General features: G+C 37.5%; 2 protein-coding genes across 2 annotated transcripts in view; both read right to left on the minus strand.

Annotated features, from left to right (window-relative positions):
* Positions 1–16,501: 16,501 nt before the first annotated feature.
* Positions 16,502–38,672, minus strand: MS4A2 (membrane spanning 4-domains A2). Its single transcript, XM_082342815.1, has 7 exons — positions 28,574–38,672; positions 27,312–27,435; positions 26,644–26,778; positions 24,659–24,715; positions 23,977–24,132; positions 23,518–23,616; positions 16,502–22,650 (listed from the first exon to the last, which is right to left on the minus strand). Exons 1-7 carry the CDS (start codon positions 28,633–28,635, stop codon positions 22,552–22,554), a joined length of 732 nt encoding a protein of 243 aa, XP_082198941.1. The 5' UTR covers positions 28,636–38,672; the 3' UTR covers positions 16,502–22,551.
* A 28,367-nt stretch (positions 38,673–67,039) lies between these two features.
* Positions 67,040–72,089, minus strand: part of LOC309605459 (oocyte-secreted protein 2-like) — a 15,836-nt gene continuing 10,786 nt past the window's right edge. Inside the window, exons 3-4 of the mRNA XM_082341333.1 lie at positions 71,080–71,183; positions 67,040–69,402 (exon numbers count right to left, since the gene is read on the minus strand). Coding sequence (XP_082197459.1) covers positions 69,198–69,402; positions 71,080–71,183 — 309 coding nt within the window. The 3' untranslated portion in view covers positions 67,040–69,197. The remainder of the gene's footprint in view (positions 69,403–71,079; positions 71,184–72,089) is intronic.

The raw sequence follows: 72,089 nt of genomic DNA on the forward strand, positions 1-72,089 counted from the left end.
GTGGCAGGACATATTGAAACTGATGAAAGGGAAAACACTCCAACCCAGATTACTCTACCCAGCAAGGATCTCATTTGGATTCGACGGAGAAATTAAAACCTTTACAGACAAGCAAAAGCTAAGAGAATTCAGCACCACCAAACCAGCTTTACAACAAATGCTAAAGGAACTTCTCTAGGCAGGAAACACAAGGAAACAGAAAGACCTACAATAACAAACCCAAAACAATTAAGAAAATGGTAATAGGAACATACATATCGATAATTACCTTAAATGTAAATGCATTAAATGCTCCAACCAAAAGACATAGACTGGCTGAACGGATACAAAAACCAGACCCATATATATGCTGTCTACAAGAGGCCCACTTCAGACCTAGGGACACATTCAGACTGAAAGTGAGGGGATAGAAAAAGATATTCCATGCAAATGGAAATCAAAAGAAGGCTGGAGTAGCAATTCTCATATCAGAAAAAATAGACTTTAAAACAAAGACTATTACAAGAGACAAAGAAGGACACTACATAATGATCAAGAGATCAATCCAAGAAGAAGATGTAACAATTGTAAATATTTATGCACCCAACATAGGAGCACCTCAATACATAAGGCAAATGATAACAGCCATAAAAGGGGAAATTGACAGTAACACAATCATAGTAGGGGACTTTAACACCCCACTTTCACCAATGGACAGATCATCCAAAATGGTAATAAATAAGGAAACACAAGCTTTAAATGATACACTAAACAAGATGGACTTAATTGATATTTATAGGACATTCCATCCAAAAACAACAGAATACACTTTCTTCTCAAGTGCTCATGGAACATTCTCCAGGATAGATCACATCTTGGGTCACAAATCAAGCCTCAGTAAATTTAAGAAAATTGGAATCATATCAAGCATCTTTTCTGACCACAATGCTATGATACTAGAAATGAATTACAGGGAAAAAAACGTAAAAAACACAAACACATGGAGGCTAAACAATAAGTTACTAAATAACCAAGAGATCATTGAAGAAGTCAAAGAGGAAATCAAAAAATACCTAGAGACAAATGACAATGAAAACATGACGATCCGAAACCTATGGGATGCAGCAAAACAGTTCTAAGAGGGAAGTTTATAGCTATACAAGCCTACCTCAAGAAACAAGAAAAATCTCAAGTAAACAATCTAACCTTACACCTAAAGGAACTAGAGAAAGAAGAACAAACAAAACCCAAAGTTAGCAGAAGGATCTGATCAGAAATAAATGAAATAGAAACAAAGAAAACAATAGCAAAGATCAATAAAACTAAAAGCTGGTTCTTTGAGAAGATAAACAAAATTGATAAACCATTAGCCAGACTCATCAAGAAAAAGAGGGAGAGGACTCAAATCAATAAAATTATAAATGAAAAAGGAGAAGTTACAACAGACAACACAGAAATACAAAGTATCCTAAGAGACTACTACCAGCAACTCTATGCCAATAAAATGGACAACCTGGAAGAAATGGACAAATTCTTAGAAAGGTATAACCTTCCAAGACTGAACCAGGAAGAAGTAGAAAATATTGACAGACCAATCACAAGTAATGAAATTGAAACTGTGATTAAAAATCTTCCAACAAACAAAAGTCCAGGACCAGATGGCTTCACAGGTGAATTATATCAAACATTTAGAGAGGAGCTAACACCCGTCCTTCTCAAACTCTTCCAAAAAATTGCAGAGGAAGGAACACTCCCAAACTCATTCTATGAGGCCACCATCACCCTGATACCAAAACCAGACAAAGACACTACAAAAAAAGAAAATTACAGACCAATATCACTGATGAATATAGATGCAAAAATCCTCAACAAAATACTAGCAAACAGAATCCAACAACACATTAAAAGGATCATACACCATGATCAAGTGGGATTTATCCCAGGGATGCAAGGATTCTTCACTATATGCAAATCAATCAATGTGATACACTATATTAACAAATTGAAGAAAAACCATATGATCATCTCAATAGATGCAGAAAAAGCTTTTGACAAAATTCAACACCCATTTATGATAAAAACTCTCCAGAAAGTGGGCATAGACGGAACCTCCCACAACATAATAAAGGCCATATACGATAAACCCACAGCAAACATCATTCTCAATGGTGAAAAACTGAAAGCATTTCCTCTAAGATCAGGAACGAGACAAGGATGTCCACTCTCACCACTATTATTCAACATAGTTTTGGAAGTCCTAGCCATGGCAATCAGAGAAGAAAAAGAAATAAAAGGAATACAAATTGGAAAAGAAGAAGTAAAACTGTCACTGTTTGCAGATGACATGATACTATACATAGAGAATCCTAAAAATGCCACCAGAAAACTAGTAGAGCTAATCAATGAATTTGGTAAAGTTGCAGGATACAAAATTAATGCACAGAAATCTCTTGCATTCCTATACACTAATGATGAAAATCTGAAAGAGAAATTAAGGAAACACTCCCATTTACCTCTGCAACAGAAAGAATAAAATACCTAGGAATAAACCTACCTAGGGAGACAAAAGACCTGTATGCAGAAAACTAAAAGACACTGATGAAAGAAATTAAAGATGATACCAACAGATGGAGAGATATACCATGTTCTTGGATTGGAAGTATCAGCATTGTGAAAATGACTCTACTACCCAAAGCAATCTACAGATTCAATGCAATCCCTATCAAATTACCAATAGCATTTTTTACGGAACTAGAACAAAAAATCTTAAAATTTGTATGGAGACACAAAAGACCCCGAATAGCCAAAGCAGTCTTGAGGGAAAAAAACGGAGCTGGAGGAATCAGACTCCCTTACTTCAGACTATACTACAAAGCTACAGTAATCAAGGCAATATGGTACTGGCACAAAAACAGAAATATAGATCAATGGAATAAGATAGAAAGCCCAGAGATAAACCCACGCACCTATGGTCAACTAATCTATGACAAAGGATGCAAGGATATATAATGAAGAAAGACAGCCTCTTCAATAAGTGGTGCTGGGAAAACTGGACAGCTACATGTAAAAGAATGAAATTAGAATACTCCCTAACACCATACTCAAAAATAAACTCAAATGGATTAAAGACCTAAACGTAAGGCCAGTCACTATAAAACTCTTAGAGGAAAACTTAGGCAGAACACTCTATGACATAAATCACAGCAAGATCCTTTTTGACCCACCTCCTGGAGAAATGGAAATAAAAACAAAAATGAACAAATGGGACCTAAGGAAACTTAAAAGCTTTTACACAGCAAAGGAAACTATAAACAAGATGAAAAGACAACCCTCAGAATGGGAGAAAATATTTGCAAATGAAGCAACTGACAAAGGATTAATCTCCAAAATGTACAAGCAGTTCATGCAGCTCAATATCAAAAAGACAAACAACCCAATCCAAAAATGGGCAGAGGACCTAAATAGACATTTCTCCAAAGAAGATATACAGATTGCCAACAAACACATGTAAGGATACTCAACATCACTAATCATTAGAGAAATGCAAATCAAAACTACAATGAGGTATCACCTCACACCAGACAGAATGGCCATCATCAAAAAATCTAGAAACAATAAATGCTGGCGAGAATGTGGATAAAAGGGAACCCTCTTGCACTGTTGGTGGGAATGTAGATCGATACAGCCACTATGGAGAACAGTATGGAAGTTCCTTAAAAATCTAAAAATAGAACTACCATATGACCCAGCAGTCCCACTACTGGGCATAAACCCTGAGAAAACCATAATTCAAAAAGAGTCATGTACCACGATGTTCACTGCAGCACTATTTAAAATAGCCAGGACATGGAAACAACCTAAGTGTCCATCGACAGATGAATGGATAAAGAAAATGTGGCACATATATGCAATGGAATATTACTCAGCCATAAAAAGAAACAAAATTGAGTTATTTGTAGTGAGGTGGATGGACCTAGAGTCTGTCATGCAAAGTGAAGTAAGTCAGAAAGAGAAAAACAGTTTCCGTATGCTCACATATATATACGGAATCTAAAAAAAAAAAATTGTTCTGAAGAACCTAGGGGCAGGAGAGGAATAAAGACGCAGAGGTAGAGAATGGACTTGAGGACATGGGGAGGGAGAAGGGTAAGCTAGGACGAAGTGAGAAAGTGGCATGGACATATATACAGTACCAAATGTAAAATAGATAGCTAGTGGGAAGCAGCCACATAGCACAGGGAGACCAGCTCGAAGCTTTGTGACCACCTTGGGGGGGTGGGCTAGGGAGTGTGGGAGGGAGACGCAAGAGGGAGGGGATATGGGGATATATGTGTACGTATAGCCGATTCACTTTATTATAGAGCAGAAACTAACACAGCAATATGAAACAATTATACTCTAATAAAGATGTTTAAAAAAAATAAGAAAATGGGCAAAGAACTTGAGTAGACATTTCTCTGAAAAGATATCCAAATATCTAACAAGCATCTGAATAGATGCTCATCATTATTGGTGATTAGGGAATGCAAATCAAAACCACAGTGAGCTACCTCTTCACCTGTAAGAATTGTTATTATCAAAACAAGAACAAAACAAAGCAACAGAAATTAACAAGTGTTGGCAAGGGTGTGGACATATTGGAGAATCCTTGTGCATTGCTAACAGGAATGTAGAATTGTACAACCACTGTGAAAAACAGTTTGGCAGTTCCTCAAAAGGTTAAGGTGATAGAAGTACCATATGATCCAGCAATTCTACTCTGGGATATATACCCCAAAAGAAATGAAACGGGGGACTCAAACAGACATTTGCACACCTATATTCCTAACAGCATTATTCAAAATAGCCAAAAGGGGGAAACAACCTGAATGTTCATCAACAGAAAATACATAAACAAATTGTGGTATATACATTTAACGGAATATTATTCAGCCATAAGATGAATGAAATACTCATACATGCTACTATATGGATGAATCTTCAAATCATTATGCTAAGTGAAAGAAGCCAGAGAAAGTCATATATTATATGATTGCATTCATATGGAATACCGAAAAAAAAAAATGCCTAGAGACAGGATGCAGATTGGTGATTGCCAGTGGTTTGGGAAAATGGGAAGAAACTGCTTAATGACTAAGAGATTTTACTTTGAAATGATGGACATGTTTTGAAACTAAATCGAAGTGAATGTTCAACTTTGTGAATGTTCTAAATGTCCCTGAATAGTTCACTTTAAAATGGTTGATATTATGTTATGTGAATTTTACATCACTAAGTTATTTTTTACATCACTAAGTTATTTTTTAAAGTGATGCCACACAAAATGCCACACAAAATGCAATATGGTATCCTGTTTTGTATCCTGGAATAGTAAAAGGACATTAATGGAGAACATGGTGAAATTGGAACAAAGTCTGTAGTTTAGTTAATTTAAGAAATCTGGAGTGGCTCTACTTTTTCAGACAAAGAAGATTTCAGAACAAGGAGGGTTGCCAAGGATAAACAGAGATATTACACAATGATAATGTATACAACTCTCCAAGAAGACACAAATATTCTGAACATGTATGCACTTAATGACAGAGCATTAAAATATATGAGGAAAAAATTGATGAAACTAAAAGAAGAAATAGACAAATATACTATTATATTTGGGGACCTCAGTAACTTTGACAGTGATTGATATATCAACCAGGCAGAAAAGCAGTAAGGATATAGACGATCTGAACAGCAGTATCAATGAAGTTGATCTAATTTATAGACTACTCTGTCCAATAACAACAGAACATACATTTTTCTCAAATGTACATGGAATATTTAGCACTATGGATTACTTCATGTGACATAAATGAGACTCAACAAATTTAAAAGAATAACAATCACGCGAAGTCTGTCCTCAGATAATAACAGAATGCGGTAGGTAGAAAATTCAAGATATTTGGAAATTAAACAACATACTTCCAAATATCTCATGGATTGCAGAAAAGTTAAAAATATGTTAAAAACTTTTTTTGCCTTTTTTAGCACTTCTTATATTTTTTTGTTCAAAGCCAGGTACACTATATCATATAATAGATGATTACATATAGAAATATTTATAGGTATGTGTATACACATGGTGTTATGGACTGAGTGTGTCCTTCCAAAATTTGTGTTATCTCCAAATACCATCCCTGACATGATGGCATTTAGAGATAAGCCCTTTGGGAGGTAATTAGATAATGAGGGTGGATCTGTCATAATGGGATTAGTATCCTTATAGGAAAAGCCATGAGAGAGTTTTCTTCCTCTCTGCTCTCTACTATGTGAGGACACAATGGCAAAACATCTTTCTTAAGCCAGGAGAAGGGCCTTCACCGAGAACCTGGCCATGTGGGCACCCTGATCTCAGACGCCCAGTCTCCAGAACTGTGAGAAATAGATGTTTGCTGTTTAAGCCACCCAGCCTGTAGTGTCTTGTTATAGCAGCCCAAACTGATGAAAACACATGAATTAGTGGATATGTGTATATTTATTTGCTCTGTTAGCTGATAGAGTCTAAAAGAAATGACATCCTAATAGAAATAAGTTCACCTAGACCTGAGATCCTGATTTCTAAAAACCATTCTCCAATAAGAGGAAAGAGGGCTGCCTGGTAAAATGGCTGATTCTGAGACTTGGGTAGGAAATACGTAAAATTAGCCTGGAGAATATTTTAGTGTCATAAAGCAAGGAAGTGCTCAAATGAAACACAGGAATTCCCTGGCAGTCCAGTGGTTAGGACTCTGGGCTCTCACTGCTGAGGGTCCAGGTTCAACCCCTGGTCAAGGAACTAAAATCCTACAAGCCACACGGTGTGGCCAAAAAAAATTAAATAAAATAAAATAGTAAAAAATTAAGAGAGAATTAATTTTTAAAAAATGAAGCACAAATATGGGGGTACACCAAAGGGACACAGGAGCCTACTGAAAAATCTCCCAATGGTCGAAACAGAAACAATTTGAGCAATAAAATGAAATAGTATTCGATTATAACCCAAAGTATATATAAATATGCATGAGTTCATACAAATTAATAATGGCTTAAATAATTGAGGAAGAGACAATAGACAAATCTGTGTAGAATTTTAAATAATTTATGTATTACTCCACCCTGAAAGTGGTAGATCATAACTCCTTACTCCTTGAGTCTGGGCTGCACATCGTGACTGTAATGTGACATCTTTCCAAAGAGTGAAGGATAAAAGTTGAGAGAAGAGTAACTTTAGAGAGGAAAAACCTGAAAGAAACAGTGAGGTGATTGAAGTCAACATCAACAGTCTAATCAGGTTGATAGCATGTTCCCTTGATTTGATGGATGGGAATGACACTTTAGCTCTGTGGTCTTCCTCCACCAAACCCAAAACACTAGTCTACTCATGAGAAAAATCTCAGACAAACTCTAGTTGAAGGATATTCTACAAAATACTTAATCAGTATTCTGCAAAACTATCAAAGTCATCAGAAACAGGAAAGTCTCAGAAATAGTCACAGCCAAGAGGAGCCTCGGGAAACATGGCAACTAAATGTAATGTGGTGCCCTGGGTGTGATGCTAGGGTATAAAAAGGACACTAGGTAAAAAAATAAATCTGTAATGTATGGGCTTTCATTAATGGTAATGTATCAGTGTTGATGGAACAATGTATCCGTACTGATGGAAGATGTTAACTGGATTTGAGATGTATGAGAACTCTCTTTACTATCTTCTTTTTTATAAATCTAAAGCTGTTATAAAAATAAATACTATTAAAAATATTACAGTATTCTACAAGTACACACTGATGGCTAAAATGAGAAATCACACAATACCAAGTCTTGGTGAAGATATGCAATAATGGAATTCTTATGCACTGCTGGAAGGCACGTGCATGTTATAAACACTTTGGAAATGACTTAGCAATTCCACTACTATATATACGCCCAGTGAAATTTTACACATGTATGTACCAAAGTATATGTATACAATTTCCATGGTAGCGCTATTCATCCCAAATAGAAGCATCCCAAATATTCATCAATACTTAAATAGATAAACCCAGATTCTTACAATAGAATATTTTGCAGCAATATGAACAAACAAACATTACCTCTGGGAACAGCATGAATGAAGTTCACAAATATGTTAAAAGAAAGACGTCAGACCCAAAGCTATACACATCATAACATTCCATTTTACAAAATTTAAAAACAGACAAAACTCGTAATGGTGTCAAAAGTCAAGATAGCATTTACCCTGGGAGATCTCAGTGAGTGGAAAGTGCACACACCATCTAGAATTTGGTAACATTCTACTCATTGAAACAGGTTCTGGTCACTTGAGGATGTTCACTTTCTAAACATTTTTAAATGTGTCAACGGTTACACCCATGATTTTTTCATTTTCCTGTGTGTGTGTCATAGTTCCTTTAAAAGTTAAAATAAGAAATGACACTTTGCATCCTGGTCATAGGATCAGTTGGGGATGTAGGAAGATGGAATTCAAAATCACAATGTGTCAATAGAGGGAGAAAAGTCTTTTATTTGGATTTGTAATAACTATGTTCCCATGCACAGATCTGGACACTTTCACATAGGCAAATTATTATAATGATACACAGTGAATAATTTTTTTAAAAAAATCAAGAACTATTCTATTGAAACTCCAGCTTCTCATAAACATGCTCATAACGGGCTATTACTGATGGCACATTGTCATTTGTTGACTGGATAACTACCACCTGTGGAAATTGAGAGTATTATATACCATCAGGCACATACTTCATCAGCCAAAGGGATTCCCATTTATCCTGAGAACCCCTACCTCTCTTCTGTATCCTGGGACTTAAGAGATGAATATCCCTTCCTTCACGGATGTATGCCCCTTGCTAGACAAAACCCAATATACAACAGGGGCTAAGAGGCTCTTGGAAACATCTGACATAGTTCTATTTCTGTGTTCTGCCGTCTCCTCCAATTTCAGGAAGGACTCATGTACCAAACAATCTTTCCCTCACTTTGCTTCCTTGTCCTGCTCATTAGTCTGGAGGGGAGGATAGAGACAGTGAGAGAACAAAACATAGACTCAACATCACATGACAAATTTGAACCCCAATCAGGTCCTGAAAACTTACCTGGGTAACAAAACAAGTCACCTTGCACCCAAACACACTGAGAGAGATGGCGATGCTAGCTTCCAGCAGGGAGAGGACTAATATCACAATCTCAAATGCCCCCTAGAGCAGATTCCATGAAGAAGCAACAGAGGAAAAGGATGGAAAGAGAAATATTATTAAAAGGTGGATACCTTCATTGGCCTGAGATACTGATTCCTGTCTGACCCCTTCTCCATTACAGAAATAGATAAGTTCTTTCTCACACCAAATGAAAAAAGAAAAATTGAAAAGAAAATCCTAAAATGGTTCAGAGGAACTCTACACTGGAACTTAATATCCTTAAGGGAATTGAGATTAAATCAGGTATATTCCCAAAGTTTTCTTGGCTTATAAATTCTCTTTGTTGTCTACTTCAAGTTATTTTCCTTATACTAACCTCCCTGTATGAATTTATAATTCCTTGCCATCATCTAAAGAGCAAATAAGCAGGTCTATGGAAGTTATATCATTGTCCTTTCCTTATATGCATATATACAAGAGGCTCGCACCTTATTGGTTTGGTGGTCCACTCCTCTCTTCAACCTGCCCACAAAGAACATGGAACTAATTGAACCACCACAATAGTCCCTTTCCATCTTAATTTGAAACTGTAGTCTTGGAAGAAATATCTTAATTATTCATTTTCTAACATCATGTTCAGAGAAGACTATTAGAACAAAAGGTAACCATTCTGGTAGGTCCTGTCGGAAACGGGATGGAAATTCTCCCCATGAGATCAAAGTTCCAGATCTTTTTGTGGTCAGAGGACAGGATCAATTGAGGGACAATCATCTCAGGCTAATATACATGTATATAATATAAATATAAATTTAGAAAAAAAAGTAAACCAGAAAATAAAACTGTTCAGAAACACAAGAATAAGACACTCTGTTTTGTGTAATTGCAGTAATCAGTTCTATAGTTAGGATAACTGTCCCTATTCCTGCTGTAATGGCACTGACCATGTTCATTCCCAGGCTGCTTTTGATCTGTAAGAGAATGATAAGTGTTCACTACCTTCCTCTGTCTCATGTCCTTTCTTCTTTTTTGAGAACAAAAAATTATTTACTTAATTTGAAGGGGTTGAAGACTCATTCTCAAATAACTTTCTGAAGTCTAAGAAAGAAAGAGGAGTATTGCTGAAGCATTGGATTCTATATTCACAAATGAATACCAGGGATGGAGTTTCAGACCATAGGAGAGTACTAAAAGGAGGTCTCGCCTCAGTTTTCTGATGGAAGAATTCACAATGACCTCCTTGAGCCCAGATGATTCAGAGAATCAAAAATGACTCATACTAAGTGAAGTAAGTTAGACAGAGAAAGACAAATATCATATGATATCACTCATATGTGGAATCTAATTTTTAAAAATGATATAAATGAACTTATTTACAAAACAGAAACAGACACACAGATTTTGAAAACAAACTATATATAAAATAGATAACCAACAAGGGCCTACTGTATAGCACAGGAAACTCTACTCAATTTCTGTAATAACCTATATGGGAAAAGAATCTGAAAAAGAATGAATATATGTATATATATAACTGAAGCACTTTGCTGTGCACTTGAAACTAACACAACATTGTAAATCAACTATACTCCAATAAAAATTTTTTTAAAAATAACTTCTTTTTTCTTGAGATAGAGCACCTGATTTTGCTTGTTGCTTCTGGGCCCAGGGAAATACTTACCAGGTTCAATGTCATTTTTCTGCCAGCAGCAATAGACAGAGCTCCAGATATGAAAAACTGGAAATGGAAGAATTCACTCAGCCTGGTGAGCCTGCACCTGTACTTCCATCTGTACCAGATATCGTTAGAACCCCAAAGTATTTAGGCCAAATATTTTGCTCTAAGAAGTAAACTGCTGGACTTCCCTGGCAGTCCAGTGGTTAAGACGCCACGCTTCCATTGCAGGGGACACAGGTTCGATCCCTGGTCACGGAACTAAGGTCCCATGTGCAGTGTGGTGCGGCCAAAAAAAAAAAAAAAGAAGTAAATTGCTATAATGGCACCAACCATGGTGAAATAATTGGTTTTTGGAAAAGAAGACTGGAGGGAAAATTTGCAAATTTCTACAATTGAGAAAGTGGAGATATTCCAACATACTTACAAATAAGGATCCCCATAGAGGATATCCTGAGAACATCGTTAAGGGACAACATCCATAGTGAGAGTCAGAAGAATGAAAAAAACACAGACCTATAACAGATAGGCACGTTTTCATCAGACCAATCAGGATCTGAGCCACCTGGGGAGTGAAAAAGAAGACGCTCAGAGTATGAAGAATGAAGGTTTCTAGGAAGATGAATTTGTGATCTTTACACACAGCTGTTTCCCATCTCCTGGTTTTGAAAGCGCTCCCAGGATAACACCCCTGGGAATCCATCACCTTTTCTCTAGTTCAAGGCTGTTTAAAAAGGTTTCATGACAATTTTCTTCTTCCTCTCTTTCTAGAGAAATTCATTTTCCTTTCAGATTATGGCACCTCTGATTTTTTTTTTTTAAATTATTTCTAGGTACTGTGAGGTTTATGGAAGTCAGGTTATGACAGTTAATCACACCTCAGGAGCCACAAGGGCTATCTCTTCTTCTCTCTGGTAATGGCTATCTCCCCAAATATTATGCTTGTAGGTCAAGTTCACTCACCCCCAGTATTTGGGGCTCCCTCTTCAGGAAGATCTTCACCTTGTCCATTTGGTCTACTTGGATGATGTCTTTCTGGAGAAGATCCAGGAAAAATCATACAGCTGCTCCTTCTGGTGTCTTGACACAATCTTTAGTGCTGTAAAATGTAAATATTTTACAGAGAACAGATCCACTCTCCAACTTTAGACAAGAAAAATGACCTTTGAAAGAATGGGTATCATGAAGCAACTTGATGTGATGGTAAGTTAAATTGCCTGAGTTATAATTCCAGTCACACACTGTGTAAACTTGAACAAGTCTCTTTTTACATCTCTGTGCTCTAGTTGTTAAAAGTTATGAAAAGGAGACGTTCATGGTACCCATCTCATGTTGCTTATCCTACATCTATATGATTTAAATGAATTTGTACATATGAAACAGTGCCTGATACATTCTAAACAATAAATAGGTATTTATTTATCATCACTATTATTTTTATTGTAAGTATAGTTATTAAAAATTTAATATGCTAAATATGCATGCAGAATGCTTACATTTATATCTCCCAGAAAAAAAAAAAGACTGATAGAAAATGAACAAATCATTATAGAGAGTCCTGTAGGTGCCACACATTGTGTTTGCTGCTCATAAGAATATTATCCATTCAGTCAGTCAACAAATATTAATTAAATGTCTACTGTGTGCCAGATGCTGTTACAGGTTTGGGTTCTAGGAATGTAGCAGTGAACAAAACATGCCCAATTCCTGTTAACTGGGAGCTTATAATCTAGTAAGAGAAAATAAATATTTAATTTATGTCATGAATTGATAAGTGCATGTGAATAGAAACTATATGAAATGTGAAAACTTTCACTTTCCATGTAAGAAAATTTAGTTTCAGGGGGATTATATCGCTTCTTTAATGTAAGTCAGCTCTTCTGTGTTGGAACCAAGATGAGAGCTCAATTTCTCTAGCAGATTGGCCTTTGTACCTGTCTAATGCTCCTCTTCACCACAAGCATAGTACTGTTTTGCTGAAAGCTCTGATGTTTCAAGCCAACTCACAATGGCCTTCTGAGGTCTCTTTAATTGTGTTACTCTACCCCTGAAAATAGAATTATTGAATTAATAGACCTTAATTTTTACCCTTCCCTGTATTCCTAGCATTCCACATGACTTTGTTGTTCCATGTATTCTGGAAGTTAGTGTTTTCCTTTTGAGATAGCTGTTGAGAAGGACACTATTCCACAGCCTAAACATTCGCCTTCCACAAAGACGAGAATCTGTCCTTTGAAAGCCCAATCACAAGCATCCTTATTCATCCCAAAGTTTATTTTCACCTCAGTCTATACTAGATACTCTTCCTACACCTCACCCACTAAGAGCCCAACGTAGAACTCTTTCTAGAAGCTGGAAATAGAAAATGAGCTCTTCCTACCTTTGCATCATTCTAGAACTGCACCAAATAGGTCCTCTTGGCCACCATTCTCCAAACCATTTCCACTGAAGAGTCTGGCCTGATCTGAAGAGTGATGTGACAATTATCTTCAGGTCTGTGTAGTCACTATCTCCTGTGAGTCATCCTAACTGGCCTACCAGAGGGCAGCAGTAGCAAAACTGTCATGAATAAACTAGTATTTCCATGAGATAGTCATTAATCTCCACTCAGAAGCTAAGGACAAACAGCAGGAACTTGCTTTTAGATCTTGATTGGGCTCCCATGCTGCTTTCCTAAGTATTGTATTTAAGGCTGTTCATATCAAAATCTCGGTCACATGGAGACAAGTGATTCTGAACTTTACCAACATATTAACTTAATACAAAAATTTCAAAAGAGAATAACACCAATCTTACACAACATTCCCATATAGGAGAATAATAGGGGAAAACTCCCAAGTCATTGGTGTAGCATGATTCTAACCCTGAAATTTATATGTTTATGAATCTAATCTTCTTCCCTTTCTCTCCTCAATTCCCAGTGTTGCTTACACTGGGAAGTTCAGGCTAATTGTTCTAAAAGGCAGTTATCTGTCCCGGGAGGTGGTGGGGATAGAAAAGGCAGACAGTAAGGAGTAAGATTAAGATGATTTGAGATCATGGAAGGAAAATGGTCTCACATCCTAGAAGACTAGAGAAGAATTTAGTTTCTCTACCAAGCCCAAAATTTAAATTTTAAAGATAATACAAGTATAAATGATATCAGATACACATCTCTAATAAGTCTCTTATTTTACTGTCAAGGACCTTAATAAAAACCAGTGGAGTGCTGAGACTTGGAATCAGGATATTTTCATGAATATGTCTGAGAAACTTGAATTCCCAGATTTCCCTGTAGCCTGTAAACTTGCAGAGGTTTTCTTACTTGCTAAAGAAGAATCTCTTTTTTGCTTTTCCTGATGAATTTGGAGAAGTTCAAGTATGATCCCCTTTAAAAAATGCAATTGGACTTCAAATTTAAAATGTCTGTTCTTTGAAAGACATTGCTCTAGAAAAAAAAGATGCAAAAGGCTGGGAGTAAAGAGTTTCAAATCATATTTAAGATAAAGGACTTGTATGCGGAATATATAAAGACCTCTCAAAGCGCCATAATCAGAAAGCAAACAATTCAGTCTAAAAGAAGTCAAAAGATTTGAGCAGATACGTCACCAAATGATGACATGAAAAGAAGCTCAAAATCATTAGTCACTGGGTAAATACAAATTAAAATCACAATGTGTAATACTTCACATCTATTAGCATGGTAAAATTTAAAAGACTGGCCATACCAGGTGCTGGCATTGATGTTGGGAAATGGGATCTTTCATACACTGCTGGTGGAAATGTAAAATGGTACAATGACTTTGGAAACCATTTGGCAGCTTCTTAAATGTCAAACATCTTCCATATGACACAGCCTTTTCACTTTAAGTGGAAAGGAATTTACCTAAGAGAAATTAAAGCTTGTATCCATATAAAGACTTGAACATGAATGTCCATAATAGTTTAATTTGTCATAGCCCAAACTTGGAGGCAGTCCAAATGCCCATCAGTAGGCAAACTGATAAACAAATTGTGGTACATCCATACAATGGAATACAGCTCTGTACACACAAAAACATGGATGAGCACCAAAATAAGTTTGCTGGGTGAAAGCAGCCAAATAAAAAAGAGTACATAATTATTATAAGAGACTTCATATCTTACTACATTATGACTGGAAAAGGAAGAAAGGCAAGAAAGATAAGGTTGTTTTGCAGAGAAGTTCTCCTTTCTGCAATAATCTATGAAGTCACCTTCTCCTACACTGGAAATGGAATCATCTTCAACACCATCACTGGTAACATACAGAACCAATATTTAACAATAACCAAGAATAAAAATTTGATATTTAGTGACTGGTCTCTGAGATGTAAAAGTTGGGCCAGACATTAGGGAGAGCCCTATAGGTCCACAAATATAGTTGAACACTTTCACAAAGACATGGAAGAAAGACAATATTGAACCTATAGCTTGTAGTTGTACTTCCACACATACTGAACCCCTCAATTTTAGATTTGGAGAGTCATCTCTGGTGACAGACATCTGCTTCCACCCTAGCACCCTGTTCCATTCTAAATTTCCTTCTTCCTGATAAAAGGGAACATAAATTAATCAGTAGAAAGAAAAGATGAAGGTAGTCAAAAGGTACAAACTTCCAGTTGTAAGATAAATAAATACCAGGGATGTAATGCACAACATGATAAATACAATGAACACTGCTGAATGTTACATACGAAAATTGCTACCAGAGCAAAAGAGTTCTCCTCACAAGGAAAAGTTTTTTTTATTTCTTTAATTTTATATCTATACGAGATGATGGATGCTCACTAAACTTATTATGGTACTCATCTCATGATGTATGTAAGTTTAACCATTACTGTATCTTGTATACTTTAAACTTATACAGGGATGTATGTCAATTATATCTTAATAAAACTGCAAGAAAAAGAAATCTTCAACTCCAGAGTTTCTGTTAGGATCTTTTTTTATGATTTCTATCTCTTTGTTCAATAACTCTTTTTGTTCATGAATTGTTTCCCTGATTTCATTAAATTATTTTTCTGTTTTCTTGTACCTCCTTGAATTTCCTCAAAACAGCTATTTGGAATTCTTTATCAGCTAAATCACAAACTTTCATGCCTTTGAATTCAGCTGTTAGAGGATTATTGTTGTCTTCTGGTGGTAGCATATTTCCTTGGTTCTTCATGTACCTTGGAGTTTGTGTTGCTGTTTTCTCATTTGTATCAGCAGACACCTCCTCAAATCTCTACTTGTCTTCTAGAGAGAGATACTGTTTTCTTGGTTCTGCTTATAGCTGGTGTTTCCTCCAACCTTGTATGGATACCTGCTCCACACTTCTTACTCCTTGTGGCAAAATTCTGAAACTTGTTTGGCTTCCCTGGTTGTTACAACTCACCAAACTGGCTACTGGAAACCTCCCTTGTGTTTTTTCAGATGGTGGTGCTGCAGCTCAAGTTTCAGGGTCTCCCTTGTCCACAGACCCTGACCTGTTTAAGAAGGCTGTTTACTGGGGCTCTCATGCTGCTGCACACGGTGTTGGGGAATGGGTGGATTTAGCACTTGGGGTACTGGGGTTACCCACGGGCCAGGTGGGGAACCTCAGATGAGGTTCTCCCAGCAGTGTGAGCGGGCTTCCTGCTGAGTCTAAGAGGCAGTCAACAGGAACCATGTTCCTTTAGTGCCCTTTGATATTCTGTGGTAGCTGGGAACTCACTCACTGCTCTCTCTTTTTCCTGAGGGGAGAAGTCATCACTGACTACTTCATCCCCATGTTGTGCCACCTCCAGGAAGGCGCACCACTAGCAAAGTTTCTCTTGCCCTCTTCAATGTGTCCAGTTCATTTTTTTTTTTTTTTTCTCTCATGGAAAACTGGACTCTCTCCTTGGGAAGGTGGACTTCTACAAAGTCTCTCTCATCTATGGATGTCTTCCCAAGTCAGCCCTCTTTTGCTTTTCCCCTGCTGGGGCTGAGAGGGGCTGTGGCCAGTTAGCAAGCTCCTGCTGGTTCCACAGCCCCTACCAAGCTCAGTCTGCCTAACAGCTGATGCATGGGTGGGTGGGTGAGACTCCTCCTGTGTCCCTTGGTGTATGGTGCTGAATCCCGTAACTCCCACAGAGGTACTTTTGTTCATGGATGGATTCAGAATTCGCTGTTTAAAAGCGGGGACCAAAGGAGGGCTGTCTTATGCTGCCATGATGCTGATGTCACTCCAACACTCATGTTTTCTATAGCAGGAATGCATGACCAATCCCTTGGAAGATAAGACTCATTTATTACACACCTCCCATAACTAAACGAGGTAGTAGAGCCAAGTGGAAGTAACATGGATACGAAAGACAAACTGGCCTGGATCTAAACCCCAGTTCTGTGATCTACTGACTAAACAACCATGGGCAACTTGTTTTTATCCTTGTTGTGTAGAGAAGCTTACAGCTTTAAAAAAAGAGATATTTGCTTACCTCAAAAGTTTGTTTTATAGATTAAGATGAAGTAACACCAGTTAGGCTTCCAGCAGAAGTCAAGACATAACAGAAGTTCAATTAAATCTTAGCTTTATTCTCTTTCTTACTCTCTCATAGGATTTAGAATTCCAGTTCAACTTTTTTATTTAATTGTTAATTTCCCATGGTGACTTCCCATCCTAGAGGTATTCTTCCTCTATGTTCTAATAGAATCTTCTATTTGCCAAGTGAAACTTTCTCTATATATATTAGAATATGAACTCCTAAAAGGCAGGATTCACAGCATATTCATAGCTTCCTTCCATAGACCGCCTTCCCTGGTCTCTTCCATGGTCCCATAACCACTTCCTCCAACCAGGAATAACAAGGTATTGGTACATCTTGTCAAGGGCTCCTGAGGAGCTGGGACAGGTTCAGGATTAGGCATCAATATTTATGCATGCAAAAATATGTCCCATACACCAGTCTAGGCACTGGCTACATGATCTATGAACATGCATAATACATTTGAAGTAATTATAATTAATATAACCATTTAAGAGATAAGAAAAATAAACTAAGATAAAATTTAAAGGGTTATCCAAGATCATAGAGCTAGTACCTAATGTAGCTTCTACAATTTGCTTCTGGGTATATTACGTTCCACGTTCACATTCTAAACAATCCCTGCTCCTCAATGTTGTTCAACACAACCCTATGCAGGGGGTCCCAGATGAAAGTTGTTTGGGAGACGTAAGTTGAGCCCACTTGACTGTTCGTGGAGTGAGCAGAGGTTTTCCAGTGACGGGAAATACTCATGAAACACAGATGGTGACTACCAATGGCCTCTCACACCCTTGTACATATAAATTTACTTCAACACTCTAAACCAGGCTGAAATTATGAATATGGTACCCTGTTTTATTAGAATTTTTTGTAAGTAGAGCCATACCTCATTAGAATGGGAATTACTGGGGAATGTCTTTTTCTGAGACAATTTTTAGAAAGAGACCTTTGATTAGCTTTCGTCAGGAGAGTTTAGAATGAATGTTATTGTCCCAGATGTCTTGCTGGACCATACATCAAATAGCATCAAATAACTCTGATTGCTGTTGCTATCCCAGTCACAAACCTAGTAATGGTGATCACCAACAATCTTAAGTATCTAAAAGCAGGGACTATGGAAGCAGGAAGTTCAGCTGGGATTTTTTTGTTCCAAGCTGCTCATTTTCAGATGGAAAAACTGAGGTCCTCGAAGGGAAAAGACGGTCCCAAGTTCACGTAGCATAACAAATAAATTAGAGTCAGGACTAACTTGTAAAATGTGACTCATGGTCCAGGTTCCTTTCAACTTTATCCTACCATTTATTGACGAGATGGCTGGTGATTCTTTTTACAGTCTGTTTTCTGTCTATGGGGTTGTGTATAGATGATCCCGTTTGATGAAGCGTTGTTTAAAAGGAGGAATCCAGAAACTGTTCTTGGTCCTTAGCATCACTGAATTGATGCTTTGATTCCCAATTATCCTTGATCAGTCCCCCACCCTCATGTACACACACACAGACAAGAAATCAAGTTAAATGATTCCGATTTATTGAACAAATACCAGTGATTGAGGATACATCAAGGAGATCATAAGTACACTAATAATACATGATAATAAATTGAGTCATGGGGTAAAGTGATTATGAAGCAGGATCTTATGGCTGGATGAATATGTGTGCATTAGGCAATCTTCATGGAGAAGATAACCTTTAGGTTGACATTTTTAAAAAGATAATTTGGGGCACTAAATATGTGAAGAGCGTGCTATTTGTGTTCTCAGTGTATGCCTGAAGTGAGCATGTGATAAAAAGCAGGCAGGGGCTGAACAATCATCAGAATGATCTTGAGACAAAAAATGTGTGATGTATATAGAAATACAGTCAAAGATGTGGTTAAAACATTAATTGAGTCAGGGAAAGAATGGTGTAAAATATTACACAGTATGAAGATAGACTGGATTCACTTCTAGAGGTCCTGGTGGGCCAGGTTTAGGAGTTTGGATTTGAATACGTATGCCATGAAAGTGATGTGATTATAGATGATCAAGTATGGTGATACAGCTGTGCAGTGAAAGGGTATATTGTTATGCTGCTGTCAGGTTTGGAGAAACAAAATTTTAATTTCAGAAAAATGACAATAGAAAACCTAGGGTCCTGAGGTCAGAAAAACATGACAATTCACTTAAATCATTGGTTGTGTGATCACTTTCATAATCTGGGGAAATTAACATCTACTTATCACTTTTTAATTTTGGCATCCCAAATAAATAAAATGTACTTAATTATTTTAGTAATGAATTTGTGAATAATACCCCCAGCTGATTTTTTTCAGTCCCTCCACAGGACTCTTTTACTTAGGCTAAAGGTGTGAACTACTTTTTCCTTCTCTTAAAAATAAAAATATCAACAACAACAAAATCATTTGGCTGAACTTAATTTTTCTTTGTTATCTTCTATTCACAATCTCCTCTCTTTATTTCTTACATCACATATACCACCATTCTCTCTCTCTAAATACCTCTGCAAATATTTTATTCATTTACTCATCACCATAACCCTGTTTTGAATTTCTCTGCACCTTTTGCATTCATTCACTACTGCTATTTCTTTGCCCGATTTCTACATCTTAACACTAATTGATTTATCACTATAGACTTTTCTCTTACCCAAGTCAGCAGATACTGTCTCTGATGATTATTTATTCTCTGTTGTCTAACCTCTCTCTATGAGCTACCTGCTATCTTCTGTTTCACAGTGCATTTTTCTGCCTAAATCTCTTATTTTCTACCTTAGATATTTTCTCTCCTTTTCCCCTCTGATTACAGGCATGTACAGGTTAACTTGGCTTTACTTTAATCTCAAAATAATTCTCTTAGAATGTTAATCTGCTTCATTTAATAATGATCTCTCTTATAACAACACTAAATCTCTATTACCAAATTCCATCTTTACCAGCACTCTACATTGGATACCACCAGGCACTCTTAAGTTGCATTTCTCTTTGGTCTCCTAAAAATGACAGTCTAAAACTGAACTTAATCTGGGTCTGTCTGTACTCCTCACTTATTAATTCATATTTCTCACTTCCTATCATTTCTTTCAACATTACCTGTTGTTCTCTGGTCTTAGACTTAAACACATAATGTGTTAATCAACCAGTTGCTTCTCTAACTTTATCCTTTAATTCAACTTGTTAGCAAGAAGACCAATTACTCTTTCTCTCCATGTTTTAGACACAATCATTTCTCTCCATTTCCACTGACTTCATTTTAGCTCATCTTCATTAATTTATTCTTCTTTCAAGTTCTTCATTAAGTGATCTTTCCATTATGGTTTCCATCTCACCAGATACTGAGTAACTTAATAAAACTCCCTACTGCTTATTCATCAATCTGCAAACACTACTGAACAATATTGTGTCAGTGAATGTGTTGGTGATTCATGCAATATACAGATTTTTATGAGACTTTTTGCCTTTGAAAAAATATATTATCATTGAGGGGACATAAAATATTTGCATATAGAAAGTTATATAGAGTATAAGGGGTGTGTGTATTTGATTAGAAAAACTTATCTTCTAGAGAGAGGAGCAATCAACTAGAAAAACTTAAAGACTCAGGTGAGATTTAAGATAAGCATTACAGAAAGAAGAAATTCAAGCAAGCACAAAAGGGAAGGCAGAACATTTGAAGCTAGGATGCTGACATGAGGTGGTCAAGCACAAAGCATATTAAAGAGAAAGTGAAGTGGGTTTAGAAAGTGGAGACTTTAAGATAGCTTATGGTTACCAGCGGGGAAGGGTGGGGGAGAAGTATAGATTGGGAATTTGGGATTGACCTGTATACACCGCTATATTTAAAATAGATAACCAACAAGGACCTATTGTAAAAAATAATAATAACATATGGAGGCCACAATGATTTCAAAGGTAATGACATACTTTTTTTCATATAGAATTGGTTAAATTTTTGTTGTTGTTTAACATAGCTGATTTCATTGAGCAATGTGGCTTTGTTTTCACTGACTACTCTTGACAGATTTGGCTCTTAGGATTAAATTTTTGTTTAAAAAAAAAGTGGGGCCTTTCAGATAAAATGGACTTAAATTTTGTATCATTAGCGAATACTAAGATTTGTAGATTGCTTTATGTATATAAGAATTAATTAATTTATTAATAATTTCTTTCTCTTTTAGAGCACTTTTAATTTATACTGGTGTGTGTGTGTGTGTGTGTATTTCCACACACACTTTTAGCACTGGCAGGTAAATTATTCCTAATATGTTAATTTTACTGATGAGAAAACCCAGATTAAGTAAAAGGTTAAATGATTTGCCACAATTCACTCAACTAATAAACAATAGGCCTGGGATTCCAATGCAGACTCCCTGCGCTTTATAAGATCAATGATCCTTCTAACACACCACGTTGTTTTGTCCATATAAGACCAAACACAAGCAGGAAGCATCCATTGCTAACCTGATGCGGATCCACCAAAATGTTTAATACATACCTGAAGAATCTCTATTCAAACCTCCATCTGACTGTCCTCCTAACTCTATTCTTAATATATGTCAATGTGGTCTTCTTATCACCTCCAAATTCCCTTCAGAATCATTTCTTTCTCCTTTTCTACCCTACCTCTGGCTTGACCTCGTGATACACCCTCCCTGAATATTCACCCCTACACTCCATAAATTCACACTGAGCATCCACTATGGATAAAATACTGGGATACACAAAGTGAAAGAGACAGATGTGAAAAACTTTACTTAGTTGGTTCTCAGTTTATGTTTGCTGAGTGGACTTTGCCCTCAAGGTGCTTATGGTCCAGTAGGGGTGGGGGGCGTATATCACATACATCTGCAGCTCTTGTAAACTCTAAGAGGGGCTAAGAGACAAATATCACCAAACTGTTAAGTTTAACTCAGCTCTCAACCAGCCTTCCTCTTGTTTTCTCTATTTGCACAGTTCTAGGCACAGAGTAAATGCTTATTTTTCTTGTTTTCTGTTGACGTCCCAGAAGGGATGGGTGTGAAACAGCAACAGAAAACAAGAAAAATAGGAGTCTATCGTATTTACAAATGGAGGGGGGTTTAAGTGAATGGAAACCACAAAAATAGAATTTTGTCATCTGGAGAATAAATCATAATGTAAAATTGGCAGGTCACAGAAAGAATTGAAATTTTGCCAGTAGTCCCTTAAACAAAGATCTTGGCTTTCTAGATCCTTTGCTATGAATCAGAATGTTCTGGACTCATGATTCTTATGAATCAGTGGGAGAAGTTGCCTCCCCTCCATCTTCCAATTCACGGTAAGTTGGTGCATAGGTGTTTACTTCTTCATAAAGACAATCTTCTGGAATCTGATGAGGGAAAAAATCATTCAGTATCAATCACCAAGAATTTCCTGCCACGAGAAGACTTTCTTAAGAGGCATGTCTCATCTCCTTTTGCCTTTCTGAATCTCACCATCTCCCATTACACTGTAATTAATACTTCCATCTCTAACAAACCAAGCCAGATTGTCTGGCCACGTGGGCTCAGAAGAAATTGTCAGTCATTGAGAAGTTGGTGGGATGATTTTGTGTCTGAAATTTGGTATACCTCTTGTCTTATCTCTGGAGGAAAGTGATCAGAAAAGGCAGCCAGACTTGAATGCTTCAGGCAAGTGGACAAATGGAGAGAGCATGTTTTATCTGGAAGATCTGAGTAAATGTATGTGCATCAAGTATTGGTAATTCTTTTTCATACCTCAAAGGTGTAAAATGGGTAAGACAAGTGGAAATGCAGTTGGTAGTCATGAATTAGGGAGGAGACAAGCTTGAGGTTTCAGAGCAAGTGGGAAGGTGAAAGCCAAGAAAAAAGAGAGCAGGAACAAATATAACGGAACTATTCTGGGAAAGCAAATAAGCCCAGATATCTGAGTGTTTCTATCCCTTGCTACCTGTATATTCATCTGTCATGCTCATCAACTTCAAAGCATCTACATTTTCTAAAATGATGAAGATCCTATTTTCCTAAACTTCTCAGTCACAGGAATATACCATGAGATTTGCGAGTGGAAAATTTGACTCAAAACATGAGATTTGGAAATCAAAGTACTGAAACTTGGAGAAATGGAATACTGAAACTGGAAGAAACGTTGCAGGAAACCCAGGCCATATTTTTAAGCAACAAAGCTCAAATTCTTTAGCTTATTGTTTAGGATTTAATATCAGGCCTCTGCCTACCTTATTTCCTTCAATTACTTCTCCAATCCCATAGACTGTGAGTGACACAGCACTGCAAAACCCCAGAATGGTGAGAAACAGGATCATTGCCACAATTTCCTGTTGAATAACAACCAAAAACAACCAGAAAGACAAGTAGAGTGACAAGGTAGGTGTCCCAGAAGTACATTCCCTTGCAGCAACCCTTGTTTTCATGACTGCCCACCCACAAGACCAGTTCCTATAAAATGGCACATGGGAAAACCAGGAGATGGTTACTCAAAGCAGATGACTCCACCCTTGCAGAATTCAGCTGGGGGGGCAGGGGAAAGAGGCCGGCACATCTCTGGGTATGAGCCTCCAGAACACTGCATCATGTGATTGAGGTTGCAAGAAAGGATTGTGTTCATGGAAAGGAAAAGAAGGCATCTCACTGAGATTAAGACCCAGAATCTTAGTCTTCCCACAAGAAATACATACAGTGGAAATAGAAGCCACAAAGCAGAAGTCGTTCTCATAAATATCCCGGCAATGGTAGATATAAGCTGAGCTCTTCTTTAGGTTAATGATCAGGATGATGATTCCTGTTCCTCCAGCTATGCTGCTGACGGTGTTTGCTCCCAGACTTCCTCGTATCTGATGACAAAGAACAGCATTTAGACTTGGTCCTGCACCTGCCACAGCATTCAATAAACCTGTCTGCATTTCAGGGCTGGATATATCCAGTAAACTCTGCATTTATTTAAAATATAGATGAAAAAGGGAAATCTCGAAAACGTACTTGTGTAATAAGGACCTATAACTTTCTTGCTGGTACTGCATTCAGGAAAAGCCACATGGATACTCATAGTCTCTCCTCAAATAGACTCCTTAATTGGAAACGAGTCATTTATTTGATCATAGGACTATATTATGAGGACAGAGCAGGTGTGAGGATATTTTTTCAACAAGTGTCAAAGTAGTTACATTTATTGTTTTTAAATGGTACAATTGGTATTTTAATGATTTTATTTTTAGTGATTACATTAAACACAAAGTAGATTGGAAAAATATCACATATCCACATTCGCTCATAAGTGATGATGACATATCTTTTTCAAGACTCTCAAAATTAAATTTTTCTTACCTTCTCAAGGATGGACAAAGACAGAATGCAACTCACCAGATATGTTGCATGTTTCTTTTCAGACATAACTGACAAAAATCCAGAAATAGCAAACTGTTCAAAAGGGAAGAGGAAAAAAAAAAGCACAGTGGGTCTCTGTTCTTCTCTGTGTCCCTTTCACCCCCGTCCTCCAAATAGAAGGTAAAGTTGTGGGTATTCTATAAAGCTCTCCTTTACTTTTTATTTATTTTTATTTTTAAATTTTATTATTATTTTTTTTATTTCCTATAGAGAGCTTCTCAAAATTAAATGTACATATGAATTATATGAGAGTCTTGTTAAAATGCAAATTCTCACTCAGTAAGTCCTAGATGAGGCCTGAGATTCTTTATTTCTAGCAGGCTCCCAGGTGATGCCAACCCTGACAGTCTATGGGTCACTATTAAATATTGTAAGTTCCAGCAGCCCTGGTGCATGGTTATGTTATAACACTACTCTAATTTTTTTGTAATCATTTGCTTTCGTGAGCAACTTGTGTGTTATAGTTGTCAACTCCTTTGGGCCAGAAACACGTGTCTGTCTCCACAGTCTGCCATGTATCATAGACATATAGTCATTATGAAAATGTACATGGTGAAAGATCTAGTGAAAATATCAACCAATAGCACAAATTAAAACAAAATTCCAGGGCTTCCCTGGTGGCGCAGTGGTTGAGAATCTGCCTGCCAATGCAGGGGACACGGGTTCGAGCCCTGGTCTGGGAAGATCCCACATGCCGCGGAGCAACTAGGCCCGTGAGCCACAATTGCTGAGCCTGCGCATCTGGAGCCTGTGCTCCGCAACAAGAGAGGCCGCGATAGTGAGAGGCCCGCGCACCGCGATGAAGAGTGGCCCCCACTTGCCGCAACTAGAGGAAGCCCTCTCACAGAAACGAAGACCCAACACAGCCATAAATAAATAAATAAATAAATAAACCCAAAAGTTAAAAAAAACAAAAACAAAATTCCAAAGATTCAGATTGTATGATGAGTTGAGAGACATCTAATAAGCTGTTTGAAATGAAAAGGCAGTAAGGAAGTTTCAAATAAAATATGGCAAAGGTTCAAGGAGAGTCTTGAACGAGTGACCAGAGACCTAAGTATTTAGCAGAGTGCCAAGCCAATGTGATTAGGGTTAAAATAATATATCCTTGTGAATGAAGTGTTGATACAAAAAACAGCACGGATTAATTGAAAATAATTATGCAAGTGCAAGAAGCCAGACAGTAGACAGAACATGGTGTATAACTCCATTTATATAAAACTCTAGGAAATGCAAACTAATCTATAGTGACAGAAAACAAGTGATTGCTTGAGGATGGGAAGACAGGGGTTGAGGAAGGGAAGGGTTACCAAGGGAAACAAGGAAACTTTTGGCAGTGATGAGTATATTCATTCTATTGATGCGGTAAGGTTTTCACGTGGGTATACATGTGTCAAAATTTATCAAACTGTACACCTTAAAATGTGCCATTTATGGTATGTCAGTTATACTTCAATAAAGCTATATATCTTTGTGAGCTCATTCAGCCATCTAGTTTCTAAATAGTACAATGACTAAAAAAGATACAATGAGAAAGCACCTAAAGAGTTTCCAGGGCACAGTAGAAGTTCCTCAAATGTCAGTCTTGTTCTCCTCACCTCAGCAATCTCTTCCCCTCCCTTCACTAAGATAACTCTATTGATGGATAGTGTTAGGGAAATTTTTCTGAAATTGATTTCTGAAAGTTTAGTTTCAATTTTTATCAGCTAAATGCCTCTTGGGTAGTATGTTTAACTTTTATTAATCCCAGGTTTCTCATCTGATAAACATGTGTTAGCATATTCAACCCAAAGTGCTTCGTAAACTGCAAATATGTATGTATATTTACATATCTCCATCTACATATTAGAATATATTCATATATTCTAAATACTAGAATAGACAATTGGTCGGATCTGATCTGAATAAAAGAAAAGCCATGTACAGTGTTATTTCAGAGACAACTGTAGACATATACTCACAAATACTGCTCCCCAGAATGGGTAGCCTGCTTTAAATGATGAAAAATAGTCTCCTTTAAATTCTGAATTATTGAACACGGAGCAGATGATTATTCCAAAATAAAGGCATGTCAAACTAATCAGAATTTGTGTTACCTGTAGAAAAATGCATACGTTTTGTGAAATAAGACGTTTTCCTAAGATTACATCAATTGCCTTATAATCAAGGCAAAATGTAAGAAATTGCTTTGGTGTCTTAGGCAGTCCTGAGAAAGTATCCAAATGCAATATTTTCCACTATCATCTGGCCACTCTAAGAATTTATGTAGGCACAACTTCATGCAGGAATAGCCAGTACATTTCTCCTGTGTCTTTATTTACATTCTCATGGTGGACATCAATAATGGCTCTTTCCATCTAGGAGAAGATAAAGGTTACAAATCCTTCACAGGATGATATTAATCAACTGGCAACTGACCAGAGTTGACAGATCCTATTTGCTATTCTTCTCCTAGTCTTCATGAGGAAATGCTTCTTTTTACCCAACAGGGTGCAGTAAGTGTCAAGTTTTCGTCTACCAAGTATTTCACTCCTCATGAGTCTGAGTGGGGAAACTACGTGGATGCCAACAGATACACTTTCTTAGAGCCAGTCTTTACTCTAGTTGAGATTAGAGGAGGCTCACTCACCCCCAGGAATTCCAGCTCCTTCTTCAAAAAAGTCAGCCACGTTTGGCGTGGTGGGGATGGGGCAGCTTTCTCCAGTAAGTCGTTATCATGGAGAGATACTGTTGAAAGTTCAATTTCAGGCGCACTATGAAGTTTAAACAGAAATGCAGCCATGAGAAAATTCTCTAACGCCCTGTGCAAAGCTCTCAACTGACAGGGGAATTGTGCTTGTTTATGTTTCAAAACAATCCTGCAATGAAAATCTTCACTGTAAAGTACAAGAAACTCTGAGGCTCAGAGGGTCCAAGTTAGTGGCCAAGATTACTGTCTCATCAATGATTAGATGGAACAAAAGGGAAAAAACAAAAACAAAAAAAAACCCAGGCCAAGTCATATTCTTAATCTAGAATTATTACCAGGTTCTTTCTCATTAATCTGTATTGATGCATACAACTAAAAACAATCCAACAGACATGTTTACCTATGCATCTCTCAGTCTTTTTAACATAGAAATGTATCTGAAAATATTTTGTCAATGACACACTCAATTTCATGTGCATAAAGGAATGGTTTTGAAGGATTTGTCGATCTCTCTTCCTATTTTCATCCTCAGAGGAGGCTAACTGGAAATACTGTGTCTTCTACTCAATATTTTGCCATGATATTCAATCCAATATTGATTCCCAAAACTCTGTCTTTAGTTTCTCCTAAAACCTTTAAGAAGAAAGTCTTAACATGTGTTAATTTTTGGTATTTGCAGAAAACTAGACAATGCACATCTCCACCAGATTTCACTCCGGGAACATTTCCCCTCTAAACAGTGAGGCAGGATCCCACAGCTTGAGATTCACAAAGACTAAACAGAAAGAAGCCCAAGGTCATTTTCAAAAGCTTCTGTCCCTTAACACACATCAGACACATAGGCAAGAGATCTCTACTGATAGTATGGGTTGGCCAAAAAGTTCATTCGTTTTTTGTCTGTAACATCATACAGAAAATTGGCCAAACCAACGCAAACTCCCCTACCCCATACCCAGAATACGAACCTCTTTTGTTAGAAAACTTAAGTTGTTCCCAATTTAAAAGCTAAGTAAAAACCTTCTTCCCCATCAACCAGAGAGAACTAGTGAAAAAGTATAGCAAATAACTTCTTTATACTCTGTATTTTCGTTAAACCTGATGGGTCCATGCCTATGTTCATGATTTGGCATCTCCCCAGCACTGTGGCTGTCTCTGGTTCACTAAGTGACTGGAAATTGAAAAAAAGAATAACCTGTACCTACCTGGTGGGCACTTGTGGGTTTGGGAGGGCAAGATTTGTTCTGCTCCCAATTTCTGTGTCCATATTTTCATTAAGTGAGCTATATGGTGGTGAAGAACAGTGTGACGATGAGCCTTGGTGGGGGCCCTCTCACAGAGTCTCCGGATGGTCAGTTAAGATGGGTTGACTCATGACACTGATAACTATCTTCATGCTTAAGACATTGGTCAGAAAGATAATTTTCCTGGCTAAGATCAATAGGGCTTTTCTTGTTATAAGGAAGAGCAAAATTGAGTGGGCTACTGAATAGGGATGAGAGTGAAATGGGGAAATTTGAGACTCCTGGAAGATAATTCTGCCTGAAACCAGCAGGATTTACAGAACCTAAAAATGAGTCGGTTTAGTGGGGACTGAGAAGGTGAGAGAGAACTGCAGGACATAAAGAGATTGGCTTCTCTCCTGGTGCTTTCTCTGCTTGTGACCTGGTTCAGCCATTCCTATGCCAGAAGTTCTCCAATTGTCCTTGGAAAACTTGGCTTCACACGTAATCTAAGGCTGAAGCACAGTTTGCAAGTATGAGTGTGTCTTAGTCTCTGAATCTCTGGATTTGTTCTTGACTTCAATATTTATTGTCTTTCTCTTTCTTCCTGTCTTTTGGGCGGTGTTTATATGGCTGTTTGTAGCAGATGGTCTCAGAAACTGGATAGGCAGAGTTCTAACACCCGGGAACCATACCTGATAGTGTGAAAGCTAAGCAGTTTTCACACTGAAGACTCCGTTGTCTACTAAAAGGTTAGGTTGACTCCCTACTGCCTTGACTTTTGTGATGGCAAGGATGGGACTATGGAAACACTGAGGGGCATGAACTTCATAACAAATTCTATGAGTAGATCTAAGCAGCCTTGGCCTGAGCAGTATGCCTAAATTAGGGTCGGAGCTAAACTGACGTGCTTATTTTAATAACATATCTAGCTAGACCATAGCAAAATGAATATACAGGTGAGATTCACAGATTTGGGACTCTTTTATTTCAGTTTGATTATAGGCATAATCTTGAATGGCTCTTTATTAAACTATAAAGATACTACAAATTTTACCTCTGTGCATCTGTATTGTCTCTCTGGTTTGTGATAAAAATTTCTTCTCTTTCTCCAAGAAACTTAAGATGTTTGTGTGAACAGGGGACACTAAAAGATATATAAGCACACCTTTCATAACAAAAATGTATTAACCCACGTGCCATCCTCCCACTGTGTCTTCCAGAATTGGTGGACCTGACCAATATGTTGTTGGAATTAATGAAACTCATTCACTTACACATTCCTCCAAAAGGGACTTAATGCTCCATGTCAGGCACTGCTCTTGTCACTGAGCATGCAGAGATGGTCCCCGCCTTTGTCTGGCTCACTATCTGGCAGAGTAGAACAAAGATAAATAATATATTACCAACATGTCAGAGGCTGCTGGAACACAAAGGAGGATGTAACAGTTCTACCTCTTAGAGGGTATGTAGAAGTCAAGTAAGAGATTCCCAGAGAAAGTTCACATTTGAGCCAAGACTTCAAGTGGTAACCTCAGGAGTTTTCATTCATTTGCCTCTCCCTCAGTGGAATTAACCCCACATCTGCTAAAACAGGGCCTGAAAAAATGCCTGTTTATGGTGTTCTCTGGGAGTAGTCTATAATAGTTCATTATGTTTGCAGAGAATAACTAGAAATTAAACTTGAGTTTTAGACAGGAAACATTGAGGATGGTCTTTGGTGTTTGGACACAATGCTATTTTGTGAGAATTTTCAACAGAAACTTGCAGCATGCATATCAGTAACTGAGGTGTATCTCGTGATCTTCAACTTGTTTCATATCTCAGTTTTCACCAGCATCTTCTTCTTACCCCCTGCTGAGATGCTTATCATCTCTGTGCCCTCACTTTTGGTCCTTATAGACATACTCTTTCATCTTTCACAATAGTAAACATTGAAACCTATGACAAAATGTCTTTTTTTTTTTTGGTGGGGGCAATATTATCAAGATGAGTTTCAACCATGCCTCTGACTGAAAGGAAGAGATAACAGCACTAACACTTCCCTCCCACTGCATATATTTCCTCTTGTTGGCAGCACATCTGTCCATGCTTTTCACCCAGTCACCATCTGGCTTCCTCTTTGACAAGCAAAGTTTCTTCTCTCAGATATACACTGGGTTTACTTCCCCAAACTCAAAAGAAATTTGCTTTGAGATCCCATCTGAACAACTGTTTTCTCAAACTCAATGCTCAATTTGCTTAAACATGCACGAATTTACATGTTGCAGATTGAAAGTTGCTATGTCTTTGAGGTATTTTCTGATACTCCCAAAGGAATTCCAGTCTCTCTCTCTCTCTCTCTCTCTCACTTCTACATCCCAGAGCCAAGTATGGCTTCAATAAATATGGTTCACAGGTGAGAGGGGCTGAGACTGATACAAGCTCCCAATGTTCCATGGGAAACTTGGTGATTCAAATGAAGGAAATGAGAAAATATTGTTTATGAAACAAGATGAGTGTTTCTAAAAGGCCTAGAGCTGAGTTCAAACTTGAAGAGAAAACCTCTGTCTCTTCATTTACATGACTTCGGAAATAGAGAAATATTTATGTAGACTATCCAAGGGCTTAAAATCTTTTTGATCTGTTTCTAAAATTGGAGTTTAACTGCTGTCTCAGCCTCTAGGCCACTTAACTGCCAAGGTCCAGCACATGTTAATTCTTTATTTGCTCACACTCCTTCTATTCTCCAAAATGACGCTTTTCAACAAGGAAAATTATAGGTGTGAACTGTGTTTGTCCACTTGTGACGAAGAACGTCTGCTCAGAGAGGAAAGTTAGGAGACCTCTAGAATCATAGACAAGGTGTGGACGTTAACCGTTCTCTTCTTTATCATGGGTCATTAGCATGTTAGCTTTCTTAAACCCATTCTTCCTTTCTACCTATCCTTCCAATATAATTATATCTGAATGTTTGTTCAAATTCATTTTTACTATTTTCAGTATTATTTCACAACTTTTAGTGACTTCCTATTCTTTATTGGCTTATTTTTTAAACATAATTTCATCTTCTAATACCTTACACATGTTGCATAAATTGCCTATCAGTCCTCATTTTGCTAACCCTGGAGAGTGATGTATCACATCTTTCTTTTCCTGGAGTCCCCTGTGTCACCTCATGCTTCAATCTGGACTGGTTGCCAGTAAACATGCCACTCAGGAATGATCCTAGGACTTCCCATTGCCCTGCTTTATACTGGATTTCCTATTTCCTGACCCCACCTTTGAAGCCAAATCCAGCCTCTGTACCCCGACATGGAATTAAATCTCGGAGACAGAGTTTTGGGTGAAGTAGCAAAGAACAGCTTTATTGCTGTGCTAGGCAAAGGAGGCAACAGCAGGCTAATGCTCTCAAAACTGTGTGTTCCAGCCTGGAGGGGGGTAGTGAGGAGTTTTATCGTAATGGTTCAAAGAGGGTGTGATCAGCCTGTGGACATTCTTCTGATTGGTTGGTGGGGAGGTAAGTGGGAGTCCACATCATCAACCTTCTGGTTCCAACCCATCTGGGGTCTCCGAGCTAGTGGGCAGCACACTGTTAACTTCTACCACTAGTGGGGGTTTCAGTGTCTGCAAAACAGCTCAAAGATATTGTGGTGTGTATCCCTTGAGGGGAACCGGGACCCTGCCCCAAGGCTGCACTATTGTTTCTCTTGACTGCTCCTCCCTTGTCCTGCATCCCCTCCCTTCTAATTAACAACTGTTTGAACCTGCCCAGCTGGAACTCTAGGAAATTCTTGGAGGCTGAATGAAGTCTATTTCCTAATCAAAGAAATGGGGGACACAGAAAGGCTTTTGTGCTCAGAAGCCCCACAGGGTCCTGTTCCATATCACCTTTTACTCTTTCTTAGTATGCTATTGCATGTTGATAGAATATATTCCCTGGTCACATGCTGAGAAACAGTATCTGGGTGGTATTTTTGAGTCTTTGTTGGCCTGAGCATTTCCTTTCTTTAATACCCTTAGACTTAATTGAATTCTAAAGAGATATAGAGTTTGAACCAGAAAATATTTTTTACCCAGAATCATTCACTCCATTTTCTTCCAGCATCTAGATTTCATTTTGAGAATTTCAACATAATTTTTAATTCCAGATATTTGTATGTGCCATGTATTTTCTCTCTGAAAACTTTTATAATGCCTTTTAATCTGTAGAGGTAAGACATACCTAATGTTAAGATTTAGTGTAAATCTTATGCATTAATTTTACTGGATAGCCAGTAACCATTTTCAAACTAGAGAGCCATGTGCTTTGTTTTAAAAAATGTTCCCATGGCAGTGAAATAAGTCAGACAAAGACAAATACTGTATGATACCACTTATATGTGGAATCTAAAAAATACAACAAATTAGTGAATAAAACAAAAAAGAAGCAGACACAGATATAGACAACAAACTAGTGGTTACCGGTATGGGGAGGGGGGCAATGCAGTGGGGGGAGAGTGGAAGGTACAAACTACTGGGTGTAAGACAGGCTCAAGAATATATTGTACAGCATGGGAAATATAGCCAATATTCTGTAATAACTGTAAGTGGAAAGTAACCTTTAAAAATTTTATAAAATATTTTAAACTTTTAAAAAATAAATTTATTTATTAATTTAATTTTAAAAAGAAACAATTGGAAAAAAATTCACATGTATTCTTTTTGGATAAGTTCCTCATAAACTTTTGTTTAATTTTTGTGAACATCTTATTAGGGAGATGGCAGGCATCCAAAATTTGCCTCTTCCATGTTCTTCTTGCATACAGAATATACCCATCCATCCCAATAGCCTTAATTTGTTCAAGGACTAAGTCCAAAGTCTCATCTAAATATCTTCTAAATCAGATATGGTTGAGACAGTTCATTCTGAGGCAAATGCCTAAATCAATGACTCAAATTCTTCTTTAATCAGTATCAAATTGTTGCCATTTACATAACCCTTTATTAGGTTGGGGTTTTATTTTAAACACTTGACTAAATGCATTATCGTTCAATGAAAATAGGAACAAAATAATTCTACAACTTATAATTTTATTTCTGAATTTTTAGCGCAATGACAAAGCACATGGTAGGAACACAATACTTATTGAATGAGTTAATGAATGAGTGATAACCAAACATGGATCAATCAATCACTTCTCCCATGTCCCCAGCTTGCTGGTAAACTTGGAGGAAAATGCCTGGACTCAGTACACAAATTACAGATTGTAAACTCCAAGGTCTTCTCAAATTGCTAATTCATCAGAGACAATAGGTCTTCATAGAGATTTTTCAGAGGAGTCTCTTTGGAGAAAGGTTCACCAGGAACATTCAAAGAGCAATAAAAAATGTTATAGTTTTTAAATATCAAGGCATCATTCTCTGTCTCTCTCACTGACCCTTAAGTGTTCCAATTGCTCCCTTTAGCATTCTCTGATTTTATTTTTTCCTCTATTGTTTTTTAGCTCTTACATTTTTGTCACAATCAGATTATGAGTAATGTATTTTTTTTTCTTTCTGAGATATTTCTAAAATATCCCCTCCCTAAGAAATATCAAAATATTGATATTAGGATTCCAACTATTCTAAACCACACTATACTGCTGCCCTGGCCCCAGCCTACCCAAGATAAAACCTGGGCTTGACAGAAGGACTTTGGTAAGACTCAATGAAGAAAAGATAAGTAGAAGCACATTGCAACCTATAAAATAATCATTTTAAAAATCGGAGTTTTATTCTATTCAGACTCAAATTGAATATGAGCCTGTATATTACTAGCTTTGTGATTATGGGTGAATTTCTTTCTGATTTTCACTTCAAATGGGAATAATAATACCCACTTGTAAGGGTTGTTATGATTAAATGAGATAATAAATGTAAAGTAGCAAGGAGTAAAACCTAACAGTTTCATAGTCAATGTTAATTTCTCCTTCCAACCTCTCCCATTTTTTATTCAATCATAACGGTGTTCTGAGAGCCAAATTAAACTCGATAATAAATGTACCTAACAAGGAGCCTGAGACATAGTACATATTCAATAAATGTTAATACCCTTCCCTTGTGAGCTTAGGTTTTATTACTATTGAGCTGTGCTACTTCTACACTGCTTCTACAAAGAGGGATAGAAAGGAATGCGGTGTAGAGGAATTCCAAACAAAGGATCATGTAATTTATTGTCGTCAAGGAGAGAATGTGGTTTACTGTAAGAAAACAATTCCCCTGTATTTCCCCCCCCAAAAAAAAGAAAGAAAGAAGAAAGAGAAAAATCAACCAGTATATCTGAGGAGACCAGGATGAAATGCAGACTATGAAAACTGAATTAAACCATATTATAAATGCAGGAAAAGCTCACTGAAAGAGATAGGAGTTGAAAAGAGCTGACCTAAGTAACTGGAAAACCACTGCTTTGACTGCATACCTTAAGGCTAAAGATGAAAAGAGGGGGGAGGGGCAATATAGGGGTGGGGGTTACTCTTGTGTGTAAGTTACAAACTATATTGTACAACACAGGGAATATAGCCAATATTTTATAACAACTATAAATGGAGTATAACCCTTAAAAATTGTGAATCACTATATTGTACACCTGCAACTTACATAATATTGTACATAAATTATACTTCAATGAAAATTTTTAAAAATAAAAGAACTGTACAGCAATGCTGTACTTTAGTAGGTAAATTTATTTCTTATAAGAATACTAGTCAGCAATGCTGGAACGACTTTACATGGACACTTCAAAGAATTAATAATCAGAAACCCCAATTAAATAGAGTTGGGAGGCCAGAAGGAGGAACTTTCAAGCTCTGAGATGGTAGCAGAGTCCTACAGGAAGAAGAAACTGTCCTCTCCTTTCCTGGCAAGAACTCAGCCAGTGAAAAGCTATGGACCCTTTGTTTACTATGTAGCCCTCCCAACTCCCTCTTCTCCTCTATAAAAGTGTTCCTCCCTTGCTGTGTGCGGACTTGCACATCGCTTGCCATGATTGCAGACCCTGAATTGTGATTCTCTGCTGATCCCAGATAATTCAGCTGCAATTCTCAGCAGGTCTCCATGTTTGCTGGAGAAACATCTGGCAGTCTATTTATTTCAGATCAATAATACTAAAGTTAAATAAACAAGTAAATAAATTTTGGATAATTGTTGCCAGATTTCTTACACTTAGGAAACAGGTTATAAATAAGCAGGGTGGTGGGTTTGCTAGAATGAACTCTGTGGGGTTTATAAAATATAGTTCTCCAAAAAACAAAAGGAACCAGGACACCCTGTAGAAATGAAAATTCTAGGTCTGCAACAGGGAAGTGAGCCTGAAGTATCTTGTAATTCTAGAAAATAGGAAAGTGCTGAAAAGGGAAAGAAGGGTAAGGAGCATGTTAAAACCACACAGGAGCCAACTCAGCTCCCAATGGCCAAAGCTGGAATAATTTAAGCAACAAGATAAATATTGGCCATAACCCAAAGAGTAATGTAAACATCCATGAGTCCATACTGATATAAATGATTTAATAAATAAATGAGAGAGAAGGGACAAATCTTCACAGAAGAATTCAAGTAATAAATGAAGAAATGAGAGAAATAGAAAATCACTTTTTGAACATCACAGTAATAGTTGCCCCAGGCAAAATCTACATGTGAACGCTAAAATTAGTGGGTGAAACTTTAAGGAGAAATATGATATTTGCATAGCCTCAAAATATTCTCTGTAAAATATTTATTATGGTTGTGGTGTCAACATTTGTCTTGATATTCTTTTCTCCAGGAGGTAGAGCTCATTTCTCCTCCCCTTGAGTATGGACTGGACATATTAACTCACTTCTAATGAATAGAAGACGAAAAAGAAATAATAGTGACTTTACAGTGGAGACACCTGGCAGACCCCACCTTAATCAAGTAATGATGGTTAATTTCACCAATGATGTCATGTTGGTATCATGAATGTACTGGATGTCCTGATAAGGTGTGATGAGAAGAGCTCTCACCTATGTGGAATCCTTCCCCACCAAAAACATAAATCTATTCTAATCATGGGATAGTATCAGACAGATCCAAACTGAAGGGACATTCTACAAAACATCTAGAGAATGTTTTTCAAAAATGACAAAGTCATGAAAAGCAAGAATAGTCTTAGAAACTGTTGCAGAGGAGAAGAGACTAAGGAAACAGGACGACTACCTCCAATGTGGTACCCGGGATTGAATCCTGGGACAGGAAGGGGGCATTACTGGAAAATTTGGTGAGGCCCTAATAAAGTCTATGGCTTAGTTAACAGTGTTGTACAAGTGATAATCCCATAGTTTTGATAAATGTACCATGTTTATGTAAGATGCTAGTATTAGAGGAGGCTGGATAAAGAGTATATGGGAATGTTGTGCTGGCTTTACAACTCTTATGTAAACCTCAAACCATTACAAAGTAAATAGTTAAAGCTAATCAGCAATAGAAAATATGTTCAAAGGTGGCCTGTACTTCCTTAACTCTTTTGCATTAAATATCTACAATAATAACTCCTCTCTCTCTCTCTTTCTCCCTCTCTCTCTCTCTCTCTCATGCACATATGCTCAAGAGCAAACAACATATAGAGGTGAAACAGCAAATATTCTTCCTCTTTTCAATGTTGTAGAAGTTATCCATGTCAATTCAATGAGAGAAAAAAAATGTAAGGACATATACTGATCTTTAAAAAAGAAATGAAATTGCCTTCATTTGCAGATGTAAATATAACCAAAGATGAGCAAGCTCTTAAAAGAAAAAAATTATATAATTAAAAAGAATAAAATAAGACCTGAAGGAGAAAATATAAATGATACCATTTAATATTATAAATTACAAATATATTTCAATTCCCACCAAATTGGTCTATGATTTTAAATCAAAATTGCAAAATAGGGCTTCCCTGGTGGTGCAGTGGTTGAGAATCTGCCTGTCAATGCAGGGGACACGGGTTCGAGCCCTGGTCTGGGAGGATCCCACATGCCACGGAGCAACTAAGCCCGTGAGCCACAATTACTGAGCCTGCGCGTCTGGAGCCCGTGCTCCGCAACAAGAGAGGCCGCGATAGTGAGAGGCCCGCGCACCGCGATGAAGAGTGGCCCCCGCTCGCCGCAACTGGAGGAAGCCCTCGCACAGAAACGAAGACCCAACACACCCAAAAATAAATAAATAAATAAACTTATAAAAAAAATTGCAAAATATTTTAGAGCTTTATAATAGGAAAAGTAAAATTAAATAATGAAGAATAATAATACAAATGTTACTATAAATACCTTTCCTTCTACTGAAGTGTATTCACCGATTGCTTCGTTTACTGTATCAGACTCCTAACCAACCTCCTTCTCTTCACTTACTCCTTCCAAAACACTCTACATTGCAAGTGCAATGATATTTCTAAATTCCAAGTAAGTACATGACCCATTCATACTTATCCAGTGGTGTGCTGGTAAATATTTAACAACTGGCTTTCCTGCGCTGGAGCGTGGAGCTGGGTAGAGGAACGTGATTTGTGGCCTTTGCCAATCTCTGTGGTGTAAACGCCTCCACCGTAGCCCACTTCAAGCTACCAAAATTATGTTGACTTGTTCTCACTGAAAATTAAAAATCAGCACTCACAAGGCAATATAAGCCAGTTCAACACCACTGCATAAATTTCCAATTAGTTGTTAAGATGCACGGAGCTGCTCTGTCATATAATCTCTTGTGATGCATACACTTCTTCTCTCTCCAAATTGATGTCTTGCCATCTGCCCCTCACACATCAAAGTCAGACAGGCTAAAGTGTCTTGCTTGTTCCCTGAATCTCCCCAATTCTCTCTAGCTTAGAGGCTTTTGCATATATCCAGCTTCTTTCTTTTTCCCTTCATCATGCTAACTCCCAGTCATCTTTTAAGATCTCACTTTGGGAGAAAACTCTTCTGAAAGATTGTCACTGACATCCCTTTTAACCTGGATTAGAAACTCTTCCTATGAGCTTCTCAAGATTCCTACACTCTTCCTATCATAGCCCTTATAGCTCCGTGTTATAATATGTTTCTGTGGGTCTGTATCTCCCACAAAGAGCAACTGGAGTGAAGACTGTGCATCATTCTCTATTGTATGCAGAGTACATGGCACATAGTAGGCACTTTCTGAATGATTGTTGAATGGATTGAAAAACAAATTATATTTAATGTATATGTATATATTTCTTCATAAATTATATATATTTTAGAAATATATATGTATATTCTGAAGAAGAAAGGCAAAAATTAGTAGACTATGGAAAAATCTTTGCACATATGGTAAACAAGGAGCTGAGAGTAACTTGTAGGTGTGAATTTATGGATGTTGTGGATGGCTCAGTTCCCTATCAGTAGAAGGAAATTAATTTATAAATCAGAAATAGAAGTCCTTCAGCAGTAGATATATAAATCGGGAGCCAGAGATATCAGGAAGAACATCAAATTGCTACCTGAAAAGTTAGTCACTGATGTCACTGGAGGGAATGGGAGGAGCCACAATGGAAGTGTGAGGGTTTCTGCCATCTTTTCTGCACATCTGACCACAATCCCACCTCAGCCTTAACAGCACAAAAAGACTACCAATAACAGCAACATCATTATCAAGTAGTTGTGGTGCTATTTCACATTTGCTTTATTTTTACTTAATCTTCATAACAACTGATAAGATAATTGGTACTGTAACACCTATTTTACAGATGAGGAAAAATATGTCAGAGAGGTTAAGTAACTTGCTCAAGTTCACACAGACCGTATCAGAATTTGCACCCAGATCTGTAAGATTCTAAAGCCTTTATTCTTTACTTCTCTGTATTACAGATTCTCACTGTCCTTTAAAGAACAAATACTGATTTTGCTCTCAAAGACCCCCATCTAAGCCATCATCTTTGTATCTGGGCATGTGTGAATCTCAGCAGCTCACTGGAAAAAATCTCCAAGACTTGACCCTCCTACTGCAAATATAGTAAAAATTTATCTTAATGTGATTATGGTGATTTTTTGACAGTTTTTTCAATGCTGATGTCAACTAAAGTTAAGAAGCATTGTTCTGTAATGGAAAAACATCTTACTCATTTTTCCTTCTCATTGGGTGGTTGGAAGTTGGATTTTAGAAAGAATACATGAAATGGGGATTATTCTCCCTGCCTTTTTTAAACCTTATAAGACAATGAAGCAGGTGGGTAAGAAGAAAGAGAACCGAATTCTGGGAACAATTTTGGAGTGGTGATCGTAGGAATTACAAAACAAAGAATGCCTAAAGAAGCATATCTGTCCTTCCATACCCAGGACTTATCATGGAATTTATAGTTAGGACAGAAAGAATTGAGTCAAATGTCCAAGTTTCTCACAATGGGCACCGTGATAGTAGGGGTGTGGTTCAAAGGCTCACGTTCTATGGAGTTCTTGGATGGAGCACTGACTCATTAGAGATTTAAGATTGAATTTCCTTCCTCTCATGGACTTTCAATAGGAGGCATTCTTGATTCCATAGGATTGGGAGGTGAGGGAATTGCCTGGAAAATAAAACAACATCAATCTCCAAGAATAGGATCATCACCTCCCTCTCTTTCCAAACCTTCCTATTATCATCATGATCAATGCCAATAATATTCATTCACTGATTATTACTGTGCTCAAGTATTATATACATAGTCCTTACAACAAACATCAGAAACGAATGAAAACATTTTCATTTTACAGTTAAGATACATAAAATCTAGAAAGAATTTATGATTTTTCCAGGGAATACAGCTAGAAAGAGACAAGTTTAAAAATAATAACTTAATTCTATCCGTGTAAAACAATGTATGCTCCTATTTGCAAATAATATGACCGATAAGGAATTAATATCCAGCATATATAAATAGCTCATACAACTCAGCATCAAAAAAACAAACCTGATTTAAAAATGGGCAGAAGAACTGAGTAGACATTTTTCCAAAGAGGAAATGCAAATGGCCAACAGACACATGAAGAGAAGCTCAACATCACTAATAATCAGGGAAATGCAAATCAAAACCACAATGAGATATCACCTCATGCCTGTCAGAATGGCCATGATCAAAAAGAACACAAATTACAAACGTTGGCGAGGATGTGGATAAAAGGGAACACTCATACACTGTTGGTGGGAATGTAAATTGGTGCAGCCACTGTGGAAAACAGTATGGAGGTTTCTCGAAAAACTAAAAATAGAACTACCATATGACCCCGCAATTCTACTCCTGGGTATATATCCCCCCCAAAAAACAAAAAAACTAATTTGAAAAGATACATGCACCTCAATGTTCATACCAGTGTTATTTACAATTACCAGGATATGGAAGCAACCTAAGTGTCCAGCCATCAATAGATGAATGGATAAAGAAGATGTGGTATAGATACACTCAATACTACTCAGCCATAAAAAAGAACAAAATTTTGCCATTTGCAGCAACATGGATGGACTTGGAGGGCATTATGTTAAGTGAAATAAATCAGACAAAGAGAAATACTGTATGATATCATTTATATGTGGAATCTAAAACATACAACAAACTAGTGAATACAACAAAAAAGAAGCAGACTCACAGATATAAAGAACAAACTAGTGGTTACCAGTGGGGAGGGGAGAACAGATGATATAGAGGTGGAGAGTGGGAGGTACAAACTATTGGGTGTAAGATGGGCTCAAGGATGTATTGTACAACTCAGGGAATATAGCCAATATTTTGTAATAACTGTAAATGGAATGTAACCATTAAAAAATATATAAAAAATTAAAAATAAATTTAATTTTTAAAAAACATATGCTCTTAAACATGAAATACAGTGTTTCCTCTTGTATTTTTACACCAGAATTCTTTTCCAGCCTTCATTCCAAGTCTAACATTTAGATCAGCTCTAACTCCAGGAACCCCACAAATCATCATTGCATAAAAGTTTCTCTCCAATCCCAAAAGTCAGTGACAACCTCAAACCCTAGGGGGAGGTTGCAGAGCATGCGAATTGTCAATCATTTAAACAAACCCACCTTTCCTGAACAACAGTAATTTGCTCTGAATCACAGGATTGAGATAGAGCTGGCTGTGCACAATTCCAGCAAAGAAAGGATCAGCATGAGAGAAACAAGACCCTAGGAGATATGATGCCTCCTATTAAACCCAGTAGAAACATTCAGAGGAAAAAAAAAATGTCAGCAGGAAACCAAACTATAACAGCTCCCTCCCATAAAACAGGTCAAAGGGAATCACAAATTAGATTTAATACACAGCCACACACCAACACTCTATATGGGACACAATGTCCATCTAAAAGCATGGAAACATTTTTCCTGGAAAGAGAGACACATTGTATTTGTATATCAACCCATGTGAAGTAGCTGTAGAGAAAAAAAATGCTGACACTACCACTAACATCTACCAATTGGAACAGGAGTAAACTAAGGAGATGTGTAGGCAGTTTAGGAAATGGGACAAAAATGACCCCTCCATCATTTCATTAATAAGTACTTCCTGGAGGTTTAGGCATTTACACCATTCCTACAAACTAAAACACTAACCTGAAAAGTTAAACGGAAAATTATTGGACTAGTGATCGTTCTGTTGTCACTGAGGCGCCTAGAAGAAGGAAATACAAAATTGCTCTGGAGGGAAAATACCCCAAAATCCACAAAAATATCAAACCGTATAAATACAAACTTAGATTATTAAAAATATAATGAACAAAGTGAGGACACAAACTCGCATAAGTAGTATCAGCAAACAGGAGGATTAGGAGTAAGTCAGTAAATAACAGTTCATAAGTCATCATGGGGAAAATGGACAAATTTGGAGGAAAATATTAATTTCTCAGTTGACCACAGAAGAGGGAGAACACCTAAACATGAACAAAAAAATACTTTGAAAAGGTTATTAAAGAACTTCCCTTTTATTTTTTAATTTTTTTTTAAACAAATTATTTGTACTGTTTTTTTTGTTTGTTTTATTTATTATTTATTTATTTATTTATTTTTGGCTGTGTTGGGTCTTCGTTTCTGTGCGAGGGCTTTCTCTAGTTGCGGAGAGCAGGGGCCACTCTTCATTGCGATGCGCGGGCCTCTCACTATCGCGGCCTCTCTTGTTGCGGAGCACGGGCTCCAGACGCGCAGGCTCAGTAGTTGTGGCTCCCGGGCCTAGTTGCTTCGTGGCATGTGGGATCTTCCCAGACCAGGGCTCGAACCCGTGTCCCCTGAATTGGCAGGCAGATTCGCAACCACTGCGCCACCAGGGAAGCCCAAGAACTTTCCTTTTAAAATACTATACTCAAATAAATTCAAAAGTGAAGCCATTCAAAACTTCAATGAGTTACTATTTGAAAATCCCAGACCACACAGAAAATTGTAAATCTCTCGTTAGTTTCATTATGCAAGATGTGAATAAAATTTTTTAAAAATGTAATCTCTCTGGGGAATGTAACAGTAGTAGTACATAATAATAACATAATATGCACTGTTTTAATTGCTTATCAAATATTAATTTATGTAATCCTTACACCAACCCTGTAAGACTGATACTACCACTATCCTCATTTCAGTGATGAGAAAATTGAAACACAACGAGGTTATCTAATTTGTCCCTTCATTATAGGGCTACTAAGTGGCAGAGCCAAGATTCAAGTCAAGGCAGCATGGTACCTGCTGTATATTTTCTCTACATTCTAGATTGTCAAAATATTTTATAATTACACATAATTTTTTAAAAATTTATTTATTTTATTTATTTATTTTTGGCTGCATTGGGTCTCCGTTGCTGTGCGCGGGCTTTCTCTAAGTTTTAAAGGCATACACTTGAGGAGGCGTCTTTGTAAATGCGTAAGTCCTGTGGCTGAGAAGACTGCCAATCCTTGAGTAATGGGTCATTAGCGAATAAATTCATTGAGAGAAAAACAAGCCCAACTAGTGCAATAGTAGCACTGGCAATGTTCATCCCCAAATTGCTTTCCATCTAAAAAACAAACAGAAATTTCAATTAATATAGGCAGCACATACTTCATTCCTTTGGCTGCAGTCATTTAAATAAATAGCCATTGAAAGTGGTTTATACACCCAGCTATAACCTAGGTAGGTCCTGGAAAAACATCAGTAAACAAAGGTTCCCCACCCTCATGGAGCTTATGTTCTAGTAGCAAAGACAAAGAAAACAATTATGCATACTAACAGATAAATTATATAGCATTTTTTTTAAGTGATTAAGTGCTATGGGATAATAGAGGGAAGTAAGGAGGACCTGGAAATCGAGAGAGAGGAGTGGAGTTTGTGATGTTAAATAGGAATGACCCCTGGGGAGAGGCGTTAAGGAACTGAGGGAGTTAGTCCCCCAGGATATCTGGAGGGCATGTCCTTGCAGTCAGTTCAAAGGCCTGAGGCCAGAGTGTTCCAGGTATGGTCCAGGGAAGCAAGGGGGTAGGGTGTTGGAGGAGAGTGACCAAAGCAAACAACATTAGAAAATGAAGGTGGAAGGTGAACAGAGGGCCAGATCACATAAGGCCCACAGGTCACACAACAGACTTTTGTTCTTACGCCAAGGAAAACATAGCGCCACTAGAGGATTTTGAGCAAAGTGGCAACACAATTTGATTTCTGTTTTAAAGGGAACACTGATATCTCAAGCGAGTCTAGTTAGAGAGGGCCGAGGGTAGAAGCGAGGAGCCCAATTAAGAGAGATGGTGGAGATTAGATGAGGTGTTATCAGTAGAAAGATGAGAAAATGTCAAACTCAGATATACCTTGAACGTAGGGCCAACAGGATTGGCTGACAAACTGGATTCAAGATTGTCAAAGAAAGAAGAACCTAAGCCAGTTCTAAGGTTTGAGGCCTGGCAATGTGGAAGGATGGGGTTCCCATCAACTGACATGAGGAGGACAGGATGGAGATGGTTTGAGGAGGAAGATTAGGGGTTGAGTTTTGAACTTTTTAGGACTCTAAGCAATTAGGTGTGCCAGTCTGATGTTCAGCAGAGAGATGTAGGCTGGAAGTGTTTATTTCAGGGTTGTGGGCATAGAGATGCCAATCACAGCCATGAGAATGGATGACATCACCAGAGGAGTGAAGAGAGTAGGTGACAAAGAACGGAGCTCTGGGGTGCCCCTACATTAAAGTGTTGGAGAGAAGAAAAGGATCTAGGAAAGGAGATTGAGAAGGAGGAAAGAAGAAGACAGGAGGAAAAGCGGCCAATCAAGTTGTCCTGGAATCCAAGTGAAGAAATTATTGGAAGGAGGAGCTAGAGACCAGTGCTGCTAATGGGTCAATTAGATGGAGACTGAGACTTGAGCTCTGTGTTACCAACGTGGAAGTGTTCAATGATCTTAAAGGGAGCAGTTACAGAAGTGTGATGGGGAAGAAAATGAAGCCTTATCGCAGTGGGTTTAGTTGAAACTGGGTAGATAGGAAATGGAGACAGAGTGTAGAGCATTCCTTTAAGGAGTTTAGCTACAGGAGGGAAAATGAATTGTGACTGTAGCTTGCAGCAGAAAATAAGGTCAGGATTGTTTTTTTCTTAGCAATTATTGGATGCTTATGGGCTGATTAAAAAGATCTACTAGGAAGAGAATTGGAGTGATGCACTTGCATGGAGAAAAAGAAACAGAATCTAGTATTCCAGAAGGGGTGCTGGTTTGAAGAAAATCATAGAGGAATCACCTATGGTAAGAGGTTAGATGAAAAAAATATATCGGTACAGATCTGGTCCGTGAAGTAGTTATACTGGGGGTCTGAAATATCTCCTCCAAAGGCTTGAGTTTCTCGGAATAGGAAGCAAGGGAATCAACAGAGACTAGAGATGAGAAAAAAGGCATTGGCATTTGAGGATAGAGTATAAATGTGAATGGGCTAGAAAAGTAGTATAAATGGGCAGGTGGTTGAGTGGGAACACATAATAGAGACTTACTAAGTGTTTAATGAGCAGTAAAAATATAGACTATTTAGCTTTCAGCTGTGAAACTAATGGTGGGAGAGTGTCCCCTCAAAATAATTAGAATTAGTTAAAATTAAGAACACACAAATATCAAAAAGCCTTTTTCTAAGCTTCAGATTCATCAAATAGTCGTAGTAATCATCCCAGTAATCATATTCACAATCTATATGATTTTCTGACGATCTACCACCTGAATGCCTTAAGAAAAGAAAATTAATTTTCTTGCACATTAAATGGCACTCAGGGTCTCGGCTGGATTCACCAACCTCAACTCTCTTACTGTTAATGGATGATTTATTTCTACTCCTATGACCATGAAAAAAGAAGAAGAACTTCCGCTTACCAGTGTTTTTACGGTTTTTTTTCCCAACTATGACAGATAAGATTCCTGAAACAATAAACTACTTGAAAATAGGAAGTAAAGCAGATAAAGGAATATTAAGTCTCAACCATCTTTTCTTGATCTTTCCTTGGTTAGCAGATATCTAGTGGTACTTGTACAAAACTTCCTTTTCAAATTCACATTCTAGAACACAAAATTATACTTGATTTTGCTCATTGTTTTATACAAATAAAATTTTAAATGAGTTTAAATTTTGAATAAATGTATAAGATTTTCATTTTGTTTTCTTCCTGGCCTTTTACAGGTTTATACGAGTGTGCATACTTTATCATATAATAAGTACACATATTCAATGTAATATAATTATCTTTATGCTTATGTTTATATTAAATGTAAATAATATTTATTTACATACATATACATATTTAATATCATTCTCATATTCTCACCCAAGCTCCAGATATGGGTTTGATTTATTGGACTAGGTGTTCTAAAAGACCTTTTATACATCTAAGTATCTCTAGGGACATATCCACTAATTTTTTTTTTGCAAGTTATTTAAAACTTCTTTTTTTTTTAAATTTAATTTAATTTTATTTATTTTTTTAAACAGCAGGTTCTTATTAGTCATCAATTTTATACACATCAGTGTATACATGTCAATCCCAATCACCCAATTCATCACACCACCACCACCACCACCCCCGCCACTTTTCCCCCTTGGTGTCCATACATTAGTTCTCTACATCTGTGTCTCACTTTCTGCCCTGCAAACTGGTTCATCTGTACCATTTTTCTAGGTTCCACATATATGTGTTAATATACGATATTTGTTTTTCTCTTTCTGACTTACTTCACTCTGTATGACAGTCTCTAGATCCATCCACGTCTCAACAAATGACCCAATTTCGTTCCTTTTTATGGCTGAGTAATATTCCATTGTATATATGTACCACATCTTCTTTATCCATTCGTCTGTTGATGGGCATGTAGGGTGCTTTCATGACCTGGCTATTGTAAATAGTGCTGCAATGAACATTGGGGTGCATGTGTCTTTTTGAATTACAGTTTTCTCTGGGTATATGCCCAGTAGTGGGATTGCTGGGTCATATGGTAATTCTATTTTTAGTTTTTTAAGGAACCTCCATATTGTTTTCCATAGTGGCTGTATCAGTTGACATTCCCACCAACAGTGCAAGAGGGTTCCCTTTTCTCCACACCCTCTCCAGCATTTGTTGTTTGTAGATTTTCTGATGACACCTATTCTAACTGCTGTAAGGTGGTACCTCATTGTAGTTTTGATTTGCATTTCTCTAATAATTAGTGATGTTGAGCATCTTTTCATGGGCTTCTTGGCCATCTGTATGTCTTCTTTGGAGAAATGTCTATTTAGGTCTTCTGCCCATTTTTGGATTGGGGTGTTTGTTTCTTTAATATTGAGCTAAATGAGCTGTTTATATATTTTGGAGATTAATCCTTTGTCCGTTGATCCATTTGCAAATATTTTCTCCCATTCTGAGGGCTGTCTTTTCGTCTTGTTTATGGTTTCCTTTGCTGTGCAAAAGCTTTGAAGTTTCATTAGGTCCCATTTGTTTATTTTTGTTTTTATTTCCATTACTCTAGGAGGTGGATCAAAAAAGATCTTGCTGTGATTTATGGCAAAGAGTGTTCTTCCTATGTTTTCCTCTAAGAGTTTTATAGTGTTCGGTCTTATATTTAGGTCTCTAATCCATCTTGAGTTTATTTTTGTGTATGGTGTTAGGGAGTGTTCTAATTTCATTCTTTTACATGTAGCTGTCCAGTTTTCCCAGCACCACTTATTGAAGAGACTGTCTTTTCTCCATTGTATATCCTTGGCTTCTTTGTCATAGATTAGTTGACCATATGTGCGTGGGTTTATCTCTGGGCTTTCTATCTTGTTCCATTGATCTATGTTTCTGTTTTTGTGCCAGTACCGTATTGTCTTGATTACTGTAGCTTTGTAGTATAGTCTGAAGTAAGGGAGTCTGATTCCTCCAGCTCCGTTTTTTTCCCTCAAGACTGCTTTGGCTATTCAGGGTTTTTTGTGTCTCCATACAAATTTTAAGATTTTTTGTTCTAGTTCCGTAAAAAATGCTATTGGTAATTTGATAGGGATTGCATTGAATCTGTAGATTGCTTTAGGTAGTATAGTCATGTTCACAATATTGATTCTTCCAATCCAAGAACATGGTGTATCTCTCCATCTGGTGGCATCATCTTTAATTTCTTTCAGCAGTGTCTTACAGTTTTCTGCATATAGGTCTTTTGTCTCCCTAGGTAGGTTTATTCCTAGGTATTTTATTCTTTTTGTTGCAGTGGTAAATGGGAGTGTTTCCTTAATTTCTCTTTCAGATTTTTCATCATTAGTATATAGGAATGCAAGAGATTTCCGTGCATTAATTTTGCATCCTACAACTTTACCAAATTCATTGATTAGCTCTACTAGTTTTCTGGTGACATCTTTAGGATTCTCTATGTATAGTATCATGTCATCTGCAAACAGTGACAGTTTTACTTCTTCTTTTCTGATTTGGATTCCTTTTATTTCTTTTTCTTCTCTGATTGCCGTGGCTAGGACTTCCAGAACTATGTTGAATAATAGTGGTGAGAGTGGACATCCTTGTCTTGTTCCTGATCTTAGAGGAAATGCTTTCAGTTTTTCCCCATTGAGAATGATGTTTGCTGTGGGTTTGTCGTATATGGCCTTTATTATGTTGAGGTAGGTTCCCTCTATGCCCACTTTCTGGAGAGTTTTTATCAGAAATGGGTGTTGAATTTTGTCAAAAGCCTTTTCTGCATCTATTGAGATGATCATATGGTTTTTATTCTTCTATTTGTTAATATGGTGTATCACATTGATTGATTTGCATATATTGAAGAATCCTTGCATCCCCGGGATAAATCCCACTTGATCATGGTGTATGATCCTTTTAATGTGTTGTTGGATTCTGCTTGCTAGTATTTTGTTGAGGATTTTTGCATCTATATTCATCACTGATATTGGTCTGTAATTTTGTTTTTTGTAGTATCTTTGTCTGGTTTTGGTATCAGGGTGATTGTGGCCTCATAGAATGAGTTTGGGAGTGTTCCTTCCTCTGCAAGTTTTTGGAAGAGTTTGAGAAGGATGGGTGTTAGCTCTTCTCTAAATGTTTGATAGAATTCACCTGTGAAGCCATCTGGTCCTGGACTTTTGTTTGTTGGAAGATTTTGAATCACAGTTTCAATTTCATTACTTGTGATTGGTCTGTTCATATTTTCTGTTTCTTCCTGGTTCAGTCTTGGAAGGTTATACCTTTCTAAGAATTTGTCCATTTCTTCCAGGTTGTCCATTTAATTGGCATAGAGTTGCTTGTGGTAGTCTCTTAGGACGCTTTGTATTTCTACGGTGTCTGTTGTAACTACTACTTTTTCATTTCTAATTTTATCGATTTGAGTCCTCTCCGTCTTTTTCTTGATGAGTCTGGCTAATGGTTTTTCAATTTTGTTTATCTTCTCAAAGAACCAGCTTTTAGTTTTATTGATCTTTGCTATTGTTTTCTTTGTTTCTATTTCATTTATTTCTGCCCTGATGTTTATGATTTCTTTTCTTCTGCTAACTTTGGGTTTTGTTTGTTCTTCTTTCGCTAGTTCCTTTAGGTGTAAGGTTAGATTGTTTATTTGAGATTTTTCTTGTTTCTTGAGGTAGGCTTGTATAGCTATAAGCTTCCCTCTTAGAACTGCTTTTGCTGCATCCCATAGGTTTTGGATCATCGTGTTTTCATTGTCATTTGTCTCTAGGTATTTTTTGATTTCCTGTTTGATTTCTTCAGTGATCTCTTGGTTATTTAGTAACTTATTGTTTAGCCTCTGTGTGTTTGTGTTTTTTATGTCTTTTTCCCTGTAATTGATTTCTAATCTCATAGCACTGTGGTCAGAAAAGATGCTTGATATGATTTCAGTTTTCTTAAATTTACTGAGGCTTGATTTGTGACCCAAGATGTGATCTATCCTGGAGAATGTTCCGTGCGCACTTGAGAAGAACGTGTAATCTGCTGTTTTTGGATGGAATGTCCTATAAATATCAATTAAATCTGTCTGGTCTATTGTGTCATTTAAAGCTTCTGTTTCATTATTTATTTTCATTTTGGGTGATCTGTCCATTGGTGTAAGTGAGGTGTTAAAGTCCCCCACTATTATTGTGTTACTGTCGATTTCCTCTTTTATAGCTGTTAGCAGTTGCCTTATGTATTGAGGTGCTCCTATGTTAGGTGCATATATATTTATAATTGTTATATCTTCTTCTTGGATTGATCCCTTGATCATTATGTAGTGTCCTCCTTGTCTCTTGTAACATTCTTTATTGTAAAGTCTATTTTATCTGTTAGGAATATAGCTACTCCAGCTTTCTTTTGATTTCCATTTGCATGGAATATCTTTTTCCATCCCCTCGCTTTCAGTCTGTATGTGTCCCTAGGTCTGAAGTGGGTCTCTTGTGGACAGCATATACATGGGTCTTGTTTTTGTATCCATTCAGCGAGCCTGTGTCTTTTGTCTGGAGCATTTAATCCATTGACATTTAAGGTAATTATCGATATGTATGTTCCTATGACCGTTTTCTTAATTGTTTTGGGTTTGTTTTTGTAGGTCCCTTTCTTTTCTTGTGTTTCCCACTTAGAGAAGTTCCTTTAGCATTTGTTGTAGAGCTGGTTTGGTGGTGCTGAATTCTCTTAGCTTTTGCTTGTCTGTAAAGCTTTTGATTTCTCCATCGAATCTGAATGAGATCCTTGCTGGGTTAGAGTAATCTTGGTTGTAGGTTCTTCCCTTTCATCACTTTAAGTATATCAGCCACTCCCTTCTGGCTTGTAGAGTTTCTGCTGAGAAGTCAGCTGTTAACCTTATGGGAGTTCCCTTATATGTTATTTGTCGTTTTTCCCTTGCTGCTTTCAATAATTTTTCTTTGTCTTTAATTTTTGCCAATTTGATTACTATGTGTCTCGGTGTGCTTCTCCTTGGGTTTATCCTGTATGGGACTTGCTGCGCTTCCTGGACTTGGGTGGCTATTTCCTTTCCCATGTTAAGGAAATTTTCGACTATAATCTCTTCAAATATTTTCTCAGGACCTTTCTCTCTCTCTTCTCCTTCTGGGACCCCTATAATGCGGATGTTGTTGCGTTTTATGTTGTCCCAGAGATCTCTTAGGCTGTCTTCCTTTTTTTTCATTCTTTTTCTTTATTCTGTTCTGCAGCCGTGGATTCCACCATTCTGTCTTCCAGGTCACTTATCCGTTCTTCTGCCTCAGTTATTCTGCTATTGATTCCTTCTAGTGTAGTTTTCATTTCAGTTATTGTATTATTCATCTCTGTTTGTTTGTTCTTTAATTCTTCTAGGTCTTTGTTCAACATTTCTTGCATCTTCTCGATCTTTGCCTCCATTCGTTTTCCGAGGTCCTGCATCACCTTCACTATCATTATTCTGAATTCTTTTTCTGGAAGGTTGCCTATCTCCACTTCATTTAGTTGTTTTTCTGGGGTTTTATCTTCTTCCTTCATCTGGTACATAGCCCTCTGTCTTTTCATCTTGTCTATCTTTCTGTGAATGTGGATTTTGTTCCACAGGCTGCAGGATTGTAGTTCTTCTTGCTTCTGCTGTCTGCCCTCTGGTGGATGCAGCTATCTAAGAGGTTTGTGCAAGTTTCCTGATGGGAGGGACTGGTGGTGGGTAGAGTTGACTGTTGCTCTGGTGGGCAGAGCTCAGTAAAACTTTAATCCACTTGACTGCTTATGGGTGGGGCTGGGTTCCCTCCCTGTTGGTTGTTTGGCCCGAGGCAACCCAACACTGGAGCCTACCTGGGCTCTTTGGTGGGGCTAATGGCAGACTCTGGGAGGGCTCAAGCCAAGGAGTACTTCCCAGAACTTCTGCTGCCAGTGTCCTTGTCCTCACGGTGAGCCACAGCCACCCCCTACCTCTGCAGGAGACCCTCCAACTCTAGCAGGTAGGTCTGGTTCAGTCTCCCCTGGGGTCACTGCTCCTTCCCCTGGGTTCCAATGCACACACTACTTTGTGTGTGCCCTCCAAGAGTGGAGTCTCTCTTTCCCCCAGTCCTGTCAAAGTCCTGCAATCAAATCCCAGTAGCCTTCAAAGTCTGATTCTCTATGAATTCCTCCTCTCGTTGCTGGACCCCCAGGTTGGGAAGCCTGACGTGGGGCTCAGAACCTTCACTCCAGTGGGTGGACTTCTGTGGTATAAGTGTTCTCCAGTCTGTGAGTCACCCACCCAGCAGTTATGGGATTTGATTTTACTGTGATTGCGCCCCTCCTACTGTCTCATTGTGGCTTCTCCTTTCTCTTTGGATGTGGGGTCTCTTTTTTGGTGAGTTCCAGTGTCCTCCTATCGATGATTGTCCAGCAGCTAGTTGTGATTCTGGTGTTCTCGCAAGAGGGAGTGGGAGCACGTCCTTCTTGTCCACCATCTTGGTTCAGTATCCATATCCACTAATTTTTAAATTATTATTTTGACCTGCTATTAGTTCCATGACTCAATTTTGATAAATGGAATTCTCTACATGTTCATGGCTCTCTCAAAACTTCATTCTATTTTTTAATTCATAAGTCTCGTAATCGTTTACCAAGCCACTCCTAAAATTTGAGGGAAAAGTTGCCAAAATACATTTCTAACAGTGGTATATAAGAAATTATCTACGGTCAGTGAAATTTGAATACTCACAGATATAGCACTCCATATCTGATAGCCTATATAAACGATCAAGAAAAATATGTAATTGGATGGATGGGGCAAGTTTTGTAAGGAACCCATAAAAACACCCAGAGACAGAATTATTGCTCCATTCAGGATCTGGATAGCCTGTAAGAAGCGAAAAAAGAGGAAGCATAAATGGTCAGATACTAGTGTACATTGAGAAGAGACCATTTTATTTATTCATTTATTTTTCTTTGCCTTTATGGTTTTATTACAGGATATTGAATATAGTTCTCTGTGTTATACAGTGGGACCTTGTTGTTTATCCATTCTATATATAATAGTTTGCATCTGCTAATCCCAAACTCCCAACCCAACCCTCCCCTACTCCTGTCCCCTTTGGCAACCACAAATCTGTTCTCTCTGTCTGTGAGTCTGTTCCTCTTTCGTAGATAAGTTCATTCGTGTCATGTTTTAGATTCTACATATAAGCGATATCATATGGTATTTGGAGAAGAGATCATTTTAATTTTCCTCAGAAAGGAGATATCAGTGCTTGAAATGGTCAGAAAAATGAAGCCTAAATTAACTGGGCAAAAGCCTACTCCGGGAGGTTTCTGTTCCCTGCGATTGCCACCGATTCCAGTGGCAACATTTCATCCTCCCCTTTCCCCCCTACTTCTGCTCATTCTCACAAACTCCTTTCAGAAAGTGGCAGAAGAGTGAAGGAGATATGGCTGATAACGTAGACTGGGTGGAACTGTCTTCCCAGCATACTTTGGGGCCATAATATGATGAAGACCATTCTCCAGTGTTGATAGGATGTCTCCCACCATGAGATTATGCCTCTGCATTTCTACTCCTCAGGTCTAAAATATTCCCTGGTCTTTTCTTAAAGGAACAACATTATTGATTCAGTGATGAGTAACTCAGAAATTCCCCCTTATGGGCATAAACAAGGTTTTCCACATGATATTTATTTTCTTCCATCTTAAGCCAATTTTTTAACTGAGGCTGACTTACCCCAAGGGCTTGTAGTTCCTCTTGGTAATTTTATGATCAATTAATGGGCCAGTAGGCAGAATTATTCACCACCTCTGGTTCCACCTGGCTTCCTGGGACACTACCTGCTGAGGCTGCCTCCAGCTCTGCACTATCAACTTCTTGGGAGGCCATGTGGGGTTGTTGATGGCTGTCATAGAAAAGAAATCCAAGATTTTGATGTTTTCCCTTTTACTACTAACTAATAATGTTTTTTGAGTGCAACAGAAGGGTTCCATTTTGTCTATACATCAAAATGACTCTCCACCAATGGGGCAGAGGTGCAGAGTTTTTACATTGTTCAATTCCATTTTATCTTGGAGTAGCAGGCATCATCAGATCATTATAATAGGCCGGGGCATGGCGCTTAACTTTGGAACAGTAAAAAGCCATTCCTTTTTCATTTTTACATGCATGGATATATTATGTAGTCCCTGCCTCTCTTCAATCCTGGACATCCACATATATGGTTTCACTGAGCAGTGATCTCTTATGTGATGAAGATAGCTTTAGTCACATTCTAGTAATAATAATAGGTATCATTTATTGAATACTCACTCACTGCTATGTGCCAAGCACTGTCTAGTTTCTGTGACTGTATTAACATATTTAATCCCTCCAACAACTTTATGTGACAATATTATTATTATTATTTTTTTTTAAAGAAATTCACGTTCTTTTATTTATTTATTTATGACTGTGTCGAGTCTTCGTTTCTGTGTGAGGGCTTTCTCTAGTTGCGGCAAGTGGGGACCACTCTTCATCGCGGTGCGCGGGCCTCTCACCATCGCGGCCTCTCTTGTTGCGGAGCACAGGCTCCAGACGCGCAGGCTCAGTAATTGTGGCTCACGGGCCCAGTTGCTCCGTGGCATGTGGGATCTTCCCAGACCAGGGCTAGAACCCGTGTCCCCTGCATTGGCAGGCAGATTCTCAACCACTGCGCCACCAGGGAAGCCCTATGTCACAATATTATTATTCCCATTTTAAAAATGAGAAAATTGAGGCATGGACAGCTTCAGCAACTTTCCCAAACTTATACAGCTCATGAGTTCAGATTCTACTTGAGACATCTTCTTTAAGGTCCAAAATTTTTTAAGTCATTATATTATATAGTACTATATGGAAGATACCTTTCTGGATAGCAATACAGCACAATGGAAAAAGTTTAAGAACCATGGAGGAGCCAGTTGCAAATCCAAATCTGACCAGTTACTAGTTGTATGACCTAATAGTGGGGCTCTCAGTTTTCACATCTGTAAAATGGAAATAATTTTAATTTCATATTAACATTGCAAAGTCCAGGCTCAAAAATTATCCCTTGGGAAATAGGTATATATTTTAGATAGAATATCTAATATGCTAAAATGTATGTAATGTGGGGAACGTTGCTCCTTCATCATCAGAGAATTACTTGGTTCTATCTCCAGCTTCTTTCCTCACCAGTCCCTAGCTCAAAGCTCAGTCCAGCCTTTTCTTTCTTTCAATCCTCCCAAACTCTCAAAAGTCTTGAACCTTCATCAGTACTATTCCCATCTCCCTGAAACACATTTCCCCTCAAGCTCCACCTGAATAATTTCTGCTCTTCTTCCAGCCTGAATCTCAGCCCACATGTCATACTTTGATAAAGGAAGACTTTTTTGGTCCTGGCCAAGCCTGGATGAAGCACCCCTTTTAGATACTCTCAGAATTTTCCCTTGTCATACACTTATCAGTCTGAGCCTCAATTGACTGGATACTTAACTGTATCTCTCTGTCTTCTCAGCGTTGAAATTACCAGTCTGTCATGTGGTGGGCACTCAGTTAGTACACGTCAAATAAATAAATAAACTTTTGGTCCAGCCTGATGTAGTCACGTCTTATGGATGATAATACAAAATATGTTTGCAAGGATTGGAACCCCTTATACACAGAAACTCCAGAGCAGTTCTGGAGGGAGAAAATCTATTCTAAGCACTGTTTTTTTTTTAATTGAAGTATAGTTGATTTACAATGTTGTGTTAGTTTCATGTGAATAGCAAAGTGAGTCAGTTATATACACATATATAACTATTTTTTTCAGATTCTTTTCCCTTATAGGTTATTACAAAATATTCAGTAGAGTTCCCTGCGCTATACAATAGGTCCTTGTTGGTTATCTATTTATTCTAACCACATTATATAGTCTGACTTTCTAAAATAACCATAAATATCAGGGAGAATTTTCAGCCTCCAGGTAAAATCAACTGTGTTCTATAATTTGGTCAATTTAGCTTTCTTTTCTTTTTTTTTTTAAATGAGAGAAGTGTGGGTTTCCTAAGAACCCCTCAGCCAAGTTCACCCATCTAGCTTTTAGTGTGTTTCAGACATTGTTCTAAGTGTGTTACTCATGTTCACCAATTTACCTCTCACAATATCCATATGAAAGGGACTACTGTTATGATCCTTTCCATTTTACAGACAAGGAAGCTGAACATCAGAGGAGTTAAGTACCTTGCCCAAGGCCACACAGCCAGAAATTTGAGGAGCTAGGGATCAGAAACTGTAATCTGGCTCGAGTATCATTTCTGTCCCTCTGAGCTTGTGCAGAAATTCACTCACCAAATCCCACATGTCAAGTATATGAAGACCATCCCTCATTACTAGAGCTGGCGGCCAAATTTTGGTGCAGCCATTTGGATTTAATATATCTAAGGGGTGTGTGTCTGTGTGTATGTGTATCCATGCCCACATTCTCCAAAGCAATAACTACATAATTATGTCTAGCATTTTTTTTACCATGGCATCAGAGTAACAATCAAATTCTAAGGGGAAGCCATCCTCATAGCTAAATGTTCCAAATCTCTAGTCGGCAACCAAACAAAAAAGTCTGCAGACATTCTCAGTGGCACACTGGGTGACACCTTTGACAGACAATAAGGAAAGGGGGCTTTCTGTGGAGAGGGAATCTCTAGGATTTATCTTGGAGGCTTCAGGCATTGGCCAAATTCTTTCCTCTCAAACCCATTTCGTTGCAAGCAGGAGCCACTCAGTAAGGATCACTTATGGTGTCTTTTCTGGAAGACAGCAGCCTCTTTTGGCTCAGGCTTGATGTATCTTCGCCTTAGAGGAGTCAGTGAAAATGTTTTCTTGGTGGCCTGCAGAGTGTGCTAATCACATCTGGGTCTGCGGCCTCTCGATTTCACTGTGCGCTCCCGAAGGGTGAGTGTTGATTAGGAAACTGGTGTCAGGACTAACTGTCTTCTGGCTTTGAGATGTTGCTTAATACATTGTTAGGACAAGAAATACAAGCAGAAATATGGGGAGATGGGTGGGAAAGGGTTGAGGAATGGAGGTAGTTATTTGCACGGTAAGAAGAGACAAAGTCGGATTAAAAGAGTAGTGTCTGGAGGAGGGAGGGTGGTTACGTTCATTATCACATTCAATTCACACAGTCTTAGAAAGGCTAATTAATTCGCCAGCAACATAAAGATGATGCAAATTGTAGTTTAAATGCATTTAATGCTTACTATGTACCAGTCACCATTCTAAATGCTTCCCATGTATTCACTCCTTTCTTTCTCATAATACCTAGCTCTTCTAGGTATAACCATTCACCCAATTTTATATAGAAAAGTATGGCATAGAAATGTTAACCAGCTTTCCCGACATCACACGGTAACCAGTCAAGCTGTATGCAAAACTGAGGTTCTGGGTCAGGTAAAGTCAGAGTCAGGCCTGTTCCCCCAGTGGGACTTTAATTACGCCTCCTTTCGCTTTCAGAAGTGTCGCTGTTTAGAAGATAAATGGTACAGTCATCCTAAATAAATAAGGTCCTGAAATAGGTGACGGAAAAATCAGAGGAAAGAGGCAGGGAGTAAGGAGAGAGATAACAGGTGAAGATTCAAACCGCAATCCTTAGAGAGGTCCCAGGCAGGACCTGAGGGGGAGGCCTAGAACTGGGGCACAGTCCCTGATCCGCATGTCAGGTTGGGAAAGTCTACGAGAAAAAGAAGAATGTTCACAGCAAACTAGGCAAAGTCCTAGTTCTAGAAACTGGAGCATAAATGGGGACTTGGTCACAGGAAAGAGAAAGAGGGCCAGATGCCATAACCGAGAGACAGCTTGGGAAGGGGGATTGTGAACTCTGGGACACCGAATATAAAGTGAGCAGGGGCCCAGCAACCAGGAAAACATAACGTACAGGAGCTCTGTGAACAGGGCTGGGAACGGAGCCTGGAAGCAGGGGCTCTGAAGGAACTATCTGGGAGTGAAGGAAGGGACTGAATACAGAGAAGACCAAATGGAAATCATAAAGAAATAACTAAAACGATGGCAGGAAAACTATGACCCTCCCTGCCTCATGTTAGCCAGAGCCATTACAAATAGAATATTGAAGAAGAAAGGAAGGGCAAAAAGTGCTGAAAGGGAAGGAAAGGAAGAAATATGAGGAAGTAAACCCCCCAAAAGCAGTTCCTTTCAACATACTTGTTTAAATTTAGAGCTGTAGAAAGAAAGAGCTTAGAAAGGAAGTTGCTTAAATAAGACTTCAGTTATCTCATTTGTAAATTTCAGATCCGAGTACCCACCTCAGGGAACAGTATCAAGATTAAAGACAGAATGCACGTTGAGGTCTTAGCAACTAAGGTCTTCACGTGAACTCAAAATAAATAAATGAAAATGAGAAGCTTCTTCAATTCTTTAGAGAGAGAATGATTATGAGAAGGTGCTTCCAAAAGATGATTCGTAGGGATTTCTTCCACTTGTGTGCAATATCCCCTAATTACAAGAGGAAATGTTTTCAAGGAGGCGGGCTAGCTTTTGGCGCTGAAATATCATAATAAATAATCAAGTTCAAAATTCAAGTTGCTGATTTCCAAAAGGAAAAAATAAATCTTTATGTGAGTGGAGTCAACGTTCTAGCTGTTCATTCACAAGGGACCCATCAGACTATTTGAAAACTGATGTATTTCTCAAGACTTACTTGTCTTAATCCAGTTACTAAATAGCAATGCTTGCATTGTTGGTTTTATCCCTATACCCACGCACGCTGATGTATACACATACTTACTAAAATTATGCTCTTCTGGAGGTAATACCTTTATATGTCTTAATAAGTATATAAACTCTAGTTGAGAAAAACCATCAGTTAACCATATAAAGTTTCTGACTTTGGAATATGTTAAATGTGTTTGATTCATTGCTTATTAGCTTATAACTTTGCAAGTTTTTCAGTCACTGCTTTGAAACCATGCCCTGCTGGAAATGACACTATTCAGTATAATTGTAAGACAATAAAAAGTTATGATAGATAAGGACTGTTGTAATTAGAGGCGGGAAACAGTGAGCCATCAAATAAAAAGAAACCAACGATCAGAAATTAGCCTTGATTGTTTCCTGTTTTGACCTCATGTTGTTTTTGGATAAAGGGGAAAATACACTTGGTAGAGGTATAGTCTTAGAATTTGAAGAAAGACATTGCATTTTTAGAGTGCCTCAGGAAACTAGGAGAATTTATCATGATATTTGTTAGAAGAAAGAGAAATAGCCTAGATAAGAAAATGTTAGTGCAGTGGTTCTCAACTTTCAACTGCCCAGTGAAATTTTCTGGGGAGTTTATAAGGCATTAAATCAGTATCACTGGAGTAGACCATCCCACATGGACACTTTTTAAAATGGTCCCAAGGTTATTCTAATGTGAAGCCAGATTGGGGTACCACCGGGTAAATTTGAAAGATCATTAAAATCAGATGGTTAGAAGATGAGATAGGAAAGAAAAAATTAATTTCTCCAAAAAAGATTGTCCCTTCTACCAAGGTGGCTCACATACTTTATTTTAGGAGAAAAAAATGAATCTTAGCTTGGAGTTAAGTAGATTTCACTCATTGACAGCTATTTTTGTAGAACTTCATACTGATAAGTGTGTTCTCTGTGATGCAAGATGGACATTAAGTGAAGAATTACAGTTTTTTCTCTCTCTCTCTTATCTATTGCTTTTTGTCTGCATTCTCCTCCGCATCAAAGGCAGCAATTATAATAAGCTTAATGTATATTATTTTATTTGTGTCCTTATGAAACGCATATTTCTGTTTTACATACATACATTTTTTTTTTTTTTTCTGGGTATATGCCCAGTAGTGGGATTGCTGGGTCATATGGTAGTTCTTTTCTTTTTTTTTTTTCTTTTGACATCTTTATTGAAGTATAATTGCTCTACAATGGTGTGTTAGTTTCTGCTTTATAACAAAGTGAATCATACATTTTTAATGTACATAAATGCCACTGTGTTATAGATTTCATTTATCTCCTTTTTCTACTGAGCTCTGCCATGACTCCCCAGTCATATTTATTTTACGTGTTTACTCTGCTGCCTTCAGCTGCTGCATCATCCTGCTTAGTGCACATTGACCACTTTTCACCTGACCAGCAATCTAGAGATGAACACCTAAATGAATCCCAACTCTCACCACTCTAATGATTTAAAGATTCTTCTCATATCCATCTTCCCTAAACCTGTGTGAAAATTTTTTTGAGATATACAATTAAAACTATGGTTGCTACACCATAGGATATGCACATAATTAATTTTGTTGATGACTGTTACCTTGTATGCTCTAGAATGCCTGCACATACAATGTACAGTAAGTCCCCTACATAAGAACGAGTTCTGCTCCGAGAGCGCATTCGTAAGTCCAATTTGCTCGTTAAGTCCAACAAAGTTAGCCTAGGCACCCAACTAACACAATCAGCTATATAGTGTACTGTAATAGGTTTATAATACTTTTCACACAAATAATACATAAAAAACAAACACAAAAAATAGAGAAAACAGACGGAGGGCAAGCTGCAATTTCACTCACGCCTGACGTTGAGGGCACAGGTTCTGGTTCCTTGCTGGATTCAGTTCTATCTACCCTCTTGAAAAAACCATCCAGTGATGTCTGGGTAGTAGCTCTTTTTTTCTCGTCTTAGATGACACGGTAGCACTGGATTGCCTTCTGAACCGCTGCTGCAGCCTTCGCATACCATTCTATGTTCTGGTCCTGTGCCTCAAAAACTAACAGTGCCTCCTCAAAGAAAGAAAGTCCCCTTGCCATTTCCTGCATCGTGAATCTCTTCCCTTCTTCAGTTATTTTTTCTTCCTCTTGTTTCTCCTCATCCTTTCTCTGGGCCTCCAATTCCATCAGGTCTTCATTCGTAAGCTCCTCGTGTTGCACAGCAAGTTCCATCGTTACTGCTTGGCACTTCTTAGCAGTACCAGCTACATCACTGCTGCTTTTACACTTGCTTCCGGACATCCTGGGCTTGAAATAAAGATACTGTACTACTGTACTCTATACAGTATTGTACAGTAAAGTACACAAAAGCACAGCTACTTGTAGAGGATGCACTCATGTGACAATGTACGCCAGACATGTGAACTAACTCACGTGATTGAACATGCGAACGCACATTTGCATCTTTGAAAGTTCATAACTTGAGGGTTCGTATGTAGGGGACTTACTGTATGCAGTTTCCTGTCGTCCTTTCCAATGCGGGAGAGACTAGAATTAAAACAGTTCCATATTTTAAAGGAACTTGAGTTCCTTTTCCTGTATATGCAAAACCATATAATGTGCACTTCTACCACCTGTACAGTCCCAGGATCAACGAAGGAAATCTCCCAAGAGGGACTCGGGTGGTGTTCTCAGCCCACCATGGTATTAGACTTCCAGTTTGCAAGTAGCCGTAGATTCCTCAGGAAAAACAGCATTTAGTTTGCAGGGAGCCATAGGTGATACACTCTATAGCGATCCCACCCTGATCAGTCTGCCCCAATTTATGGACCAGGTGGACCTTCTGAGCATCTTCCAGTTGCTTCTTGGTAACTCATTCTCTGAGACTAAATGGGTCGCTTTTTTTTGTCTCCTTCTCAGAGTCAGCCTGCAGATTTCCACTAGGGAGTTTTCTGAGCCCTTTGGTGGGCTACGCTCAAGATCCTACCTGGGTCTGTCCCTGGAGTGTGGTTGAGCCCCTCACATGGAAGTTGCCTAGGTGCCTCAATCCAAATATTCTTAGATCCTTGATACTTTTTCCCCTCCTCATTTTTCCATCTTCTTTCCATCTTTCCACAAAAATCCCTATTGGCCTCTCAATACATTTAAGAGCATACGCTTCATAGAACAATTCTAATATTCTGATAGAACAATACATCTCAGCCTAAAAGTCTAACTGATGTACTATTAAATGTATCTCCATGCAGTTAGATTCCTATGGGCTGTAGATCATTGTGTCTTGTAGCCAGGCTAGCATATATATATATATTTTTTAAATGAGTATCTTGAATCAGATGCGTATGTTTGATTTATTTATTTATTTATTTATTTTGGCTGTGTTGGGTCTTCGTTTCCGTGCGAGGGCTTTCTCTAGTTGTGGCAAGTGGGGGCCACTCTTCATCGCGATGCGCGGGCCTCCCACTATCGCGGCCTCTCTTGTTGCGGAGCACAGGCTCCAGACGCGCAGGCTCAGTAGCTGTGGCTCACCAGGCTAGCATATTTTTTATGTCAGGTTCATAGAAATATAATTTACATGCAATAGATTTTCTCCTTTTTCAAGTGTACAGTCCTGTGAGTTTGACTAATGTATAAAGAAATGTAAACAGAACCATAATCAAGCTAAGAGCCACTACCAATTCTTGGAATGTTGAACTTTTCTTTTCTTTTTTTTTTTTTTTTGCTTTATAATTGAACTCTAACTCCATGATGTCACTAAAACTTACTTCCTTCTGAAGAAAAAAAATTCCTACTCTCACCTGCCTCCCTCTCCACTTCTCAAGGAAAACAGAAATGTGTTTTCGAGAAGAAAATAAATCAGCATTTAAGCATATGACTTAATACTAACTCTTTGATGAGTTTTAATTATACCAAGACAGGCTTTGCCTCTAGCAAAACTGCAAACAATGTGTTGATTACTTGTGTGATTATATTGGGTTTTGTAAGGGTTCTTGGTGTTTATTCCTCAATCACTTACATATAATGAAACAGACAATGAACATATAAACAAAAACTGATACTTCTATGGAGAGTCTGGCCAAGCTACCAGCTACAAACTTACAAACACAGAATATTTAACAACAGAGACATTCTTGCAATTTTATTCATTGTTTATTTCCAGTAAGGACTGGAAATGATTTAAGTGACACCTTAACCAAAATAATTATGTTGAAGTTCTGAAATCTTTGCATATTTGATTTTTAACCCTACCAGCTCTCATCATTTATTGCCCAACTCACAGGAGCCAACAATACATTTTATACGAAGGTTTCATAAAATATCTGTAGATTGAAATATTGAGCTCCTACTGCCTGAGAGGTTGTTAAGACTCATGGTTGACTTTACCTGAGTGAGAAATAAACTTTTGTCCTTTTAAGCCACTGATATTTGAGGCAGTATTATTGTAGCAGAACCTAATCAACACTGTTTGATGCAGGTGAAGAAACAAGTTTATGCTGCTTTATACAACCGGCACAATGAGACTCAAATCTGAGCTCATTTACTCCTAGATTCCAGCTGTTCCAACACAGTCAAGTTACCCTAAACTATTATTCAAGAACCGGCCAAAGACCATCATTTCCTCAACTTAAAAAAAAAAGCAAACAAGTTTCCATGAGCAAATAGGAAAAGAAAACATCAGTGTGTGGAAGGGAGAGGAACAAAGGGCGTACTCATATATTTTTGAATTAATTATAAAACTGAAGACTTAATTTAAATTCTTATATATTTTCCATATATTTGAATAAGAGGGTGAAAAACATTAAATTGAATTCAGTCAAAAAGTAGATCCCTTAGTCATATTCCACCCCTTGCTTTCATTTTCTCAAATGTTATTTAAGGTGGTCTTTGATTAATTATCTAGTTACCTTGACATCTCAGCTTATCATGGGCAATGTCCTAGCCTCAATCTTCTCAATTTTAGTAAAATTGTTATTATCCACACAATTGCCTGAGCCAGACGCCAAGTTGTCATGCTTGATCGTGATTTATTTCTTACCCTACTTTAAATCCATTTGGAAATTCTTTCTTCCATCTCCAAAGCATATAGAAAATTGGTCTACATATTTTCTGTCTTCTCTACCACAAGCTCAGGCCATGATAACATCATCACTTGCCTTAATGTCGAATTAAATTCTTACAATGCCTCCTAATTACTGCTCTCATCCATGTTCATAGGGTAATGAGTGATTTTTAAATATAAATCAAATCATGTCACTCTCTGCTTACAACGCCTGCAATAGCTTCTCATTTCACTGAGATAAAAACTATATGTTCCTACTGGTGGCCTTAAGAGGTTCCCCGTAATGATGTAAGTTTTTGTGGACATGGACATTCTCGTTCTTCTTTTGGTAAATGATTGAGTAATAAATTTGTTAAAAGATAATGCATAAAGCCCAGTCACAATTAATGGATACTTTCTTTTAGTTTTTGTGAAGGTAAAGTTAGAAGTTGTATAATTAAAAGTTAACAAAATTTAAGAGTAATTAATTTATATGTTTAACCACTGATGTGTTTTCCTCTTAAATATATAATATTCCCTATTGTACTCTCTGAGGAAGAAAGGGAAACTAAACTGAACTCTGATTGAACCCCCATGAAATTGACATTTTTATCCATCAAAATAAGCACTTCCAAATGTTTTAAAGTAATAAATATAAATAATACAGAGAAAAGAGAAATAACTGAATTCATGATATTTAAGGAAGATGGGAGAGTTTGTGAAATGGAAAATGGGACTGGATTTGTTCTAGCTTCTATTATTAAATGTTCATATGAATTTAAGACAAACTGCTTCCCCTTTCTAAGCCTTCCTGACATTGCCTACATAATGAAGTGGCAGGATGAGAGGTCTAAGGGCCACCCTGCACACTCTTCATATTTTAGCACAAGAATATTGAAGAAACTTGTTACCTGACGCCCAATAATTTCCTTTGCCTTGAGCAATCACTCATCCTACTCTATACCCTCCCAAATCTGTTGGCATAAAGTAATTTTAGTTCCAGATTCAGAAAAAAAGCACTCTCTGTCCTTAGCTAAACTTCTTAAGTTTTATTGAGGGCTGTGGAACTGCTTTAATGGCAATTGTTTTCTAGAAACTAAAGTTCAGCAACTTAAAGTGATGGAAGCAGTAGAGTGTAGTGGTTAATGGCAGACAGATCTGGATCCAGATCACCCAGTTTTGTCTTTATTTTTTTCCAGCTTTTTTAGAGGTATAATTGACAAATACAAATTATATATATTTAAGGTGTACAATGTGATGTTTTGATATACTTATCCATTGGGAAATGATTACCATTATCAAGCTAATTATATCTATCATCTCACATAGTTAACATTTTGTGTGTGTATGTGTTGAGAATATATAAGATCTACTCTCTTAGCAAATTTCAAGTGTACATTATTATTTATTATAGTCACCATGCTGTACATTAGGTCTCCAGGCTTTACTTATAACTGAAAATCACACTTTGACCAACATCTCTCCATTTCTTCCACTCCCCCCCCCCAACCCTGACCACCACCCTTCTACTCTGTTTCCATGAGTTCAACTATTTTAGAGTCCATATCTAAGTGAGATCATGCCGCACTTTTCTGACTCTGTCTGGCTTTTTTCACTTAGCATATTATGCTTCAGGTTCGTCCATGTTGTCACAAATGGCAGGATTTCCTTCTTTTTATGGCTGAATAATATTCCACTTTCTAAAGATGTAGATATATAGATATATCACATCTTTATCCATTCATCCACTGATGGACAGTTAGGTTGTTTCCATATCTTGACTCTTGTGAATAATGCTGCAATAAACTTGGAAGTGCAGATATGTCTTTGATATCCTGTTTTCATTTCCTTTGGATATATATCTGGAAGTGGGATTGTTGGCTCATATGGTAATTCTATTTTTAATTATTTGAGGAACATTCATACTGTTTTCCATAGTGGCTGAAGCAATTTACATTCCTTCCAATATTGTACTAGGGTTCCCTTTTCTCCACAGCCTACTCAACACTTGTCTTCTTGAGGATAGCCATTCTAACAGGTGTAAGGTGATATCTCATTATGATTTTGATTTGCATTTCCCTGATGATTAGTGATGTTGAACACCTTTTCATGAACCTGTTGGCCATTTGTATGTCTTCGAGAAAAGTCTGTTCAGATTCTTTGCCCATTTTTATATCTGGTTATTTGGGGTTTTTTTGCCATTGAGTTGCAGGAGTTCCTTAGATCTTTTGGATGTTAATCCCTTATCAGATGTATGGTTTTTGCAAATACAGTCTCGCATTCTGTAGTTTGCCTTTTCATTTTGTTGTTTCCTTTACTGTGCAGAAGCTTTTTAGTTTGATATAGTCTCACTTGTTTACTTTTACTTTTGTTGCTTGTACATACAGTGCTATAAGCAAAAAATCATTGCCAAAACCAACGTCATGGAGCTTTCTGCCTGTTTTCTTCTAGAGTTTTAAAGTTTCAGGTCTTCTGTTTAAGTCTTTAATCCATTTGGAGTTGATTTTTGTATATAGTGTAAGGTAAGAATCCAATTTCTTTCTTTTTTTTTTTTTTGTATGTGGGAATCCAGTTTTCCCAGCATCATTTACTGAAGAGACAATTCTTTCGCCATTGTATATTTTTGGCATCTTTATTGAATATTAGTTAAAGGTATATATGTGGGTTTATACCTGGATTCTCTATTCTGTTCCATTGTTCTATGTATCCATTTTTATTCTAGTACCATAATGTGTTGATTACTTTAGCTTTGTAATAAAATTTGAAATCAGGACGTGTGATGCCTCCAGCTTTGTTTTTCTTTCTCAAGATTAGCTTAGGCTCTGCAGTCTTTTGTTGTTCCATACAAATTTTGGATTTTTTTTAGTATTGTTTTTTCTTCTTTCTGTGAAAAATACCATTGGAATTTTGATAGGGATTGCATTGAATCTATAGATCACTTTAGGGGTAGGGACATTTTGACAATTCCAATACATGAACATGAGATATTGCTTCATTTATTTATATCTTCTTCAATTTCTTTCAGCAATGTCCTATACTTTTCAGTATACAGATCTTTTCCCTCCTTGGTTAAATTTATTCCTAAGTATTTTATTTATTTTGCTGCTATTGTAAATGCGATTTTCTTAATTTCTTTTTCAGATAGTTCATTTTTAGTGTACAGAAACAACTAGTTTTTGTGTGTTGATTTTGTATTCTGCAACTCTACTGAATTTGTTTATTAGTTCTAACAGTTCTTTGATGGAATCTTTAGGGTTTTACGTATGTTATGTCATGTCATCTGCAAACAGAGACAATTTTACTTCTTCCTTTCTGATGGATGCCTTTTGTTTTTCTTGCCTAATTGCTCTGGCTAGGACTCTCAGTATTATATTGGATAGAAGTGGTTAGATCTGACAAAATTCAACATTCTTTCAAGATAAAAACTCAACAATTAGGTATAGAAGGAATGCACCTTAACACAAGCGACAAGCCCACAGTGAACATCATACACAACGGTTGAAAAGCTGAAAGCTTTCTCTCTAAGATTAGGAACTGATCACCAATAGAGGCCAGTTGTGCAATACAGGCAAATTATTTAATCTATGTTTGTTTTCTTATCTGTGAAATTGGAATAGTAATACATAAGTCTTTGGGTTATTAGGATTAAATAAATTGTTGCAACATGCTTGAAACATTGCCTGACACACATTAAGCCTTACAAAACGATTACCTCTTAGTTGTATATACATATATACCAAAGATAGATACCCGTTATGACAATTTAAATTCATGTAGACAACTGTAAGCAGCATTTTATTGGCAATAAGATAGCAGCACTTTAAATTTAAAAAAAACTAAACAGGGCTTCCCTGGTGGCTCAGTGGTTGAGAATCTGCCTGCCAATGCAGGGCACACGGGTTCGAGCCCTGGTCTGGGAGGATCCCACATGCTGCGGAGCAACTGGGCCCGTGAGCCACAACTACTGAGCCTGCGCATCTGGAGCCTGTGCTCCCCAACAAGAGAGGCCACGACAGTGAGAGGCCCGCGCACCGTGATGAAGAGTGGCCCCCACTCGCTGCAACTAGAGAAAGCCCTCGCACAGAAATGAAGACCCAACACAGCCAAATAAATAAATAAATAAATAAGTAAAATAAATTTTAAAAACTTGCTATCACTACACATTAAAAAAAAAAAAAAAAAAAACTACGTTGGCAAAATTTATTTCCAAAAGGATATAGCATCCAAAATGTACATTCGATAAGCAATTGACACACAGGGAACTTTACTCAATACTCTGTAATGACCTATATGGGAAAAGAATCTAGAAAAGAGTGGATATATGTATATGTATAACTGATTCACTTTGCTGTACAGCAGAAAGTAACAAAACATTGTAAATCAACTCTACTCCAATAAAAAGTAAATAAAAATTTAAAAATAAAAAAAATTAAAAAATTTAAAAGTTTTTATTGAATAACAGATGGCACACTTCAATTTTCATAATTGATATAAGAACTCTCCCCCAAATCAGGGTGCTCTTTGGTGTATTACATGGGTAGACTCCCTGTTTAGGGGAAAGAGTATAGCATAATAGCTGGTGATAAATGACCATCCAGTAAATTGCTCCAAAGTGGCAGGATGATTCCATGTCGACCTCTTCAATCAATTATTTCAAGTGTGGAAGAATAATATCAGAGATAAAGGAAAACCTGACCTCTAATTCCAGTTAAGGAAGTGGTTACTTAGATTCTAGACTATAAATCTAATTTCCTTCTTTCATAAGCAAATATGAAGTATATTCAATTACTTTTAAGACTCAACTTTACTAATTAATTAGGAAAGCCCACACAAGTTAAACTATCTTCATATAAAAGGACTTTGGGGCTTCCCTGGTGGCGCAGTGGTTGAGAATCTGCCTGCCAATGCGGGGGACACGGGTTCGAGCCCTGGTCTGGGAGGATCCCACGTGGCGCAGAGCAGCTGGGCCCGTGAGCCACAATTACTGAGCCTGCGCGTCTGGAGCCTGTGCTCCGCAACAAGAGAGGCCGCGATAGTGGGAGGCCCCGCGCACCGCGATGAAGAGTGGCCACTGCTTGCCGCAGCTGGAGAGGGCCCTCGCGCAGGAACGAAGACCCAACACAGCCTTAGATAAATAAATAAATAAATTTAAAAAAAAAAAATAATAATAATACCAAATAGGAAATTTTAGTTTACAACATATAGCAGCTGTAAGTTGTTGTGTTTAAGATACAAACCAAAAAACAAAACAAAACAAAACAAAACAAAACAAAAAGGACTTTGGCTTCCCTGGGAGTTAGTATGTTAAATTTTAGTCTCTGGCACATTTTCATACCTATCTCTATTTTTTTATTCTTCAAAAAAATGTATTTAGAAAATATTTATTGGAGGTTTATATCAATTAAATCCTGTTGTCATTGAAGACCTATTTCTGAATCTACTCTACAGAACTAAAAATAAAATTTAATGGGTAATAGGATTATCTGATAGTCAACATTAAATAAGACATATCCCTAATAAATAAAAGTATCTAAAAATTCACCTTCACTGAATCAGGAACTTCACTGAATTAGGGGTTTTAGGGATCAGATACCTAAGGAAAGGTTTATAGCAATTATTTTTGTATAAAAGCATTGTTTTTCCAACAAAATTCATGAGCCCAATTTCCAAGTTTCAATTTCTCCTTAAGTATGGAGTCAGTTTGACTAGAATTTAATAATCCTAACTCTTCTGGTGTTGTCTCAAAATCAGCAATAAAGGGACTGGGATCCAATTTTATTTCATTATCTGTAGAAACTGGTGTAAGCCACACTGATTTCCTAAAGAGAAGAGAAACAAAAAGCAGATAGGGTTGGCATACTTGGTACCAGGTCTTTCTGAATCTAAATTTGGGGCCAAGCTATTTTTTTTTTTTTTACCACTGTTTAACATCATGATCATTTTCAATATGGTTATTTAGGGGTACCTGCACCCTCTGGATAATAGATGATTTGTAATACTTGTCTTAGTAGAGTACCAAAGCACCCAGTAAAACAGACTTAGACAAATGGATCCTAAGAACAGTAAAAGTTGTCAAAAGCTTAATGTGACCCAGTATACTGGTGACAGAGGTGTGTTGTGTGTGTGTGTTGTGTGTGTGTGTGTACAGCAGTAAAGCTCATGCACCAAAAACCTAATCATATACCTTTGTTGGCCTAGTCTTCATTTTTAAGAAAGATAACTGCAAACAATATAATAATTTTACAATCAAAATAGAAATGCCTTAGTCATCACTATTAATCTGGTAGCCTATGGAGAAGCAATAGCCCGAGGGGATTAGGTTAGAACTTTTTACATTACTCTAAGCACTGGCCAATATATAGGAATGAAAGTGTACGTGTGAGTGAGTGAGTGAGTGAGTATGTGTGTGTATGTGTGTGTGTCTGTGTATCTCTGTATGTGTATGTGTTTGTGTGTGTGTATGAGTGTGTGTGTGAGTGTGTGAGTATGTCTGTATGTGTGTGTGTGTGTGTGTACACAGAATCAACTGTTAATTTCTATTCAGGTGTCAGCTACTCCCCAGAATATCACTGAATCTCTCAGCCTTGGTCTTTCCTTAAAATAAGTTAAAGGGAAGATCAAGAGTATTCAACAATGTGGTTGTACTTAATGCCACTGAATTATTCCCTTAAAAATGGTAAATTTTATCTTATGTATATTTTACAACAATTAAAAATACCAATTCTCCCTCACCCCCCAAAAAGGGACTCTGATGATGTTAAAAGATATTGCACATTTGCTCTGAGCTCAAAATTCTTTTTTCATGTCAGCTATTTCCATATATTAAACAAGGATAAAATTTTTCCTTGTGGTTTTCAGGTGGTTTCTCAGATTTTTCACTCAGATTTATAACACTCAGGGTAAATATTTCAGTGGCACGGTAAAAGTGTATTGGGATATACTATTCCACTTGGTCTCAAAGTTCATGTGGAGTCCTTTTGGGATTCAGCCTCTCGGTTCCACAGAACTGCAAACAAACTGCATTTAATGATAGGCTGATAAGCCTTTCCTTTCATGTATGTCCATGAGTTAGTATTAAAATGAAGAATTGGTTTTCTCTTAACTTTTTAGTCATTTACTCTCCTAACATGGAATTGAACCATAAAATATGTTAGAAGAAGAGCATTACGAAGGAGAAAACACTGAAAGATAATATCATGTTTGATTCTTCCACTTACTAAGGTGACTGAGGATTTGCTTTAAAGTTCAGTTACTGTAAAATAACCTAGTTACACAAGATTATATAATGTTTTTATTCTAAAATGAATATTTTAAAATTGAAAATTGAAAATAAAAAAGTACTCAAAATATTTTTAAATGCTAATTTGGTGTTCATTTGGACATATGCTTATGAGCGAGTCATGTTATAGTCTCTAAAATCTACGCTTCTGCAGAAGCACATGGTAAGTAAAGGTGAAACTAACATATTCAAAAGGAGTATGGTCTATTGGACTCACCTAGGGGCAGAACATTCCAAAGGGATTTTCTGATGGTCACAATGTATATTCCTAGGGTTAAAGTACACCTCTGTTTGAAAAACGAGAGTATCCTCCGAAACAACCTAGGAGAGCAAAAAGGTTAAGTATAAGATATTTCTAGTAACAAAGGGGCCCATGTACACATTTGAATAGGAAGTAGAAAACGTTCAAGGTCTCAGAAATGGCTACTGTCACTTTCAGGTACATACGAAGGTCTGACAACCCACTGGGACACAAGAGGAGTATTACCTGTAAGAGTGAACTTAAAGTACCTGGAAAAAAATCTTAACAGTACATAGGAGCAAACTGAAACTGTTACTCAGAGCTATCTTTATCATGCATTAACAAAAGGTTTTCAATAGTTCTTCTGAGAAAGATGATTTGGAGATCAAATAACAGAGTGGTTTAAAACATAAGCTTTGGAGGGGAATCCTCCTGTTTTGGCATCTAAACTACCACCAACTGGCTGTGCGTCCCTGGGCAAATTATTAAAGCACCTTCTGAAGTTCTAGCTCCCTCATTTCTAAACTAAAGACAACATCTAATTCATAGGTGACAGTTTTAAATAGGCATTGACCTCAAATACTTTTATAGTATGACTATAAATTGTTTAAATTTGGGAATCTATGAAAAGATAACACCCCAAGATAACAACACGGGTTTAAGATTTGTGCCTGGCAAAATAACTGACAGAGACTTTATTCCAGTAAAAATCTAGTCCCCATAGAGACACACATCCTCAAAGAGCATGGGTAAATTCAAATGATCTATTGTTGAATATGAAATACTTTCCCAGAATTGGTGACCTCTCACATTAGGAACATTGAATGGAATTTAAAACTATCTCCTGAGATTTAGTGAAATACAATAGAAGCCTAAAGACAACTTCAAATCAGTTCACTAACCAGTCTGGAAATCCGTGCTTTAAGTCTTATGCACAAAGAGGACTCAATATTCAGTGACCAAGTATGGAACTGTATTGCCGTCTA

This window comes from Balaenoptera borealis (assembly GCF_965194805.1).
Source record: "Balaenoptera borealis genome assembly, chromosome: 11".
In the NCBI taxonomy this organism is placed as follows: Eukaryota; Metazoa; Chordata; class Mammalia; order Artiodactyla; family Balaenopteridae; genus Balaenoptera; species Balaenoptera borealis.

Coding starts and splice junctions, on each gene's coding strand:
- MS4A2 (XM_082342815.1), bottom strand. CDS start 28,635: ATGGACACAGAAATTGGGAGCAGAACAAATCTTGCCCTCCCAAACCCA. Junction 24,133..24,658: donor AGAAACATGCAACATATCTG/GTGAGTTGCATT, acceptor CTTTGTCATCAG/ATACGAGGAAGTCTGGGAGC. Junction 23,617..23,976: donor TTGTGGCTTCTATTTCCACT/GTATGTATTTCT, acceptor GTTATTCAACAG/GAAATTGTGGCAATGATCCT.